Genomic DNA, 72,089 nt, shown 5'->3' with positions numbered 1-72,089 from the left:
ACCGTTTTGTCCACCTATTTAATATTTAAGGGACATAATCAAGAAGTCAGTTCATCGACATAATCCAGCACCGGCAGCAATTTCGCAGTTATGGACGGCTATAGAGGCAAGCATGGCTCAAGGGAACTGCAGGGAACTTCCAGCGACTTGTTGAGCACCTATTCCTTCTATTTGCTGCACTAAGCAGGGCAAAAGGGGGTCCGATACGATGTTAGGTGGTTTTCCATGACTCTATCACGTCAGTGTATGCTCTACAACACGTTCAAACTTCAGCCTTCAATACGGAAATCTATACGAAGTTTTACATTGAGTTATTTCTTTGGCGGCACAGTTGCAGAATTCACTTTACAGTCAAAATATTTTCATTAGGTTTACATACTGGAATCTTGAGAGAATTCGCGTATATAATCCTGCATTTTCGATGACGACGTCCTTGCTCGTGTTCATCCCATAAATACGCCAGTTCAAATATTGTATGTATTGTGTCCTCCATGACCCATACTGTTGCATGTTTATATTCAGATACCACGGCATTAGGATTTGCATATTGTGCACGCCCGTTCTATTAACCAGACGAACCGTGTCCATAGCTGAGACCCACATCAGGGTAAATATTGTTCGATTGCGTCCTTTGAATTACAGTGTTCATAAGCAGCCGACATTTCCAACTGGGTAGAGACATTTTTGTGCTGGTGATATTGCCGGCCGGTGTGGCCGAGAGGTTCTAGGCCCTTCAGTCTGGAACCTGCGCGACCGCTACGGTCGCAGGTTTGATTCCTCCCTCGGGCATGGATGTGTGTGATGTCCTTAGGTTAGTTAGGTTTAAGTAGTTCAACGTTCTAGGGCACTGATGACTTCAGATGTTAAGTCCCATTGTGCTCAGAGCCATTTGAGCCATTTGTTGGTGTTATTGTCCGGTTTACCACTTTGCACCGAGTCGATCTGGCGCCTTTTGGAACTATTTTCGTGCCTAAATTTTCTCACACGATTTTGAACTTGTCCTGTGGTAATCGCAGTTCCCATTTAGTTGAAACTGGAAATAATTTGAGAGCCACGGCCATTTTACGAACTTTTCCTTTTTCTAGTACATCTGTTGTTGTATAATTTTTACTGAGATAATAATTTTGGACGAAGTTTAATGAGCGTGGGCTATTTACAATATTAACCGGTCCTAGCTCTGATTTCGGGCAAGATTTGTGAAACAGCACAGCAGTTGGCGAATGTAACCCCTTTTCTATCACACGCTTAGTTTTGTTGACGAGTAATGCCACGCATTCTGTTTGCAACTTTTTAAGTCCCAAACCACACTCATTTAAACTGAGGGTGCAGGCCTGCAGAGAAACCTTAAAAATATCGCCCTTCCGCATAGAGCAAAGTATCTCTAGCACTGCATAGCACTTCCAATCTTTAGGGCACCGGGAGAATCCGAGATAAATAATAGGCTTTTGGGAGTATTTGCGTATTGGTTAGACTGACATTTTCTGTCACAGCTAAATTTCTTTCGGCATGGATTTTTACCGCCGCTTTTATTTTACGTAGCGTCAGGGGTAGAGCCTACATGCCTTGCGTGTTATTTATAATAATGACTCCTAACAGTTGATGTTGATCTCTGTGAGTGAACCAGTTCCTCTGTATATCCATTTATCATTTTCAGTTTGCAGCAATACAATCTTTTTGGGATTAACGAATGCACCTGTTGTGCCATTTCTCTGGCGCGTTGCGTATCCGGCACTATCGATAGCGACTTGTATTTCTGTTTCCGTCTGGTTCGGCCTGCGCAGGCACTGAGGCGGCTGCTGCCCTCTGGAGCGTTTTGCGCGGGGGACCGCGCGCGCTCGGCTCGGCAGTTGGATTCGCACCTTGTTGGCGGGCCTCGGTGATTTGGCCTTTGGGCGGTGTGGCGTGTTAGTGATGTGCTGTAGTGGACAGCTGATGGATCCCCGTACGTGATCGCTCAAGGTTCTCTGCTGTTCTCTGCCCCTGAAAAGGGTGCCACGATATTGCTTGGGTTTCCACACCCAGGAGTTGTAAGGACTGCAGGGCAGGCTTTCTGTGTGTTTTCTCTGTCCGGTCTGCGTGGCGGGGTTCGTTTCACCTTACTTCAGCTGTTGTTTATATTTTCGGCGTGATTCCGTTTTGGCCGGAGTCTAGGTGTCGAGTTTTCTGCTGGTGTGTACCCGGTCGTCGCCCCCGTTTACGCGCCCGGGGGGCAGCCCTATCTGTTCTTGGGAATTATTTGGCAGTGTGTGTTTTGCGTGGACCCGGTGTGCTCACGCGCCCTGATTCTGAGTTGAAATTACTGTGTTCAGGCTGGCTCGGTTGCTGGAGTGTGTGTTATTGGTTTTCTGGCTTGCTCGGGACTGCGCGTGCGCCTGTTCCGTTTTGTGATGTGACAGCAGTCTGATACTTTTATGTGTGCTTGTTAAGTTGCTAGCAATTGCTTTTAGCCTTGTGCTTACTTATTTTTGTTTAAATTACTGGGCATTGTCATTTGCCTGTTCTTTTACCTTTATTTATTTGTAGTGTCAATTAAGCCTAAGACGATGTCCAAGGTGCTAGCAATTGATTTTAGCCTCGTGTGTACTTAACCTTATTTGAATTCTTGGGCATTGCCATTTGCTTGTTCTTTTACTCTTATTTACTTGTTGTGCCAGTTAGCCCTAAGATGATGTCCGCCCTTGGTATGTGTCAACCTTATTTTGGCTACTAGCGCTCAGGTGCAATATTGCCGGGCCTATCCCGGATTATGTCATTAATTGAGATCCTTTTAGACTGTATTTTTAGTAGTAGGTTTGGCAAGTGCACTTGCGTATGGTATTTATTATGTTCTCCCCCCCCCCCCACCTCCCCTCTTCCTCCTTCGTGTAAACTGATTTTGGAAAGAATGCTAGGTGGCCTGTGTTCTTTTATTACCTATGTAAGTTTGCCCGCTGCCGCAGTCGTAACATGTTTTGACCGGCAAGTGGCCCATGTTGGCTAGAGTTTGAATGTAGTCTGCGCTGTTGAAATCAGCAAACTTTCTATAAGGAAGCAAATGTTGGGCTTTGCTGTACATATATTTATTATTTGAGCTAGTCATGTACGTGTTGTTGTGTTAAGGGTTTTAGGGCATTTTTAATTGAGATACCTTTTGGAAATTTTATCTCTCTTTTAAAGAAGGTATAGGAAGGAGTAACGTCGACTGAAAAATTAATTGTAAATTATACATTTGTGCTTCACATTACAAAATTTAACTGTATTAGGTGAAAGTATGTAGTTAAATGCACAATGATTATTTGTTAATGTATCAAAGTGTAAACAGTTTTTTTAGGCAGTGATTCAAACGACACAAATAAGTTTCTCTGCTCGCCTGTGGCATATAACATTTTTATTACCTCATATTGTAAGCAGGTTGATTTGTTTGTGTCACTGTAATTTGTAAGCCACAATGTAATTTATTACAATTAATTAATTGTTTTGGGGAAATAAACCTGGAATAGTACGTCCCCTTTTCATTAACCGAATCCCATCCAAATCGTCCGCTCACCTGTAACTTTTTCATACCTTTGTGGGATGTTATGTAAGATGTCAACATCTCTCCAATTCTCTATGGAAACATCTAAGTCGTCTACATATGCTCTACGTATCAGCCGCTCCTTTCCTATTGAAATTTTTTGCCTCTCACAACACATGGACCAGAGGAGAAGATCTAAACCTAATGCATACGCGGTGTTCGGAAATTCCCGTTACAAAATTCTAGTAGTTGTTGAGGGGAGTGACTACATAATACTTCAAATAGGGACAGCCGTTCTTACGTTGGATTGGCTGATGTCGTTTTACGTCTGTCTCACCTCTCTGACCTGGTTCGAGCCTCACTCATGTGTCTGTGAGTGTTAGAGCAACATGGTTGAGTACACGTTTGTAGAATCCACTAACATGATCCTTCTGAATGGTGAAGATTACGGTAATGGAAGAGCAGCTAGTTACCTTTATCAAGATCGTTATACACAACGTCCGACTCCATCGCGGACCTTTTTCGCCACAATTACGCCATGGCTTCGATGAATGGGTACCTTTACCATCGGCAGGCATGACTGAGTGTTCCGACGAGAGGCCGCACACACGAATTAGAAGAGGCCGTACTGCACAGTGCTGAAGACAACACGTCAGTGAGTGCACGGACGGTTACGCGTGCAATGGACGTTGTTCTTAGCACCGTCAGGTGTGTTGTGCATGACCAACAACTACATAGAGACCACCTCAACGCTCCATACCACCTCTAACACTCACAGACGCGTGAACGAGGCTTTACTAGGTGAGAGTGGTAGGGTAGACGTTAAATGACGTCAGCCAGTCTGGCGTAAGCACTCTCAACAATGTCTACGTGTAGCAACTCTACCTAGTGAACACGTTTTGAAACGGCAGTAACACAGAACCGTTACGTTTCCTGACATTATTTCCTGTTCAAACTATTATATAGTCAGTCCTCTCTACAAATCCACGAAGTTTGTCACGGGAATTTCCGAACACTCTCTATAACGTCGTAGATTATGGACAACCTTATATGACTTAACTGTTGATGGAGATTTTCTCACTTCATCTACCATTAATAATGACTTGTGACACAGTATTGATGAAAATATTCTGAACAGCGTTCGTGAACATGTTGCCTGACCTCATTCTAGTCATGACTTCTTTCACATATTTATGACTAACACTTTCGAATGCATTTGGAAAGTCTACTAACAAAACAGCTGCTTTATTCCGGTTTTTGCGTACGAAACACCATCTCTGTACGCTAGTAAGGCGTCATATATGTTTCTCTCCGGAACGGTGCTCATATGATTCCGCATAATCACTATTTCCATTATTTGCTTTAATCACTCAGAAAATCAACAAGCTGTTAGTTGATAGTCAATGTTTAGTAATGTAAATGGACCTATTTTCTGTAACTTTGGTGTTTATTTACCGATATTAGTATGATGCAAGCTCTTAAAAGCTTTTCTGGTATGTTTACACCGTTACGGATTTCGTTGAGAATATCCAGTAAAACGTCCCCAACAATACTTAAGTGTTTTGCACAAAATTGAACAGGAATCTCATCAACCCCTGAACGTTTTGCTTGCTTCCTCAGTGCCGTTGAGGCCTCGTTGAAGCCCTATTAACACGCGTGTGACCCCTTCTCATAAGCAGCTGAGGTGTTCCCGAAAGAGATTTCCAGTCTACAGCGGAGTTACGCTGATACTATACTTCGTGGCAGATTAAAACTGTGTGCTGGACCGAGACTCGAACTCGGGACCTTTGCCTTTCGCGGGAAAGTGCTCTACCAACTGAGCTACCCAAGCACTATTCACGCCCACCCTCACAGCTTCAGTTCCGCCACTACCTCGTCTCCTACCTTCCAAACTTCACGTAAGCTCTTCTGCGAACCTTGCAGAACTAACACTCCTGAAAGAAAGGATACTGCAGAGACATGGCTTAGCCACAGCCTGGGGGATGTAGGAGACGAGGTAGAAGACGAGGTAGGAGACGAGGTATTGGGAGAAATGAGGCTGTGAGGACGGGTGGTGATTCGTGCTTGGGTAACTCAGTTGGTAGAGCACTTGACCGAGAAAGGCAAAGGTTGCTAGTTCGAGTCTCGGTCCGGCATACAGTTTTAATCTGCCAGCAAGTTTCATAACAGCGTACACTCAGCTGTAGAGTGGAAATCTCATTCTGGAAACATCCCCCAGGCTGTGGCTAAGCCATATCTCCGCAATATCCTTTCTTGCAGCTGTGCTAGTTCTGCAAGGTTCGCAGAGCATCTGTGAAGTTCGCAAGGTAGGAGACGAGGTACTGGCAGAACTGAAGCTATGAGGACGGGTCGTGAATCGTGCTTGGGTAACTCAGTTGGTAGAGCACTTGCCCGCGAAAGGCAGAAGTCCCGAGTTCGAGTCTCGGTCCGGCTCACAGTTTTAATCTGCCAGAAAGTTTCAGCTGAGGTGTTACCTGAAGAAACTGCTTATTACGGAGATAATCTACATCTATATACAGTTCCACAAGAAAGCGTACGCCATAATTTTAAAAGTGACGTCAGCAACTACATCTCTGGTCGTGGTCTCGAACCTGCAATTAATGCTGTTATGTACAGTGTATAGATAAACAGTGTGAGAGTTGAACGTTTTGCTTTTTGTCGGTTGCAGTTCAAAATGAGTGCAAAATATCTTAAGCGTCACGAGGCTGTATTCCTTGTAAATCATTCAAAGGGACCAAAACTTTCATATGGAGCTGCTGTTAAAATTCTTTGAAAGTCAAAGACATTCTTTGCGAAGTGGGTCAAGCGTTATTTAGAGGTTGGAAAGGTGGATGATTTAACGGGGAGAGGGCTAAGGTGCCAAGCTACAATCGCTAATCGCGGCGATTATATTAACTATTAGGTAATTGTGCAATTAGTAACAACACGTATTTTCATGTAGAAATGTCTATAACAGCGCCTTCCATTTCACACAGATAACGACGTACACATTCTTTCGGAACTGATTGTGTAAAAGGCTTGTGTGTGTACGTACTGGCACACTTTTATCCATCACCACTCACTGCCAGCGACTCGTTGTGGTGGTAGATAGCTCTTGGTCTCATGCTGTTAGTAACAGAATATAATCAAGGTGTGTGACAGTGGGTGGCTGGAGCGAGAAAAATGCACGAAATATGGAGCAATAAACACTGTTAGGAAAAGCTATATACTTTGAGACTTACAGACTTTCTCGTGCATGTGAAAATGCGTTTAATGTTTCATTCGTCCACAATAATACGTTGTCTGCGCGGTTTCGTCATTAAGACTTTGATAATGGCTTCTACACTGCAGGCCATTAAAATTGCTACGCCAAGAAGAAATGCAGATCATAAACGGGTATTCATTGGACAAATATATTATACTAGAACTGAAATGTGATTATATTCTCACGCAATTTGGGTGCATAGATCCGGAGAAATCAGTACCCAGAACAACCACCTCTGGCCGTAATAACGGCCTTGATACGCCTGGGCACTGATTCAAACAGAGCTTGGATGGCGTGTAAAGGTACAGCTGCCCATGCAGCTTCAACACGATACCACAGTTTATCAAGAGTAGTGACAGGCGTATTGTGACGAGCCATTTGCTCGGCCACAATTGACCAGACGTTTTCAATTGGTGAGAGATCTGGAGAACGTGCTGGCCAGGTCAGCAGTCGAACATTTTCAGTATCCAGAAAGGCCCGTACAGGACCTGCAACATGCAGTGTTGCATTATCCTGCTAAAATGTAGGGTTTCGCAGGGATCGAATGAAGGGTAGAGCCACGGGTTGTAATAAAAAAAAATGGCTCTGAGCACTATGGGACTCAACTGCTGTGGTGATCAGTCCCCTAGAACTTAGAACTACTTAAACCTAACTAACCACACACAGCCATGCCCGAGGCAGGATTCGAACCTGCGACCGTAGCAGTCGCACGGTTCCGGACTGCGCGCCTAGAACCGCGAGACCACCGCGGCCGGCCACGGGTTGTAATACATCTGAAATGTAACGTCCACTGTTCAAAATTCCATCATTGCGAACAAGAGGTGACCGAGACGTCCAACCAATGACACCCCATACTATCACGCCGGGTTATACGCCAGTGTGGCGATGGCGAATATACGCTTCCAATGTGCGTTCACCGCGATATCGCCAAACACAGATGCGACCATCAAGATGCTGTAAACAGAACCTGGATTCATCCGAAAAAATTACGTTTTGCCATTCGTGCACCCAGGGTCGTCGTTGAGTACACCATTGCAGGCGCTGCAGCGTCGAGGGTAACCGCAGCCATGGTCTCCGAGCTGATAGTCCATGCTGCTGCAAACGCCGTCTAACTGTTCGTGTAGATGGTTGTTGTCTTGCAAACGTCCCCATCTGTTAACTCAGGGATCGAGACGTGGCTGCGCGATCCGTTACAGCCACGCGGATAGGATGTCTGTCGTCTCGACTGCTAGTGATATGAGGCCGTTGGGACCCAGCACGGCGTTCCGTATTACCCTCCTGAACCTACCGATTCCATATTCTGCAAACAGTCATTGGATCTCGACCAACGCAAGCAGCAATGTCGCGATACGATAAACCGCAATCGCGATAGGCTACAATCTGACCTTTACCAAGTCGGAAACGTTATGATAAGCATTTCTCCTCCTTACACGAAGCATCACAACAACTTTTCACCAGGCAACGCCGGTCAATTGCTGTTTGTGTATGAGAAATCGGTTAGAAACTCTCCTCATCTCAGCACGTTGTACGTGTCGCCACCGGCGCCAACATTGTGTGAATTCTCTGAAAAGCTAATCATTTGCATATGACAGCATCTTCCTCCTGTCTGTTAAATTTCGCGTCTGTAGTACGTCATCTTCGTAGTGTAGCAATTTTAATGGCCAGAAGAGTAATATCAATTCAGTTTTTACTTATCAGCACGTTTTCGTCAATCTCACTTTGCCGACGATAAACAGAGACACAAAGTAAAAAAATCCAAATAGACTTAAAGATAAAAATACTCGTAACGAACAAATGAATAATCTAACGGTACACTACAATGATTTCGGGTAAGAATTTCGCATATTCGTCGTGAGTATAATCCGTTTCATAATTTGGCACGTTTTCGCCAATCACATAGGTAATTCCTCTTTTGCGTTATTCTACGTGAATATTATCAACATGGCTCTGAGCACTATGTTACTTAACTTCTGAGGTCATCAGTCCGCTAGAACGTAGAACTACTTAAACCTAACTAACCTATGGATATCACACACATCCATGCCCGTGGCAGGATTCGAACCGGCGACCGTAGCGGTCGCGCGCCTCCAGACTGTAGCGCCTAGAACCGCTCGGCCACACCGGCCGGCTCATGAATATTATCATTACCATACTTCTAATAACATAAGTTCGTTTGTAGACGAGATGACGAAGCGTAAAACTATTATTACACACTCTTATGTGAATTCCCAACGAAGAAAACTAGCACGAAGAACTGAAATGGGAGGGGAAATAGGAGCGACACTTTACTAGAACAGGTGCTTCTAAGAGAACTAAGTGTTCCATTCACATTATACTGAGATATCTGCCAACCACAATAAAAACACTTTCACATATACGGTTAAGTTCCTAACAATCTATTAATTAGCTTCATCCAAGAGTACTTATTGCTCCATCTCTCTCGGATTTTTGCCCATCACACTCACCTACTGCGACTCACCACGACCAGACTGTATTACTAGGAGTATAACTGCATTGACGATATCCTTAATGAGAAATACGTATGTACGCATCTCATAACTAGAATGAGACTCATGCCTTCTCCCATGCCATATATTCTGGGTTCCTTAGCTAGTAGCACATATAGTGGGACGCAAACCTGCTTCCTTCCACTCTGTAATTCACGTCTTTATTCAGTGCACTACGCCAAAGACATGCGATTTTGATTTTTGTGTCTTAGTATATCTGCAAGGGTTATATCGTTGATGCACAATTAACATATATTTAATTATAAGGTTGACACGTTTGCGATAAATCTTCAGGGTGCCGTTGCCTTCAAATGGTATATTGCAGATTGTAATAGAAAGCTGAATACGTCAAAATTAAAATGGCGTCTGCCGCACAGAGTGATACGTCATTAAGACGTCACTTTTGAGCGTGTTTAGTCTCTTGTCTAAATGGATCTGCTACAATCCTGCCATTAACAGATACTGTTGTAATTGCCGCGGACAGAGCGGTATGACAACAATGAACAAAACAGAAAACGGGACACGGAGTGTCATCTGGTTGGTTGTTGTTATGGTAGCTGTTTTATGAGCATCTAGGTTTGTTATTCTGATCCTGCTAAAGGGCACCTTACCGCATTTTAAAAATGTGCCACTGTGATTCCAAACTCTCCAGGCGTAATGGAATTCATTAAATCAAAATAATTTCGGTACTTAAAGCAAAGGAAGTCAAGGGGACAGGAAATAACCTAGAAAATGGAATTTGTTATTGAATCTTTTGTTTTTGTTATTAATTTTATGTGTGATGTGAGGGCTGGTAGAAGATACTAAATAGCTAGTGACGATACATAGGTATAGAGGGATTTAGGGATTTTTCTATCAGTTTTGCAGGTCGTTATTCCATATTCCATTAAAAAAATTCTTTATTTCGCTTTTTTTTTTTTTTTTTTTTTTTTTTTTTTAGTCCCCACGAATTCTTCTGCTGTGCTAAGCTAACCTCTTAACCTCTTCATCTCAGAGTAGCTCTTACAGCCTATGTCCTCAACTATTTACTATTTCCTGCATCTATTCCAATCTGTGTCTTCCTCTACAGTTTTTGCCCTCTGCAGCTCCCTCTAGTACCATGTAAGTCTTTCCCCGATGTCTTAACAGGTGTTCTGTCTTCCTGTCCCTTCTCCTTGTCAGAGTTTTCCATATATTCCTTTCCCCTCCGATTCTGCACAGAGCCTCCTCGTTCCTTATCAGTCCATCTAATTTTCAACATTCGTATGTAGCACCACATCTCTGTCCGTCGTGGGTTATTTTACTGCGTAGAAAGGAGAATTCCTTTACTTTCTCTACTTCGTAATCACCAATTTATCCGTATTCTCATGTCTTCGATACCCTAAATCCATGTTCTATATCTTCTATACACATTAGGTTGTTCATTCCGTTCAAAAAATTCTTTAGTTCTTTTTCACTTTAACTGGGGATAGCAAGGCAAATATTATAATTGGTGTCCTTTCACCATGAATTTTAATCCCACTTTTGAACCTCTCTTTTATTTCCGACATTGAGCCTTACACCCTTTGTAATCCGAGCACTTCATTCTTGGCTCCCTGTTCTTATGGTTCCCTCTTGGTTCTTATGTATATGGTACCGTCTTGCTGTATAGTTTATCCGTATTTTTCTAATGATTTCGAACATCTTGTCCCGTTTGACACTGTGGAACGCTTTTACCAGGTCGACATATCCTATGAACGTGTCTTCATTTTTTTCATCCTTGCTTCCATTATCAACTGCGGCCTCAGAAATGGCTCTCTGGTGGTTTTACCATCTGTAAAGCCAAACTGATTGTCATCTAATACGTCCCAAATTTAATTTTTACGTTCTTCCATATATCAGTCTTACCAGCAATTTGGTTGCAAGAGCCGTTGCGCTAATTGTGCGATGAGTGTTGCACTTAACGGCTCTTGTTATCTTCGGAACTGTGCGGATCATGGTTTTCCGAAAGTCTGATGATATATTGCGAGTGTCATACATACTATACATCAACGGTAATAATCTTTTTTTCGATTTTCCCCAATGATTTTAGAAATTTCGATGAAATGTTATCGATTAGTTCTGCCTTACTTGATTTAAAGTCTTCGGAAGCTCTTTTAAATCTTAATATTTGATTCCCTGTCTCTTCCCTATCGACTCCTGTTTTTTCTCCTGTCACGCCATCTGACAAGCCCTCCTCGTCACAGAGACCCATCCGCTCTTTCCGCTGCATTAAACAGAGGAATTCCCATTGAACTCTCTGTATTACTGCCCTCGCTTTTAATTTCACGGAAGGTTGTTTTGACTTTTCTATTTGGTAAGTCACACCTTCCGACAATGTACACTAGTAAAGATTGAAGAATATAAGGGTGTTTTTTTAGTATGAGTGCCAAACAACAGGATTTTTAGAACCCCAAAACAAACAACACTGTGATCGTCATCATACATTTAAAAAAATGAGCGGTTTTATTGACTGCATAAAAATTACAGGAAAACAACATTGATTAAGTGAATGATTACAATAATACCTTGACAGAGTTCCTGTAAAATCGCTACAAAATTGTCTACCTTTCTCGGGAGAATCATATGCATTTTAGTAGATTTGGCCTGCTACGGCAACCGAGCGGGCTGCAGCAGTAGCTCGTTCCAGCGTCGACTAGGTTGGCTCAGCAAGACTGTGACTTGCTTCAATCCATCTCTGGGACCAGAGCAGCCTTAGAGATGTAGTGCCGGTCGGGGTGGCCGTGCGGTTCTAGGCGCTATGGTGTGTAACCACGCTACCACTACGGTCGCAGGTTCGAATCCTGCCTCGGGCATGGATGTGTGTGATGTCCTTAGGTTAGTTAGGTTTAAGTAGTTCTAAGTTCTAGGGGACTGATGACCTCAGACGTTAAGTCCCCTAGTGCCCAGAGCCATTTGAACCATTTTTGAATAGTCTGGGGATGACCTGTGCCTTTTCACGTGGAACGAGAAGTTGCGTCACAAACAGATTACTCACGGGCTCCAGGACGTATTCCTGGGTTCATTGTATTCAGCACGTGATTCATTCATCTTGTCGACACATGTTGGTGCCAAGAATTAAGCCATGCATGAGACCAGCTATGGTTCCTTTAATCATACGAACATTACTTACACAATTATAGAAATTCTGGGACGAATGTTCAGTAACCGAGTCGATATCAGTTTATCAACATCAATGTCTATTCAGCAGACATGTCTGCTTTGTGGGCTCTGAATACCCCTGGACGGAACTCACGATCTACATGCAGGTGATGTGTATTTAAAATACTGCTGAAAAAAAATCAGGCGAATGCTGAGACGGTTCCATGAACAAGAGCACAGCTGTGTCTTTCCTCTAAACGTCACTAAATTAGTTTAATGCAGCCTATTATGATCTCTACTCTAACCACTCCTCCCGCTGTCAGACGCAAAATAGGGATGAGACTGTAGATGTCTCTGTGAATTAACAAAAAAGGAAATTTCAAAATGTATTGTAATGAATTATGCAGAAAATGGTTCAGGTGATTCTTTTTCTAATGTTCGTCAATATGTTGGCGATATTACAGACACAATTCCTACTCTGACGGAAAAAACCGCAACATCCAGAACGAGTTTAGCAACATCAACGAAATTCGGTGGGCGTGTTTCTAATTGTGACAGACGATGTCTATTACAGTTTCGCGCCATTCACCGAAGACTAGACACCATTATCAACACCTCATTGAGTTTGAATGCGGTCGTGTAATAGGGCTACGAGAAGCTGGATGTTCCTTGTGCGATATTTCGGAAAGACTTGACTGGAATGTAGCTACTGTACATGATTTCTGGCAGTGTTCGCCACGAGAACGTACGGTTGCAAGAAGACCGGGCTCCGAAAAGCCACGTGACACTACCTAGAGGGAAGTCCATCTGTTCGGGGAATGGCTCTGGCGTATCGTAATGCACCTGCAGTAGTAATACGAGCTGCACTTTGCACCACAGTGACACAACAGACTATTACACATCAGTTACTTCAATGACAGTTCCGAGTCAGAAGCACTGTGGCGTGCATTCCACTGACCGAAAACCAGCTCCGTTTGCGACTTCTATTTTGTCTGATGAAAGCTGATACTGTCACGGTGCCTGTGATGGCTGTGTGTTATTAAATGTAAACTTTCACTGGTGGAATTGTCACAGTTAATAAAATATTCCGGGCTATTATGCCATGGTCAAAGGTGTTTCACTTCAAAATCCGATGTCACGTCCCCATCAGCGGTGGACATTTCCAAGGAGAATCGAAGCTTTGTTGAATGTCAGATTCACACCCTGGCTCGCTACTGACTACAGCAAAATTCCGCTTCTGCGACCTTCCGCCCAGTGGCAGCCACGGCCTTCAGTGTTAGCTGCCTGTAAATTCTTTCGTCCCACGGTCTAGTAACAGGAAGTCAGCACCTTGATCACAAGCCTCCCTCATGTGCTTACGAGGTAACGCCACCCCAGGCGTCGCTTAGCAGGCAACGCTCTGGAAAGTTCAGTTGCCGCCCCCGCGGGTATCTCGGTCCCGACCAGTCAGGGTGGAGGAAGCCGCATTGTGCGTCGAATATACCCGGCCGCCCGTCGCCGGGCCCGCTCTCTTGTGCTCTTGTCTTCCCTCTCTCTTGGACGCGCGCCCTGTAGCAGTATACAGGTGCTGCGGCACTGTGGACATAGTTTTGGCAGACAACGACTTTCGTTAGCTTCGCGAACTATGTTTCGCCAAACTCTACGCTCTGGCTCACCCTCACCTCCCTAGGCCCATGTGACCCCTTTTTAACGTGCTTTCGCCAATAAATGGCCTTTGTCTAAATTTTCTGCTATTCATTTCATAACGCCCACCACCTTCCCAACCGCCCATCCTGTACAAATGTTACTATCATTCCATGGTGGAAGATTGGTACTCATCTTATTCAGCATCGTAATCCAAATATCATTCAATTTCACGCCCTCCTCCTTCCTACTGAAATTACTTGGGTGCATCACAATCTCTATGGCCTCTCTGTATAGCATTTCTTAGTATCCGTTTGTGGCTGCCAGTACTTGAGTCCGGTCAAAACGAATGTGGTGATCTGCTGGCTGTAAAGCATATTCCCCAATAGCTGATACATCTCCCTCTTCAGCAATTGCCCTTGTTCTCTTAGAGTCGCTTTTTGACAGTTATTTTTGTAGGACCCACAACTACAGGGAATCTATAAGCTCCAGGTTTTTCCAGCGGTTGGCGAGCATCCGTGGCTGAATTTAGATGATCTTGTATCTTCCGTGTGGGTGTGTAAATTACCGCGATGTTTCGCTTTCTCAAGATTTTTCCTGTGCCGTCAGTCACTTCCTTAATGAATGGCAGGAAAACTTCCGTTTAACTGGCGCTTGAGCATCACTACGATTTCCAAGCAGTGATCTTAACGCTCTTTTCACCGTAGCAAAAGAATGTCTTCTTGAGCAATGCAGTGGTGAGATGTTTTAATTCTGCGTCAAGCAGCTCTGGTTCACAGATTTTTCTTGGCTGTATCCGTCCTACGTTTCTTTGAAGCCTCGCTTTCGCTGTGGATGTTGGTTCGAATCCCATTGTAGATAGCGGTCTGTGTGCGTAGGTATTCGGTAAACTGTGTGGCCCAAGCTACCATATTGTATCTTCAAAACTAACACATGAAGAAAATTTAATCTTCCTCCTGCCTCCTCCTCCTTCGTAAACTGAATTTTTGGATTGATCCCGTTCAGATGTTTGTGAAAACGATCCAGTTCCTCCCTGCCATGTCGCCACAAAACAAACGTGTCACCCAAGAAACGGAACCAGATTTTCGGTTTCTTGTTCCCAGTTTCCAATGCCTTGTCCTCGAATTTTTTCATAAATAAGTTCGCTATAACCGAGATTAAGGTGCTCCCCAGAGCGACATCACCCGTCTGTTCATAGAACTCTTCGTTCCATTTGAAATATGTGGTTGTGGGGCAATATTTAAACAATTCCGCAGCGTCGGGAGGAAAAGTCCGATTCAGCTGTTGAAATACTTTATTGAGAGGAACCATTGCAAATAGCGACACCACATCCAAGCTAACTAATATGTCCTCCGGCTGTACCACTATGCCATTTAATTTACTGATAAAACGTGCCAATTTCTTGATATACGAATCTGATCCGGTCACATACGTTGGTAATAATGTTGTCAAGAACTTGCCAATCGAATGTATGGGCGAACCAATAGCACTCACTATAGAACTTAGAGGAAAATGTTCTTTGCGCACCTTCGGCAATCCATAAATTATTGGTGCGAGCGCTACTGAAATGAACTGACTTCTTAATGCTCTGTTCGACAGAGGACTTCTTTATCAACCGCGTAGCAGTTCTAACAACTTTGTCAGTGGGGTCTTTACTTAGTTTCCTATATTTCTGTGGATCTAATAAATCGTTAAGCTTACTATGACAGTCGGTCGTATTCAAAACAACCGTTACATTTCCCTTGTCAGTTGTGAGAATAATACCACTATCGTCCTCATTCATGCGTTTTAAGGCATTCCTCTCACCGACAGTTAAATTACTTTTTGGAGGCCTTGTACTCTCACAGCCTCTATGCGGATTTCTTCGGCCGTAACCTTGTAGTGTTTTGAAGTGAAATCCCTTAGACCACAGCACAGCAAAATAGCCCAGAATATTTTATTAATTGTAGCCATGTGTCGGTTATCCAGATGAAGGCCTGCCAGACAAACTGCACCTACACCTGGAATTATGGTTTACGGTGCTATTTCGTATCACAGCAGGAGCACTAACGTGGTTATCCCACGCATCCGGACTGCAAATTGTTTCGTCAGTCTGGTGATTCGCCGTGTTGTGCTGCCGTTCATGAACAGTATTACACGGGGTGTTTTCCAACAGGATAACGGTCGCCCACAAACCACTGTTGTTACTCAAGATATTCTGCAGTGTCGAGTGTTGCTCTGGCCTGCTCGAGCATAAGATATGTCTTCAATCCTGCACATATTAGACATCATCGCACAACAACTCCAGTGTCATACAAATCCGGCATTAAACGTCCCTGTTTTGCCTGAAAAAGTGAAACAGGCTTGGAACTCCAACCCAGAAACGGACATATAGCAACTGTACGACACACTGTATTCATGTATGCTTGCTTACATTCAATGTTCTGGTGATTACGCAGGTTATTAGTATACCAAAATTTCGCATTTTCAATGGCTTATCTGGCGTTTATATTAACCTGTGGTCTTGAATTGTTAATCACTTGAATATTATTTTTCCTATCTTTCTTTCTTTTGCTACTGCCTTGATCCCGCATTGTGCCCACGATCGGCAGGGTTAAGTACGGATTTGGCAAGGTGAATTTTTAAGGGGTGGGACGGATGCCCTTCCTGCCACCATCCCATACCCCCTGGAACGGAAGTAGTGTGCCCCAGCTGTCTGCGTCTAGTGCAAATCGTGAAATAGTGTGAATGTGTTTCAAATGTCTGCGAGTTGTGTAACCGAGGCGGGACGTGGGGACCAGCCCAGTACACACCTAGTAGGATGTGGAAAACCGCCCAATAAACACATCCAGGCTGGCAGGCACACCGGCGTCGTCGTTAATCCGCTGGGCGGATTCGATCCGGGGCTGGCGCGCCTACCCGACTCCAGGAAGCAGCGCGTTGGCGCTCTCGGCTATGCTGGCGGGTCTGTTATTCAGTTGAATATGTCACCCACAAAAATGTAATTCCAAAATTTCATTCGATACATTAAATTAATTTTGGTGTTGCGATTTATTTTCTGTCAGTATATTTCTTATTACGTAACCACGGTGCAATCAAGGTCAAGTCGTCAGATTCTTGAACGTTTGTGGACTTGCTGCAGAACTGAACTGGAAAATTCACATGAAATAACAGGCCGTCGTGTTTTCATCTTGCTGGATTTTTTTTTCTCTGACTGTATTTAAATGTTCTGCAACACCACAATAAATGCATTACGTCTGCATTTACTTGGATGTACTCTGGATGGCGTCGTCACTTTTTATACATTCTTCATCTAAAACTGATTATGCCAGTTGTACTCCACTGCTTGTTTAAAAAATGCTTCGTGATGCTGTACTACTTATAATATACTCTACTCCTTTTTTATGTTCGAAAGACCCATTGCAGATTGGTATTATGATTCCATCTGAACCCTAAGAGAAATAAAAGTCAACAATATTTTATTCAGAAAACTTTTATTGTCTTTTTATGATTTTTCTGCTACTGAAAATGGTCTGTCTGGCAGTAAAAACACGCACGTATTTCACCTCTTAGGTACCTGCCTGAGAGTAATGGTACCAGAGAGTTTTGTGTCGTGACCGGTGACATAATTACATAAGTGATGATTCCCAGTCAATTACTGTCATAATGTGATGTACATTTGCTCCTTTATAGACGCAGTATTTCATCAAATAAATGAACAGGAGCACCCATTTCGTCTTCTGAAAGTCATATGGTTGGCTGCTCTGCGTGTATAGGTTCCTTCTTACAGATCGACTACTTTTAACACATTTGGGCCCAATATACAGCTAAAGAAAGTACTTAGTTTTCTAAGAAAACAGCTGACAGGTGTTGTTCGTCTTAAGAGGGGTTTCGTTGTCTGATAAGTGGTTATGCACCTGTGTTAAATGGGTGCTCCCGTAATTCAAGGCTCTTATGCTGAGGGGAATGGAGGTCGATGGAGTTAGCGATTGTAATCGGGTGGATATAAGTGATTAGTTAATGGAAGTTTCTCAGTTAAACCCAACGCTCAGCAGTTATCGTTGGCATCATCCCAAGTGAATTTCAGCAGCTTTACTGGCATTAAAACGCACTAATACGGAAGAAGCTCTCTAGAGGAAGTAATGAGTTTATGGAAACCAAACGGGGATATTACGATTCACACACCTGCAAAGACGAAAACGTGTAGTTACATCACAAAAGAGTGTCTTGGATGGTAAGTTCACCAAATGTTATTTGAGCTATATATATATATATATATATATATATATATATATATATATATATATATATATATATATGTCATCACTTAATTTAGAAATTTTGAATATATTCCGCCAATAGAGGAGCTATGCATACTTTCCTTTATTTGTCTTATTTTACTGTTGGAATCTTAGCTACAATGTGTACATACTAAAAAACAATATTCTGCTATGTAGTAAATATATAACTCGTTTATTAGCACGAACGGCACATGTTCTATACATCCCATTGCCATCAGAGCACAAGATACAGAGACTGTGGAGTGAATCTGAATAGTGTGGAGAAACGATTGTTGGATTTAAATAAACAATGACAATTTCGTGAATTATAATTTTGTTTCATTTAGAAGGTTTTATTTTACACACTCCCTGTTGCATGACTGTAAAATTTTAACGCGCTTCTCTGTATAAGTTGGTTTTTTCAAGCTATTTGTGATTATACTTTATTGGTGATTGCAGTATATACATTACTAAAAATCCCTCCTGTCTTAAGAGATTTGAGCAGGCGAAATAGGTATAACATGGGCATGCACTTTTAGTCGTAAACACTTTTTACATGTGAAACAGTATTTTCTCGAAAGGAGAGCTACAATTCATAATGTTTACGTTATTAATTTAAAAGTATTTGTTTAAACACTTTGTTTTTACCCAATATTCCTATTTTGTTCTTATCAGCAATTTAAACATAAGATAATGGGCAATAAATTATAATTGAAAACTTTCTCAGTTACGATTAGTCAAAAGTCAAAGAAAGAGAGACCATCGTTAATTAATAAAGTTGTGACCTATTACTGTCTGTTACAGTTTCTTTAAAGCTTTGAAAGAACAGAAGAACAAGCTTTGAGAAATGTGTTGTAACTGAAAAAGTGATTATGTTAATTATAAACAGATAAGAAAGATACAATTGTCAAAGTGGCACAAGTGTATATACATATATACATATATACATATATATATATATATATATATATATATATATATATATATATATATATATATATACACTCCTGGAAATTGAAATAAGAACACCGTGAATTCATTGTCCCAGGAAGGGGAAACTTTATTGACACATTCCTGGGGTCAGATACATCACATGATCACACTGACAGAACCACAGGCACATAGACACAGGCAACAGAGCATGCACAATGTCGGCACTAGTACAGTGTATATCCACCTTTCGCAGCAATGCAGGCTGCTATTCTCCCATGGAGACGATCGTAGAGATGCTGGATGTAGTCCTGTGGAACGGCTTGCCATGCCATTTCCACCTGGCGCCTCAGTTGGACCAGCGTTCGTGCTGGACGTGCAGACCGCGTGAGACGACGCTTCATCCAGTCCCAAACATGCTCAATGGGGGACAGATCCGGAGATCTTGCTGGCCAGGGTAGTTGACTTACACCTTCTAGAGCACGTTGGGTGGCACGGGATACATGCGCACGTGCATTGTCCTGTTGGAACAGCAAGTTCCCTTGCCGGTCTAGGAATGGTAGAACGATGGGTTCGATGACGGTTTGGATGTACCGTGCACTATTCAGTGTCCCCTCGACGATCACCAGTGGTGTACGGCCAGTGTAGGAGATGGCTCCCCACACCATGATGCCGGGTGTTGGCCCTGTGTGCCTCGGTCGTATGCAGTCCTGATTGTGGCGCTCACCTGCACGGCGCCAAACACGCATACGACCATCATTGGCACCAAGGCAGAAGCGACTCTCATCGCTGAAGACGACACGTCTCCATTCGTCCCTCCATTCACGCCTGTCGCGACACCACTGGAGGCGGGCTGCACGATGTTGGGGCGTGAGCGGAAAACGGCCTAACGGTGTGCGGGACCGCAGCCCAGCTTCATGGAGACGGTTGCGAATGGTCCTCGCCGATACCCCAGGAGCAACAGTGTCCCTAATTTGCTGGGAAGTGGCGGTGCGGTCCCCTACGGCACTGCGTAGGATCCTACGGTCTTGGCGTGCATCCGTGCGTCGCTGCGGTCCGGTCCCAGGTCGACGGGCACGTGCACCTTCCGCCGACCACTGGCGACAACATCGATGTACTGTGGAGACCTCACGCCCCACGTGTTGAGCAATTCGGCGGTACGTCCACCCGGCCTCCCGCATGCCCACTATACGCCCTCGCTCAAAGTCCGTCAACTGCACATACGGTTCACGTCCACGCTGTCGCGGCATGCTACCAGTGTTAAAGACTGCGATGGAGCTCCGTATGCCACGGCAAACTGGCTGACACTGACGGCGGCGGTGCACAAATGCTGCGCAGCTAGCGCCATTCGACGGCCAACACCGCGGTTCCTGGTGTGTCCGCTGTGCCGTGCGTGTGATCATTGCTTGTACAGCCCTCTCGCAGTGTCCGGAGCAAGTATGGTGGGTCTGACACACCGGTCTCAATGTGTTCTTTTTTCCATTTCCAGGAGTGTATATATATATATATACACTACTTCTTGGTGTACTAAAATACCGAGTCCCCCAGAAATCCGTGTGCAAAATATACGTGAAGTTGTGTGAAAGTGAGCAATATATTGTTTCCCAAAAGTTGGTCATTCGTTACTGTATTTAAAAATTTTTCCAAAGCGAAAGATTTTCAGCTGTTGTAGACACTGCAATGTAACAAGACTTTTTACTAAAGAGAAACGGCTAGTTCGTGTAGTGAGAGTAAAAAAGCACCAGGTGAAAGTTGGTTCCAAAGGAAACAACAGGACGACATACAACTATCAGCCAGAACATTATTATCACAAACCGGATAGCCATGCCATATGTGACATGGATAACAGCGGCGATGCATCGTGGCATGGAAGCAATAAGGCCTGGATAGGTTCCCGAAGGGAGTTTGCACCACATCTGCACACACAAATCACATAAATCCCGTAAATTCCGGGGAGGTGGGAGATGATCTGTGACACCACACTCACTCAAATCCCAGACGTATTCGATCGGGTGCAGATATAGCGAGCTGGGGGCCAGCACATGAATTGAAACTCGCCACTGTGTACCTTGTACGCTCTGTCACACTTCTCGCCTTGTGACATGCCTCTTTGTGATGTTGAAAAATGCGAGTGGCGTCAGAGAAAATCACTGTCATTGGTTGTGCAACCAGTGTTTGATACTCCTTGGCCTTAATGGTAGCTTCAACGAACTCCACTGGACACATGGATGCCCACATGAATTTTCCCCAGAGCGTAATGGAGCCGCCGCCACCTTGTCTCAGTCTCGTAGCAAGAAGCGACGGATTCGCGCCCTCCCATCGACGTGATGGGTGTCGAGAATCATCCGACATGCATCACCGCCACTGCACCTACCTCCAGTGCCGAAGGTGACGTGCCCATTTCAGTTGTAGTGGCCAATGTCCTGGTGTTAACATTGGCACATGCATGTGTTGTCGGCTGCAGAGGGCCATAAAAAAAATGGGTCAAATCGCACTGACCACTATGGGACTTAACTACTGAGGTCATCAGTCCACCATAACGTAGAACTACTTAAACCTAACTAACCTAAGGACATCACACACATACATGCCTGAGGCAGGATTCGAACCTGCGACCGTAGAAGTAGCGCGGTTCCAGACTGAAGCGCGTAGAAAGTCTCGACCACACCGGCCGGTGTTAACCTGTTCGCATAACTTTATTTGGTCTGCTTCCATTGTTTCAGTACTGTCCTACAATCTCGAAAACATCGCCTGTTGTTCAGTCTCTGTTCTCATTATTTTATCTGCTTCCATTGTTTCAATACAGTGCTACACCCTTGAAAACAACGCCTATGTTCAGTCTTGACTTCTTCCCTCAACTCAATTCTAAGTGTTTGGAATCACTTTACCGCGCTAATTTCCTCGGTTTTGTTGGTAAGTTATCCAGCCATTTCGCGACATTACCTGATGCACTTTTTTCTGTATGCAGTAAGCTCGTTCAACATTTTGCCATGACTTTTGCCTTGTTCCTTAAGGACTTTTATTTCTCCTAAAATCAGACTCACAAAACTCTGAATGCTCGCTTCTGGCCCTATAGATCCACCACCTTGACTTTCGTTTCCACAGAATTGCGTATGAATGGACTCTGAATTTTTTGAAGCATCTTGTGTAGCACGAAGGCCCTCCATTAACCAAAGGCTAGGAGTTTCTTCCTCATTAACTGTCACAGAATTTTGCCTAATGGAACATCAAACTGCTTCCTGCTCACAGTTGCTGTTCTCGAAGCCAATACGCACATCCTGTAATGCCTCTAAGCTGAAATCACATACGCCCTGTGCTTCTAATTCCCTTAGTTCTTCGCCCAGATCACACTTCACTCGCTACAGTGAGCGTAGTTCTGAAGACTTCACCGGAGATCTGTTAAGATCTTGAGGGGTCGGGTATTCTGCCAGATATCAAAATACATACACTACTGGCCGTTAAAATTGCTACACCGAGAAGAAATGCAGATGACAAACGGGTATTCATATCATATTAGAAATGACATGTGATTACATTTTCACGAAATTTGGGTGCATAGATCCAGAGAAATCAGTTTCCAGAACAACCATCTCTGGCCGTAATATCGGCCTTGATGCACCTGGGCATTGGGTCAAACAGAGCTTGGATGGCGTGTACAGGTACAGCTGTCCATGCAGCTTCAACACGATACCACAGTTCATTAAGAGTAGTGATTGGCGTATTGTGACGAGCCAGTTGCTCGGCCACCATTGACCAGACATTTTCAGTTGGTGAGAGATCTGGAGAATGTGATGGCCAGGGCAGCAGTCGAACATTTTCTGTATCCAGAAAGGCCCGTACAGGACCTGCAACATGCGGTCGTGCATTATCCTGCTGAAATGCAGGATTTCGCAGGGATCGAATGAAGGGTGGAGCCACGGGTCGTAACAGATCTGAAATGTAACGTCCAATGTTCAAAGTGCGAAGAAGAGGTGACCGAGACGTGTAACCAGTGGCTCTCCATACCATCACGCCGGGTGATACGCCAGTATGGCGATGACGAATACACGCTTCCAATGTGCGTTCACCGCGACATCGCCAAACACCGATGCGACCATCATGATGTTGTAAACAGAACCTTGATTCATCCGAAAAAATTACGTTTTGCCATTCGTGCACCCAGGTTCGTCGTCGAGTACGGCATCGCAGGCGCTGCTGTCTGTGATGCAGCGTCAAGGGTAACCCCAGCCACGGTCTGCGAGCTGATAGTCCATGCTGCTGCAAACCTTATCGAACTGTTCGTGAAGATGGTAGTTGTCTTGCAAACGTCCCCATCTATTGACTCAGGAATCTAGACGTGGCTGCACGATCCGTTACAGCCATGCGGATAAGATGCCTGTCATCTCGCCTGCTAGTAATACGAGTGCGTTGGGATCCAGCACTGCGTTCCTTATTACCCTCTTGATCCCACCGATTCCATATTCTGCTAACAGTCATTGGATCTCGACCAACGTGAGTAGCAATGTAGCGATACAATAAACCTGAGTCGCGATAGTCTACAATTCGACCTTTATCAACGTCGGGAGCGTGATGGTACGCATTTCTCCTCATTACACGAGGCATCACAACAACGTTTCACCAGGCAACGCCGGTCAACTGCTGTTTGTGTATGAGAATTCGGTTGGAAACTTTCCTTATGTCAGCATGTTTTAAGTGTCGCCACCGGCGCCAACCTTGTGTGAATGCCCTGAAAAGCTAATCATTTGCATATCACAGCATCTTTTGGCTATCGGTTAAGTTTCTCGTCTGTAGCGCGTCTTCTTTGCGGTGTAGCAATTTTAATGGCCAGTAGTTTACATTAAACTTCGACCATGTGACTCATTATCTTCATCTGGTGCTACCTGAGTCTATTCTTCCAGTCAATTTAATGGCATGTCTGCCCATGACCTCAGATGGTTCACTTGGGCGCTATTCCTACGAATCCTGTCGGTTTTGCTAGTTGTGGCCTCTCTGGTTGAGTCGGCTTTTGTGGATCTGAAATCAGAGTAAATATAAAAGTGCCGATGAGCAGCTGCTTGGAAGGTTCGTCCATTGTGTTGGCCGCCTCTTCCTGACGGTTGGCGTTGCGGTGAATCACCTACTGTATTCGGACAGTCTCCTCCGCAACGCCAACGATATGTTGTCACTGCGCTGGGGTGAAGAGGGCCCTGGCGCCGATCTGCATGACGTACTCCATGTAGAGGAATCCAAGCAGCGTCTCTTGCTGCTCAGGGATAGAAGGTTTGGGATGATGGGGGCACGGAAGCGTACGTTTATTTGGGATAGGTGAAAGGGTAGAGATTGAGGAGATGAAGACAGGCGCTGTCCTGAAGGAACGAAGGTAGCTGGCTGAGGAGCGGCCCCACACTACCGACGCGTGGATGGTCTCAGCTCCACTCGCAGCTGCTGCAACTTGATGAGGACCGCTTCTACTTCTCCCTTCAATGCAGTTTTTTCTGCTGCCATGGCGTCTTTGATGGGGGCCATTGTGTCATCGAAGAAAGTAGGCAGCATAGGGCGCATGCTACCATTGTCGACGGCCTTATCTTCGCAGCGGCACGGCCAGCCACCTCTTCTCGCGGTGGTAGGGACACCGGTAGCCCCCTCATTGTAACTGGTGGTTATGCAGGCGGGTCTTCACTTTTCTTCTTTTCGGGGCTCCATCTCATAATGTAGCTGCAACCGCGAAATTTCGCCTTGTGTGCGCCATCGTAGTTGACACACATCGGCGCAGCGCCACGTGTCTTCCTTCAGGTTCGAGTGCTGTGCACTTGCACGCACATCATACACGCCACGTCTTCCTTGCAGCACTTGGCGACGTGGCCCGGTTTCTAGCAGCGGTACAACTGCTCCTCCCTCTTCTCCTAGTCACGGTTTGCGGTCCCAGCCAATTCGAGCAGCTCGACTACCGGGCACCCCACGATGACTGCGAGCAAGCTAGACTTTGGCTTCCCTTTATCTCCGCCTTCCTTTCCCTGTCTAGATTGCTACGCACTACTGATGTATGGTTACCTGGGAGTGGAAGGAGTTCTGTTAACCCTTGCCAGCAAAATAATTTCATTCATTAGGCCAACAGCACCTTTCCATACTAAGATGTTAATTTTAAAAAAATTACTTGAAACAATTACAGATAAACGATTGACAATTCATCATGTGTTTCAGTGAGGTCAAATAAAATGTTACAATGTTAATTCAAATACTTGCTTTTAGCTCTTCAAAAGTCACTCATTGGTACACGAAGTACGAAATTAAAATTTACAACAAATATTTTTCTCTTTCCTAAAGTTATTAAAATTTTTTGTGCCACTTGTTACTATTGTTGAAATATTTACAGCACAGACGAGAAGAGAAGCAAGATAATATTCCAGCAATTGTACACAACATTTCTTGATTGTGTTTGACTAAAAGACCAAATAATCGAGTTTTACCTAAAAAGGGGTTCATGAAAAGGGAACAAAAACAATTAGAGCTGTTTGATATGAAACCACCACACATCAGGCACTGTGATCCAGACGACTGGATCAGAAATGTCTCATCGCAGGTTGATACGTTGCTCACCACACTCCTTTTCTAAGCAATGGGCGGGAAAACGCCACACGTCGCAAACATGACAAATGTACAATGATATCCTGATGAGCAGAGAACTATTTATTAAGTAAAACGAGTAAAATCTCAAGTAATCAGATTACACACTGCCATTGCGGGGACAAAAGGTGTGAAAAGTTGCTGCAGGTTAATAAGGTAACTGGCTAAGGCAACCACCTCCAAGTTACTACTGATACTGAAGCCGACACATATCTAAAAATAACGTCACTAGGCGTAAGCCGTAAAAACTTAATCGTCACATGGGATGGAAAACACAGATGGATGGCAGACGCCAACGGTTTGCTGATGAACCTCTCCTATGTAAACGCATGCTTAGAAGAACAACCCTTGAAAATACGTGCAGCAAGATTTGTCCCGGTAAGACGCATAAGCTTGCCGGCTTCGTGTAACTAAAGAAAGTAACTTGGAGATTTAGTGCACAAGGTACCAGACAAAACTAATACCTCAAAAAAACAAAAAAAAGAATCAATTATCACCTTTGTCACTATTACCAACTGGATGGCTCCTCAAGTTGCATGCGAGACGCAGGAACAGAGAACAACACAACACAAGGCTAAACCGAACCCGATATAGAAGCAGCAGGGCGCAAACACGCGCAGGAAGCAAACCAGTCATAATTTTATCACCCTCACAGCGGAGAGCAAGATCAGTCTTTAGGAATTCCACAATTCCGCGTGGTCTCGGCACCGAAGCAACGATCTAAAAGTAGCAATGATTCCGTACCTCACTTGGACCCACCTGCGATCCAAAGCTGTCATTTACTTTAAAGCAGCTAATTAGATGACAATGCCGATATTGACGCTCTCCTCCCAAACAGCTCTCCAACTGGAGACTGCATTACCGAAACAAAGTTTAGACCACTCACAAGATTGATATACGCGCCGCCAACGTGCACCTTTTTAGAAATCTTGTGATCACTTCATACACCAAATTTGCGTAATTCTTCGTTCCAATCCGAAGTCAGAACCAAGAAATCACTTCTCAGCCCTTGAATGACCACACGATGACCGCCATCGGGACGACACCGGCCCTCCACACTAGGATCTTCGAGCCCACGCCGTTCCGTCCCCAACCGACTGCTTCCGCGGGCACACCGACCAAGCAGCCTTGCCCACCGACACCGACGTCGTCGCTCCTCACGCACCGTCCAAAGGTAACTTCCAGCCACCCCCTTCCATTCTCTCACCTCGCGGCGCGAGGGGAAGCCAACTCACCAAAAATATGCAGCGACCGGAGGCTCCAGTCCGATCTTGATATTGACATCGTGGCGAGTACTGAGAAGGCGTGTGATTTCAAAAACAAAAAAAAATATTTAAATAGCGAGCCTGACCAGCTTACTCAGGTCAGTCATCATAAAATCCAGCAAGACAATGCACTGTGTGGGGGACTCTCACAAATTTAAGTGTATGATTACAATGCATCAAATCCACTAGCACAACTATTGGGATAGTTTTGAAATCCGACCAGATTTTGAATTTCCCACCATTTCATACATAGATCAATTGGCCTATGTCAGACACATGTGGGGGGGGGGGGCAACAGACACATTCCACATCATTACAAACTGTTGCATTCATGATCTTTGGAACAAGTATTCATCTAATCTAATACAAGCAATACCATTTGCTCCAAAAGTGCAAACCGAAGGGTAATGGGTGACCTTGGATGACAATACCCTTGTTCCAGAACAATAAAGGAGGGTAGAACATGAAAAATCACTTAACAGAGCAATAGGGACACTTGAGAAGAATAGAGGTCTTATGCATCATATAATAACTGACAGGCCAACATATATAGTTCTTACAGCTTTATTTAAGTTAATAGGAAGAGGTACATAACATGAAGTTTAATAGAAAACAGAGTATTTATTTAACCCTCAACATCCTCCCCAACCTGTTCGATCTCTAGTGAGATGACCAGTTGCAACAGCCAAGTAATATTTCTTCCATCGATTATTTGAAGAGTCAAGATCCGCACCATTCCATCTCTCCCTGCTCTCGCTTGGTTGCTTATCGTCTTGTAAGAGCAAAATGTCTCCCACTGTACATTTAACCAGTTTCTCTGTTCATAAAATCATGTTGCAATTTTTCCCATAGCTTTGCTTCTTTTCTCAGGTCCTTCTGCAAACTAAGTCCAGGACGTGTGGGCATAGTAGTTAACTGGTATCCTGCTAAGAAATGGCTTCGTTTCAGTACATCTGTTTAACCACAAGCAATTGGTCGTGAGCTGATAGCGGCTTCGATTTCTGCTAATAAAGTCCTAAATGTTTCTTCGTCTACTTACAGTAAATACTTTGAAGGCTATCAAAAATTTATCTGTGCTCTTATCTTAAACGAGTTCGAAGTGAGCCACGCAGAGTGGCCGCGCGGTTTGAGGCGCCATGTCACGGACTGTGTGACCCCTCCCGCCGCAGGTTCGAGTCCTCCGTCGGGCGTGGGTGTGTGTGTTGTTCTTAGCATAAGTTAGTTTAAGTAGTGTATAAGTCAAGGGACCGAAGACCTAAGCAGTTTTAGGGACCGATGACTGTAGCAGTGTGGTCCCTTTAATCCCACAACCAACCAACCAACCAACCTAAGCAGTTTGGTCACTTAGGAATTCACAAACACTTGAATATTTTCAAGTTCGAAGTGCAGAGCTCTTGTATTAGTAAATGTAAATAGTAACATGTAACATTTTCGTAACAAATTGCCGACGAAAAGCGTTCCTGCGAAACCTGAGCCTGTTCCTGCAAATGGCTTAGTGAATATAATACGGTCAGGTGGTAGAGGAGGTTCTCTCTCGCATCCTCGGGCACTTCTGTCTGTCTTACAAGGGAGACAAGTGTGTATGATTACTTTTACTGTTTGTCTTCCCCTTAAAATTCAATATTCATCCCTAATTCAGCTACTACTATAGCAGTTTCTGTGTGATGTAAGCGTATGTGATTTTCTCGAATAAGAACCGTGTAAATGGATGATAACCTTGTAAGAGTAGTGGATGTTTTTCCAGTATATTGAAGCCCTCTAAGTGAAGTGGTCGTCCAAGTCGTATGAGTCCATCCTGAGGAAACAGGCTGTAACATTGTATCTTGACTTCGCTGAAAGCTTTGTCTTGTTTTTATCCGTGTGGTATTCCGCTGGAAAGCTTTCCTGCTGGGCCATCCCTACCCAACTCCGTTTTGCTGATTATAGTTCAGTGAATTTACCCTTTATATTTTCTGGATGTGTAACATTTTGGAAGAAAGGGAGAATCCTTACCATTATGTGCAGCAGTTTCCAATAAGAACTGTATTTTGATGTGTCAGTGGGACACACTCATTTATTAATAGCTAAGGCTTGTTTGTATATCTTTCGTGTGGTAGAGAGTAATGGAGAGAAAAGGTGTAGTCAGAGAGTGAAACTGGTGTACAGAGAAAGAGAAAGGCATTGCAGAAGGGCATGAATGTGAATTTGAATTACATTATAACTTTTCGGGTCGAACTGAGTGTGTTGGATAGCCTAAAAGTTTTGATTTAAAAAAAAAACCTTCCAGCTGTCTTAGTACATGGCCTGGTGACTTCTACTGCAGCGCATCGTCTCCTGTTTCGAATATGTGTAATTTCCGGCAGTATTTAAAAATGCGTTTACTGAAAAATTTTCAGACCATACACGTTACTTCATCTATCATGGATGACTAACAAATGAGTAATTACCGTAAGAGACTCATAAATGAGGAAAACCATACGAAAAACTAATATTTTTCCAATAAATCGACGATATTTTACTACCCTTGAGATAATAACTGTAATTTTTATACACACTGCTTGTAGTGGATCGTGGAAGATGTAGATGATGTAGTGCTGTAGACAGCATAGGACGAGATTTCAGCAGAGCATAACTTTTTTTTTTTTTTTCAGATGGTGTCACCTACAGGAACGTCTTTTCCAATGCAAGAAAACACGAGATATCTTCTGGTAGCCATCAAACTTTTCATCGCTACATGCAAAATGTTTGGTCTAATGCCATTCACAGTGGATACGACAACGGCATCGCTGAAGACATCTAAGAGCGACTTAGTCATCTCTGTTGTTGCCTGCACGTATCAGCTAATTTCTGCTTGTGGATTCCCGTATTTATTTGTCCGTATTACAGGGCGGCTATCTTCGATAAACATTGTTAACTTTTCAGTCTTTTTAAATTTCTCTGCCTTATCTGCTGTCTCTATACTTACTGACCACTTATTAAATCGATGGAAATATGAAAAAATGCTTAAACTGAACGTCTCGTGTGATAGAATTACGAATACGTACTTGGTTAGCAAACCTCAGAATGGAATGGTTGGGAAGATCGTAAAAATGCAGTTATTCGTATTGCTTTTCCCCTATCTATGGGTTTTTATGCGCCTGTTCGCCGCGAGTACTAGTGCCCATTCGGTGTTATGTAGTTTATTTAGCATAAATACTTTTGCGGTTGTGGTTCTGACGATTTTCAGGTTTTCAATCCTGCAGCTGATTGTAAAGAACAGAACTTCCGTTTTCAACATTTGTCTGCTTGGCGTGAGAGACGTAATTCGAGGTACACTATGCAGACGAATACCTGTTTCGGAAAGATATGCATTATACGACAAGGGCCTCATTAATATCGCAGATTCTAGCTACCTGCCATTCCACATCAGATCCCTGAGGCGAGTACATTCAAAGCTTTGTGAGCTGTCTCTCGTAGTGACTTCGGCTCACGAAAACTTTCTGGTACTCTACCTGGTTACGATGATACTGGCGGTTGTCTCACAGCTGTACCTGATTTTCAGAAACGAGCTGTTCTTCGGCAGGAGAGAACCCACAGAGGAGTGGTGCTTCTCGCTGGCGTACAGCTTGAGCCTACTGTGCGTGCTGCTGGTTTCCGCCCACCTCACCAAGACGGAGGCGCGGCGATCGGCTAGACTGAGCTCCCAGTTGCTGCTCGAGAGCTCCCGGTCGGCACCTGGCGCGGTGGGCCGCGAGCTGCGGATGCTAGTTCGCCAGGCGACCGCCAGGCGCCCAGTGGCGCTGCTGTTGCGGACGCTCACCATGGACCTGCGGTTCGTCATCACCTTCGTCTCCGCCGTCACCACCTACTGCACCGTGTTGCTCACCTTCCTGCCGCCAGGTGCGCTGCACGTCATTCCTACATTTGTCTTCATTAACGATGCATATTGAGGTGCCAACAGTCATGGGATACCTCCACATACACACTACTGGCCATTAAAATTGCAACACCAAGAAGAAATGCAGATGATAAATCGGTATTCATTGGACAAATATATTATACTAGAACTGACACCTGATTACATTTTCACGCATTTTGGGTGCATAGATCCTGAGAAATCAGTACCCAGAACAACCACCTCTGGCCATAATAACAGCCTTGATACGTCTGGGCATTGAGTCAAACAGATGCCATGTACAGGTACAGCTGCCCATGCAGCTTCAACATGATACGACAGTTCATATAGAGTAGTGACGCGTATTGTGACGAGCCAGTTGCTCGGCCACCACTGACTAGACGTTTTCAGTTGGTGAGAGATCTGGAGAATGTGCTGGCCAGGTCAGCAGTCGAACATTTTCTGTATACAGAAAGGCCCGTACAGGACCAGCAACATGTGGTCGTGCTTTATCCTGCTGAAATGTAGGGTTTCATAGGGATAGAATGAAGGGTAGAGCCACGGGTCGTAGCACATCTGAAATGTAACGTCGACTGTTCAAAGTGCCGTCAATGTGAACAAGAGGTGACCGAGATGTGTAACCAATGGCACATCATACCATCACGACGGGTGATACGCCAGTATGGTGATGACGAATACACACTTCCAATGTGCGTTCACCGCGATGTCGCCAGACACGGATGCGACCATCATGATCCTGTATACGGAACCTGGATTCATCCGAAAAAATGACGTTTTTCCATTCGTGCACCCACGTTCGTCGTCGAGTAGGCCTACACCATCGCAGGCGCTCCTGTCTGTGATGCAGCGTCAAGGTTAACCGCAGCCATGATCTCCGAGCTGATAGACCATGCTGCTGCAAACGTCGTCGAACTGTTCGTGCAGATGGTTGTTGTTTTGCAAACGTCTCCATCTGTTGACCCAGGATCGAGACGTGGCTGCACGATCCGTTACAGCCTTGTGGATAAGATGTCTGTCATCTCGATTGCTAGTGATACGAGGCCGTTGGAATCCAGGATGGCGTTCCGTATTACCCTCCTGAACCCAACGATTCCATATTCTGCTAACAGTCATTGTATCTCGGAAACGCGAGCAGCAATGTCGCGATACGATAAACCGCAATCGTGATAGCCTACAATCCGACCTTTATCAAAGTCGGAAACGTGATGGTACGCATTTCTCCTCCTTACACGTGACTTCACAATAACGTTTCACCAGGTAACGCCGGTCAACTGCTGTTTGTGTATGAGAAATCGGTTGTTAACTTTTCTCATGTCAGCAACTTGCAGGCGTCACAACCGGCGCCAACCTTGTGTAAATGCTCTGAAAAGCACTCATTTCCATATCACAGTGTCTTCTTCCTGTCGGTTAAATTTCGCGTCTGTAGCACGTCATCTTCGTGGTGTAGCAATTTTAACGGCCAGTAGTGTACACTCCATTCAAAACTGCTTCTAGTCGTCACAGACTAGATAGATACAGGACATTACGATGTTTAAGGGCGTCTTACACTATTCTTCCTTCAAAATAATGGCAAGTTCAGGTAAATAAGATGTAGATCTATAGAGATCACGCACCCTTATCTCCAAAGTAGACCCCAAAGGTTAAATAATATTGAGATCTCCAATCTGTGGTGGCCAGGAGAGACACGATTATTCATCCTCGTGCTCACAATGCGATCTGTGTGACAAGGGGCCTTGTCTTGGAACACAGTATCATCATTGGAGAGCAAACTTTTACTATGAACTGAATAAGATAGCCAAAATTATCAAATAACCCCTGGCAGTAATGCGGCCTTGAGGAGTAACCACGGGGCCAATGGGATACCACGATATGTCTGCCCATATCATCAGCGAACCACCGCCATTTTTAACTGTTGAGATATAAACTTGACTTGAATTGGAAACAGTGTGAAACGGGACTCATCCCACGAAATGACTTTGTTCCGTTGCTTCACAGACCAAGTTTTATGGCCTCGGTACCACGTTTTCCTGTCACAGGCATTTCCATCGGTGATGAGTGGTTTTGGAATTCCAGCATGCCCTGCAGTTCATCGCTTACGGAGCTCACGTATTGAGGACATTCCAGATGTGCCGTTACTGGTCAAGTAAAACCGCGCAACAATACAACAGTGAGACCTGCTTGCTTGCCTAGGATCTGATTTATGATCAGACGAATTTCTCGCCGTGTTCCCAATTTTTTTCCCAACCCTTGTACGAAGAAGCATGCCATGCAGCTGATTAAAAGTTATTTTAAAACACGTAGATGTTGCGTTTTATCATTTCCAGGGAGCTCTATGAGGTCGTCCTGTTCGCTTTTGTGGTTGCTGGAATTGGTAGCATTTATCTGGGAAGCGGGGTTTTCGAGCAGATAATCGGTCAGTCTTCCTGTAACTTACCTAAATGAATTGTGGCCGAGGCCCACGTGACTGGCTTAAGGCCTTGTGGGTTTACCATGGCTGCTGATGTTTTCCAACGTCCTCTGAAAGAAATCGTTTTAAAGGGCGTGGAAGGTAGCAGCATTATACGGAACAGTGCCCTTAATGGTAGCAAGAACCGGCCAGTTAAACAGTCTGTATTCAGCCCGTGGGGCGGACTGGCATAAAGGCCTAGATGTGTAGCTATTTTCTGGAGTGTTTGGGAATCCTTGTGAGACTAGAACGCAAGTACTCCCTGGGGCGACGGTGGCGTCTTCAAGTGCAAATCAGGAGCTATTGGGCAGTCATTAAGGGTGAAGGCAGGGAATCGCGGCCCATTTGGGGGGGGGGGGGGGATTGATGAACTTCAGTGGTCAGTAAACTTATTCCTCCTGCCCAGAAAGTTTTGAGCAGTTTCGCAGTGCGTCACCGGGAGCGTGGAATTCAAACAGAGATCTGCCGGTTTCTTGGTGACTAGTACAGTCTTGTGAGCGTCCACGTACTCGGTAGGTAGACAGGGTGGATTGTGGAGCCGTTTGTTAGTTGTGGATGGTCTTTAATGGATGAGGCAGACTTGACGAGTTTCAATAAAAGACATTAAATTCTATCAATTAATGAATTTAAATTAGACGTACTAAGTTGTTCGAACCCTGCTAGTGGACTATTTTCACTGCTAGCTTTTGGTCATCAAGGGAAGGAGAGGTGATGGTGTAAGATTTCTGACTACCACTGTTTGTGACAATGACTCCAACTCAATTCAAAATCACTCGGCAATGTCTGATGAAGTGAGGGTATGTGACGCCGTCGATGATGATCCGTCCGTCGGAGGGAACGTTAAGGTCACCGGTCTCCCAGCTGCTGTTCAGCACTCGGTTTAACCGTCTCTTTTCGCCACCACAAAACAGAACCCGACGCTACACTGTGCTAGCAGCCATCACAGTCGTCCACACGACGAAGATACACGCTTGTTACAACATAATAGGTCGGAGGAATGCAATAGTGAGCGACCTCCAGTATAACCTCGGAATAAGCGGCTACCCTACACTCATTCCCTGAGTATAGAACATCTTTAAATTTTCTCTGTAGGCTGTCAACAATTACCAGCTTTTCATTTAAAATTATGAAGTTGTTCTGTCATGAATCAGTTAACATTTTTCCAGTGGAAACTTGTGGCAAGGTGTCTACGTGTGTGTCCTCCTTTTTGAGATTAGGTTGCTTTCCTGTTATTTTGAAGGAGGACATTGTCGGTAGCTGTTCAGCACGGTGAAGCGTGTTTTTTGCGTTGCTCGTTTTCCAGTTTCATGGCTTGGTTTGGGATTATTTTGAATGCAATTGAGTTGCTGCAGGACACTAATTTTCTGATATATGAGTTGTAACGTTTTTAGCTTCTGTCTCGCGGATCAAAGTGAGGCTGGCGACCCTACTTTACTCATCTACATACACATCTACATCATATTCCCCATGCCACCACCATTGGAAGAGTTTTTGTCGTAAGCCTTTGTATTTGCTCTAATATCTTGAATTTTCACGTCTCGAGATGTTGGTGTGGAGGGTGGGAGGCGGAGGGGGGGAGAGAGTAATATGTTGACCGACTCTTCCCCGAAATTGTTTTCGCAAAATTTCAGTAGTAAGCCTCTCTTTGATGCACAACGTTAAAGTCTGCCACTGGAGTTTGTTTAGCATATCTGTAACGCTCTCGCGCCGACTAAACGATCCAGTGTGGAAATGCGCCGCTCTTCTTTGGATCTCCTCTATCAGTCCTATCTAGTAAGAATCCCAAGTTGATGAACAATAATGGAGAATCGCTAGAACAAGCTAACACGTAAAACTACCGACGTTTCGATCACTGTTACAAGTGACCTTCTTCAGGGTCACTTTCAGTTTTACATATTGACAATGCGGTCACAAATCCAGAAAAATTTTATTGACTGTGACAACGACCACGGAAGCCTACTTTTATACGTATTCAACCAACCTGCATGGCCAGGAAGTCTACGAAACATCAGGCAGTTGGAAACGCTGCGGCTAAGAAGATGTAAACTGCTGAATGCTACTGCCTTTTTGAAGAGGTGCACGGACACTGGTGTAGTGTCAGAATTCTTATGGCTGACGTCCCATATAAAATCGAACAAGGCGAAGAATACCTGTGTACAAGCCAGCAAAGCTTTGTTACAGGTAAGGATCCGCCACATTCGAGCGAGTGTTGACACAAACAACAGGAAACTTTGTAAACTGCACCTCTTCCTTGGTGGAAGTCTGGACGTGGATGACTGGGAGAAGATCGGCATGTTAACCTTTCAACAGGCTACAAGATCGAGCGATAGTACCGACACCCATCAAATGAGGAAGTTCGACAAACTACAGCAGGAAACCAGCGAGGAAGGGCTGATGCTGAGCACTCGACGGACGGTGGTTAACCTTTCCAGCCACATCTTAAGCGACGCAGCCACACAAATTCTGGATAAAAGGATGACTTTCGCTGTTCCACAAAACGAGTTCCGAAAGAAGGCATCAACGAATCCGTCGAGGCTTCGATTCGTCATTTACCACAAGCTGGGGCGGAGAAGGTTAGACAATAAACGGTACGGGTCCTGACTCATGCATTACAAATACGTGCCCCAATCATACAGATACAATTGGTGGAGACTTCAATCTACCCTCGATTTGTAGGCGAAAATACATGTTCAAAGCCGGCGGTAGACAGAAAACATCTTCCTCAATTGTACTAAATGCTTTCTCTGTGATTATTTTGCGTTTATTCTTAGTACTTTGGTTTGTATGGTTTTGAGTCTCGCTACAATAACCTTGTGTTCACTTATCCCTGTATCCGTCATGACGCTCTCTATTCGATCAGGATTATTTCTGGCTAAGAGGTCAAGTGTGTATTCGCAACCGTTTATAATTCGTGTGGGCTCATGAACTAATTGTTCAAAGTAAAACAGCAGATAAAAATTCGCTTGATGCCTTCCTAAGAGAGAGTCTCCATTCCCTCCGAGCTAACTATGTAAGTGTGGACCAGATATGGTTCAAATTCAAAGATACAGTATCGACAGCAATAGATAGATTCATACCGCATAAGTTAATAAGAGACGGGACTGATCCACCATTTTACACAAAACACGTCAGAACACTGCTGCAGCGGCAACGAAAAAAGCAAGCCAAATTCAGAAGAACGCCAAATCCCAAAGACTGGCTATGTTTCACGGAAACTCAAAATTTAGTGCGGACGTCAATGCGAGATGCTTTTAATAGTTCCCGCAATGAAACATTGTCTCAAAATATGGTAGAAAACACAAAGAGATTCTGGTCGCATGTAAAATACAGCAGTGGCAGAAGACAGTCAATAGCGATGGCGATAGAAATTTTACCCATGATGGTGCCACTAAATCGGAGTTACTAAATACAGTTTTCCGTAGTTCCTTCACGAAAGAAGACGAAGTAAATATTCAAGAATTCGAAACCAGAACAGCTGTTAGCATGAGTGACCTAAGATTAGATATCTTAGGTGTTACGAAAAACTCAAATCACTTAAGAAAGGCAAGTCTTCCGGTGCAGATGGTATACCAATCAGGTTCTTTTCAGACACAATAGCGCCTTTCTTAGCAATCATATACAACCGCTCACTTGACGGAAAGTCTGTTCCTAAAGACTGGAAAGTAGCACAGGTCATACCAATATTCAAGAAAGGAAATAGAAGTAATCCATTGAATTACAGACCCATATCACCGACCTCAGTTTGCAGTAGGATTTTGAAGCATATACTGTACTCGAACATTATGAAACACCTTGAAGAAAATGACTTATTGATACGTAAACAACACGGATTCAGAAAATATCGTGGAACACAGCAAGCTCTTGATTCCCATGAAATAATGAGTGCTGTCGAGAAGGGATCTCAGATCGATTCCATGTTCCTAGATTTCTAGAAGGCATTTGATACCGTTCCTCGCAAGCGACTGTTAGTCAAATTGCGTGCATATGGAGTATCGTCTCAGTGGTGTGACAGGATTCGTAATTTTCTCTGAGAGAGGTCACAGTTCGTAGTGATAGGCAGTAAATCATCGAGTAGAACAGAAGTGATATCTGGCGTTCCGCAAGGTGGTGCATAGGCCCACTGCTGTTCCTGAGTAACATAAATGTTCTAGGTGATAATCACGAATGTACCGGTACAGAACACCATGAACATCTCAGAGGAACTCGTAGCACCCGATATCTGCGAGCTAGTGCGCCACTGTTTAACGACCACGTACTTCAGGTGGAAAGGGAAATTCTACGAACAGACAGATGGTGTAGCTATGGACTCCCCTCTCGCGCCTATTGCAGCAGATATCTTCATGAAAGCATTTGAAGAAACGGTACTCCAGTCAGCACCATTACGCCTAGAATGTTGGCTCTGATATGTAGATGATACCTTCATTCTCTGGCCACATGGCGAGGAAGAACTAAGAAATTTCCACCAACATCTCAACCAGCAGCACAGCAGAATCCTATTCACTATGGAGACAGAAAAGAATGAGGAGGTGTCTTACCTCGACTAGGAAGTTTAGAGAAAGCTTGATGGTAAACTTGGTCATAGAGTATATAGGAAGCCAACAAGTACTGACAGATACCTATATGCCTCCTCTCATCATCCGCCATGCACACTTTAACGGAGGGGGCTCACAGCATCACCGATAAGGAACATCTAAGGGATGAACTACTAACCCACGAGTTTTGGTGCCAGTGGTTATGGGACGAAACCAGTAGATAAAACTATGGCGACAAAGAATGAAGGCAACAGAGGAGAGCAGAAGGAGGCACAAAATATCGCTCTATTGCCATACGTTCCAGGGTGGGCAAAATTCTCCACCGAGCAGGCGTCAAGCCGATTTTCCGAAGTAGCAACAGAATAAAAGATGTTCTTCGTACGACGAAAGATGCAGCTGAGAAACTACATGCTGCAGCAATTTACGAAATCAGGTGCGAATGTGGATTAGGGTATGTAGGCGAGACGAGGCGACCCATCAGCACACGTATAACTGAATACGAAAGGTATATCCAGCTAAAACAACAACCAAGTCAGCGGTGGCGAAACACTAGGATGAGTGCGCCAAACATTGATTTTGGTGAAGCTCACGTAGTGGCGAAACAACCTCTTACTTTCAGGAGGAAGATTAGAGAGGCAATAGAAATAGGCAGGCGAACCGCCAATATGAACAGAGAAGGCGGGTACCAACTTCCGACATCTTGACTGCCAGCAATAGCAGCGTCATGGAACGACAACTCACGTGAAGCAATACACTCAGGAGCGGGGTAGACTGCAGCGGCCTCAAGTACGAGTACGTAGAGTACTGGCGCGCCTCAGATGGCGCTAGAAAGCAGGAAAACAACGCCACGTCAGAAATGCCGCCTGCCCATCCGAAGTTCGTCCATGACTACACCCGCGCCGACTTGGATGTCTACCGGAAACCGTTTGCCTTACAGGTCGAAACCCACCTAGTAAGCTTTCAACATCCCACAGACACCGCTCCTCCATCGTCCTTCCTAAAGAAGACCACGCCGGCCGCGGTGGTCTCGCGGTTCTAGGCGCGCAGTCCGGAACCGTGCGACTGCTACGGTCGCAGGTTCGAATCCTGCCTCGGGCATGGATGTGTGTGGTGTCCTTAGGTTAGTTAGGTTTAAGTAGTTCTAAGTTCTAGGGGACTGATAACCACAGCAGTTGAGTCCCATAGTGCTCAGAGCCATTTGAAAGAAGACCATCCCTGATGCCGTGGAGGCCCACATACCTGAAATGTATCCACTCTCACCGCCCTACTCTTCCTCCACGGGCCGTCCTTCTTCGTGAATCTCACAGGTTCTACTGCTCCTTTGTCAGTACTCGTGACCGGGATACAGTCCTCCGCCAACGGCAATTAGAACGACACATCCGAAACCTCGTAACAGCAAAGAAACGCCGGGACTGGCGCCAGACATGTACACCCCTCAACTCCGCCCTCCCTGTCAACTCTTCAAAGTACTGGTCTACTTTCCACTGCCTCACTGATAGCCATTCCACCCTGCATTATCCCCCTCCCCACGACAACCGCTCCTTCCCTGACGACCTCAGTAATTGTAACCATTTTGCTTTCCACCTCTGCAAGGTCTTCTCCATTACTGATGATCCTCACTTTGATTACTCTATTTTCCCCATGGTCCTTGAACGATCCAACATATCTGTCCCGCCACTTGCCCCCAGTTTCCAGTACTTGGTTCAGTTACCCCTCTCAGACTGCCCATGACATCAAGTTCATACTCGATTCCCAATGCAGCACTACCCCTTGTCATGATGGTGTCACCGACTGCCACCGCTAGGAATTTCCCCCCTGCTTCCTGACTGTCCTAAGTATTCTAATAACATTCTCATTTCCACTGGCTTTCACCCTGTCTGTGGAAAACTTCCTATGTCTTGCTGTTCCCTAAAACCAACAAGCTCCCCTGTGACACCTCTTCCTATTGTCCCATCTACCTCAACTCCGTGTTCAGTAAGGTCTTTGAGTTTCTCCTCTCCTGCCATATTCACCATCACCATAACCAGCACCACTTCCTTCCCCTTACCCTCCCCTTCAGCTGACGAACACCTCCTTAACCTTACCAATCTTCTTTCCCTCCAACTCGTGTCACACAAATTTTTTTTTATTTTCCTTGACTTTCAGAACACCTACGACCATGTCTGGCATCCCAGGCTCCTCTTTAAACTCCAGATCTACGTTCTTCCCATAAATTTCGTCCATCTAAATGCTTCCTTCCTCTCCCATCACACCTCCTATGTCACTATCCACAATACCCACTCCCATACTTCCTCTCTCACTGGCATCGGGCACCAAGGTTCTGTCCTTTCTCCTCTCCTCTGTCTCCTGTATACTGTCAATTTGCCCAAACCTCCCTTGCCTGTACATATCCTCCAATTTGCTGATGACACCGGCTTCCTGGCCCTTTATCTTACCTTTCAATGGTCCCAACGAACCCTTCAAACCCTCTTCGAGCAGTTCACCACCTGGTACAACCAGTGGCTCCTTCACATCAACCCTTCCAAGACCCAGTCAGATATTGTAGCCCCCACTCCTTCTGAATCCACGATTTTTACCTCACAATTTATGGTCGTCCTATCCTCTTCACTCCTACCATGAAATACCTTGGTCTCACCCTCGACTGTCACCTCACCTGGACTCCCCATCTCCTTACAATCCAACACAAATCCCTCAATAGATTCTGCCTGCTGAAACCCCTGTCTGGCCTGACATGGGGACTGCATCCTTCCACCATCCTTCACAAATCGTTGATCCACCCCATCCCCTGTTATGCTAGCATTCCACTCCACCCAGATTCTACAAAGCCTTCCAAATCCTTGAACATCATGCACTCCATCTCGCCTTCTGTATCTCGTCCTTTGTATCCACCTCATGTCGCACGCACAGATCCTCTATTACATCATCGCCTTCCAACATCTTCTCCTTCTCCTCAAACACATCCGCACCCTGTACATCATCCGCCGCCCCAATCCCCTGGCGTCTTCTGCCCCTCTAACCCCAGCCCTTCTGCCCCTTTTATCATGGTGTCCTGCCCTCTCTCCATCTCCACACCCTCCATCTCCTTATCCAACACAACTTCCAGCACCTACCCCTCCTGGATGATTAGTTTTGCCTTGACAGCTACCCCTCCTATCAACTCTAACCTCCCCCCTAGCTCTCTTCAGGGCTCCCTCTCCTTTCTTTTCCCCTTCCCCTGAGAGGTGTTTTCCTCCCTCCTCCACCCCCTCGCCTTCCATTGCACCCTTTCGGCATCTCTGCGCTCCCTCCTGACTTGCCTTCCCTATCCATCTCTCACCTTGCCCGTCTCCTGCCCCATGGTGCACTTCTCGACCCCCTTTCTTTTCATCCTACAGGTCACTCCTGCCAGTTTTTAGTATTCGTCATGTGTGCTCCGTCTCGTGCAACGGTTTTTAAAGTGTCGTGGTTCTGGTGTTTTGAACTGTGACCAACTTTTAACTTGTGCATGTGAATTCAGTCTATTAATGTGCAATGCACATCAACTATATTTTTTATCTTTATGTGGTACAGTAAACATCTCCCAGTAAGTGTATATTTTAAATCCCATTATCTCCCCTTATTTCTGTTCTTATGTCCCCATTTTTATCGCCTTTTATGTATATCACTCGATCTTTTTATTTGTACTGTCACTCGGCTGAAGAGCAGAAGGGTGGACTGTGCCACTGACAGCCCTCCCCTGCCTATATGTCGCCAGGGAAAAAAATTACAAGAAAAAAACGAATTCATTTACCAGTAAATGAAAACACGCTGAAGAAACGTCGGTAGTGTTACATATTGACAATGCAGTCATAAACCCAGAAAAACTTTACTGGCTGCGGAAGCCTACCCACCTGCCACCCCACACCCCCACACCCCCCCACACACACACACCCCCACACACCCACACCCCCACACACCCATACCCCCACACTCCCACACCCCCACACCCCCACACACCCACACACCCACACACCCACACACCCACACCCCCACACCCCCACACACCCACACACCCACACACCCACACACCCACACACCCACATTCCCACACACACACCCACACACCCACACACCCACACACACACACACACACACACACACACACACACACACCCACACACACCCACACACACATACACACACACACACACACACACACACACCACACACCCACACACACACACACCCCACACACACACACACCCCCACACACCCCCACACACACACCCCCACACACACACCTGCACACACACCCACACACCCCCCACATACACCCCCCCACACACACCCACACACACACCCACACACACCCCCACACACACCCCCACACACACCACCACACACACCCACCCACACACACACCCACCCACCCACGCACCCACCCACACACACACACACACACACAAGCGCGCATGCGACTGGCAACTGACATTATTTATTCCAACGATAGTGCTGTACCAATACAATGCATCGAATGGAACACAGTCATTTAGGGTACGCAGTTTCTCAAAACAATAAGTTATCAGAAATAATAAATACGATATCAAGGCTATCGCAGAAATTACTTAAAAATAAACCTGTTAAGATAAGTTGCATCAGTGCATTAACGATGTGACTAAAATTGTTAATTTAGGTTACATCAGTGCATAAAATGATTTGCATCATTCTTTAGTTACAGGTACTCAGAACGTACAACAAATACAAGTGTAAGAGAGTGCCGACGGCTCAACTCGGTGATGTCTGGGAGTTGTCTTCGGGAGCCCAATCCAGGAATTGCACCTTCATAAATTGTTAAGTAAACTGTCTCGGCGATCAATATAGCGGCTGCGAGACTATACTTTTGTTTACAACCTTTGGTGTTGTTCCAGTTTTTATTGGCAAGTAATGCTTCATATCTCTCGGTACATACGTAGTCTTTCATCAAACTGCAGTGATTCATCAATTATTTCACACACGTTGTGACGCAACTTCTAAGATTAACCACCAGTGAATCAAGAAATATATCAACTGATACAGGAAACGTAAATAACGTACATATTTTTCTAAGAATCCAATGTAAATTGACGAGTATACATAAATTCTCTGTTCATTATTCATATCTGTAAAGTAATACCTTTAGCTACAGAAGCAATAATAAAGCTGCAAGTGATAGTTGTGAAGCCTTGTTCGTTAATACACAACTTATAACACGGTGTCGAAACCCAGAATCCTGTGTTACGGTGGCGTGGGACTGCAGCTGCAAGACGGAAAACTAGTGCCGAGTGCGACACGTAGTCAGATAGAGGTAAGGGCGGAGACGGCTATAGCAGAGCAGCCTGCAGTTACATTACATTGGCACAGATGTTAAATAGGGCGCTTTAGTGTTCTGGCAAATGCATACTGAAAGAACTTCGCAATTCAAACTGTTCCAATGTGTGTGAATTCCTAAGTGACCAGACTGCTGAGGTCATCGGTCCCTAGGATTACACACTGCTTAAACTAACTTATGCTAAGAACAACACACACACCCATGCCCGAGGGAGGACTCGAACATCCGACTGGAGGGGCTGCGCAATCCGTGACATGGCGCCTATAATAGCGCGGCCACCTCGCGCGGCGATCTTCACAATTACTGTGAAGTTCATACATAGGCAAAGCCCACTGTGCCATTCTTACTGTGGAATCTACATCTACATCTACGTATGTACTGCGCAAGCCACCGTACGGTACGTAGCGGAGAGTAACCTGTACCACTACTAATGATTTCCTTTCCTGTTCAACTTGTCTAGTTATACAGTCTTTGAATGATCGCTTTAACGGTAATCCGAGATAGCGCCATCTGTTGACAGTAATTTGGCACTACATTATTTGAATGTTCGTGTGCGACAGTATTTCTAGACACGACAGCAGAGAAAGATAAAGAAGGTCTGTGAAATTTCAAAAGGAAATGAGACTGAAAGGACTATACTAACACTGTTCAGTACGGCTGACTACATTACCCACCTATCCCCAACCCACTATACTAGATGATATCTGAAGAGATACTAGTCAGAGACTTAATAAAGAAAGGGAAGAAAGAATAACTTCTCGAATTCAGAAACTAGCATGAAGCCCAGCGTCCTGAGAGGCAGCCTGTCAAATACCGAGTTGGAGATACTATCCTCTTACAGGAAGACATAAAGCCGATTTGAAAGAAAGCCCACTTAATTGAGATGAGACTGGGAGAAGAGGTACTGAGTGATGTAGCCGAAGCATGGAATCTACTTATTAGTCGATAAGACTTACATTATTTCTGAAGTGAATAATTAGAAGTTAAATGTAGGTAGATGTATCCTGTTCATTGGTAAAATGCAAGTACATTTTACAGAAGTAGGAAAAACCCAAGGACAAGATACATCTTGTTTCTCACTGTGAGTCAGCGTTCGCCTGTTCGCGACAAATCTCAGCTATTCTGAGGCAGCTTTCCCAATGCCCTACCGTCTCGACCTTTTGTACTCATACCAAATGTTAGCTGCATGTAGAGTATTGTGCTATTTGAAGAATCTATTATCGACATGTCTTCCACTGAAAGTGAAGATGCCGACAAGACGACAGTTAATCTGAGCACATGATTGTGCTGCAAAAAATTCAAAATACCTAACGTAGTGTCAAAAAAGAAGAATGCAGGGAATACTATTGCACAGCAGTACTCTGTGGATTTAGCAAACATTACACTGGTAGACAACTTGATAAACTGTTCACGGATATGAAGAATAAAATAAAAAAGAAAACCTATATGAAGGAAACAGGAAATAAACCGATAAAACTTAAATCTGGGAAAAGAATTTGCTGGTATTCCACGCATAGAAAAATAATCCTTTCTTAGAAACGTTGCAGGAGCTATCTCGGTTAGCGTCAAGCACCTATCAAACGCTACTAAAGCTTGCGATAGAAATGATTAGAGGGAAGTATCATACCCCAGTATGTACCCAGTTGCTCGACTGACAACAAAACCGGTTACCTCAACATACCGGGTGATCAAAAAGTCAGTATAAATTTGAAAACTTAATAAACCACGGAATAATGTAGATAGAGAGTGTAAGTAGGCTGTTTAGGTTTTTTTGGTAACGCCACCTCTGTATGAAAATCACTGGCTGTGCTGTGTGCAGTCTATGGCTGCTTTGCATTGTTGTAATACTCGCCATTGTAGTGTTAGGCAGTTGGCTGTGAACAGCGCATAGCGTTGCGCAGTTGGAGGTGAGCCGCCAGCAGTGGTGGATGTGGGGAGAGAGATGGCGGAGTTTTGAAATTTGTCATAAACTGCTATATATATATATATATATATATATATATATATATATATATATATATATATATATATATGATGATATCAAGGTAAATACATTGTTTGTTCTCTATTAATATCTTTCATTTGCTAACTATCCCTATCAGTAGTTAGTGCCTTCCATAGTTTGAATCTTTTATTTAGCTGGCAGTAGTGGCGCTTGCTATATTGCAGTAGTGGGAGTAACCAAGATTTTTGTGAGGTAAGTGATTTTTGAAAAGTACAGGTTAATGTTAGTCAGGGCCATTCTCTTGTAGAGATTATTGAAAGTCAGATTGCGTTGCGCTAAAAATATTGTGCGTCAGTTTAAGCACAGTCTCGTAAAATTGTTCAAATGGGGACGTTTCATATGTCGACCCTTAGCCGAGGATACCTCACTGGAATCTCCTGATTTTTTTCTTGTAGTTTGTGTAATTAGTGTAGCTTTTGTTTATTGGCAGCGCGTAATTATAGAGAGAATTTCCATTTTAGTTGTAGTTTTTCATTGTTGTACAGTAAAACAGTTGTGGCATGCATGTAGATTTGCACCAAGTATTTCGCAGCTGCAATTAACTAGATATTATTTTCAGTGTTATGTTAATGTGTTCTCTTATTTTTGCTCTTCAAATTGTGTTTTTCTGTGTTGTCGTGTGAAATTCTGTGACAATAATGGCGTGTGAAAAACGTAATACTAGGCTCCAAAGTAAACTGCGAAATGACAGTGAAAACGAAAGCAGTGTGTTAGCGCCACCGAGTAATGAATTAACTGATGTTCGAAGTAGTAATTTGGTAATTGTGCATAGGGAAATGGAGCGGGCGGCAAACAATGGCGTAGACAGTGAAAAAAATTGTGAACAGGGAAGGATTATAGATCGATCGGTCGGCAACAGCTCGCCTCAGGAATCGGGAATGACAGGACACAATCTTGCAAATACTGTAGATTCAGGTTTTGCGTCCTCGCCGTTTTCTCAAATAAGTCAAGACACATTTTCTGCTTGTCAAAATGTGAATGTTGCCGGTGAAAATGCACTGCCAAAAAGCATAGAGAAACAGATTCCAGACACTAATACATTATTATTGCAATTAATGCAACAAATGGAACAAAATCAGAGACAAATGGGACAAAATCTCAAAAAGTTAGACACAGTGGAACAAAATCTCAAAAAGTTAGACACAATGGAACAAAATGAGAGACAAACACAGCAACAGTTAGACACAATGGAACAAAATCAGAGACAAACACAGCAACAGTTAGACACAATGGAACAAAATCAGAGACAAACACAGCAAAAGCTTCAAAAGTTAGACTCATTGGAACAAACTCTTGAACAAACACTTGAAGATTTAACTACTGAGTTACATAACATTGAATCGAAATGTCAAAAAGTCTGTAATGACGTAAAAACACAAATTTGTGAGCATTTCCAACCTATTTTTTCGCGGCATGAAAATGCACTGCAGAATCACGAAGCAGCCATAAAAGAACTGCAAACTACTGTTCACGAAAATCATGAGACCTTGCAAGCTAAATTTGACTCAGTTGCATCTACCGATTCGGTTACGCAACTTGCGAAAACTCAGGAAAACTTAAAGGACACAGTAGATACTCTGAAACTTGGTTCAGAAAAACACACTGAGGAAATGTGTTCACTATCGGAGAAAGTAGCCGAACTTTCGGATCAGTTCACTAACTTATCTACGAAGGTAGATGATAATGTGAATGACACAAAACCGGTAGTCTTTAATGACACAGAAGAGAGCGAACAAATTAGGAAATTCAAACAAAATCAGAATCAAATTAATAGGCAACACCAAAGAGAAATCCGCGGAGTATAAGATCAGCTGACACAGGTAATACAAGAATTACGTATTTCAGAGGACACTCGCGCCCCAACACGGGAAGAGGGACTTAGAAATACGGAAAAGACGCAAAATAATAACACAGGGCATTTCGGAAGTTATGAAAGAAACTGGCAATGTGCACCGAATTTTGAGATGGAACGGCCGACACGACCTAACAATGACCGATATGCGACTCGCCGACATGATGATTTTGACTATAAGCTGTTCGTTACTACACGTAAATTCAAAACGTTTAAGAATTCTGCCAACGACATTCATCCACAAGCGTGGCTCCGTCAATTCTCTCATTGTTTTCCTCCCAACTGGTCGTTAGAACACAGATTAGAATTTATGTGTGGCTACTTAGAGAATGAACCAGCTGTAAGAATGCGATCGGTCATTCACGATTGCCACAGTGAAGGAGAATTTTACAATGCCTTCCTCTCAGCATATTGGTCTCAAGCCACACAAGACCGAGTAAAACATAGCATCATAATGATGAAACATTTCGAACAATCTGAATTCTCCAGTCTTGTGAAATATTTTGAAGACATGTTGCACAAGAATCAGTACCTGTCAAACCCATACAGCCCCTCAGAACTCATCCGCATTTGCTTAATCAAATTACCTGAACATTTACGACACATTATTTTGGCAGGACGTTGCAAAGACGACATTGAAGCTTTTCAGGGACTGTTACAAGAACTGGAAATTGACACTGACAATCGCGGAATGCGAGAGCAGGAGCACAACAATTACAGGTCACATCTGTCACAATTTCGCGATGACAGAAATAATACACGACAAGGCTGTACTTATAACGTAAATCGTGACCAAAACAGACACCACCCGTATGACAACCGTTGGCAGAGTAGTAATAATTACAGGGAAAGATCACCTCTCCGCGGTAGTGACTATCACAGAGACAATCAGAGAAATATACACTATGGGAACCAAAACAACTATTATTACGGGAGACAGAATAACTTTAGACGCAACGGTTCAGCGCGCAGTTACGATTCAGGGAGAAATTCTCCACCACTTAACCGACAAGAAAGAACCTACAGGAACTACCAACATGACGACAGACGATGTGATCGTAACGACAGACCTGAATTGCATCAGAACTGGCGGGATTTAAACAGGGCAGGGCCCTCTCGTCACGGTGAATTTGTAGAAGTTAGGTCTCCAAATCCCAATAACGACGCGCGCCAACAAAGAGACAATAGGCAATGACTCATACCGCAGGCAGCCACAAAACGTTCGTATGAGACTAACGACGCAGCTGCCGTAGCTAGTAATTACGTAAAAATGGAAGACATTAGGGACATCTTACTCCAAGAACACGACGTAAAACATAATAACATTGCATATCCTGTGATTCACATTACAGTAAATGACGTAACATTTACGGCAGTACTTGACTCTGGCAGTCCCATTTCAGTAATTAGTGAAACAGCCTTTAGCAAATGCAACAAATCGAACGATTGCCCCACACTTCCGTTACGTAAGATTAAATTACGAGGTGCAATCTTTTGAAAAAGTGTAGATGTACGCCAACAAACCAACTTAGAATTCTTTTGTCAAAGCCACAGTTTCTCTATGAACTTTCTTATTGCTCCATCATTGTCGACGGAAATTATACTGGGAGTAGACTTTTTGAATGAATACAAAGCAATCTTAAGCTTTCATGATGCTGAAATAAGTTTAGAAAAAGAAGGTAAGTTAGTAGCTTTGAAATTTGAAGATTGGCTCTCAAACCATGACGAAGAAATTAATCGGCTTTACCTCCTGTTAGACAACAGTTCGGAATTTTCGACGGAACTTGACACTAACAATCACTCTGCAAGTACTGACAGGGGTGATATCGACGGCGCATTTGATACTAATGAGTTAATTCAGAATAAAATTCAAACAATTGAGAATTGTAATGACACTGATAGGCAGGACCTTTTTGAGATTTTACAAGCACATTCCACAGTTTTTACTCATAAAACAGGAACAATCAAGGGATTTCAATACCAATTTCGTGTTCGTGAGCATACTAAATTTTGTGTTAGACCATACGTAATTCCGGCGCATTATAGGGACCGTGTTAGAACAGAAGTACAATCTATGCTTGACGAGGGCATTATTGAACCTGCAGTAAGCTCATACAACAATCCATTACATGTTGTTGAGAAGAAAAATGGATCAATCAGGCTTGTCTTAGATTCGAGACAAATCAATACTATCATTATTCCTGAAACAGACAGGCCGCAAACGTTGGAAGAACTTCTTCAAAATTTTAATGGTGTAAACGTGTTGTCTTCCATTGATCTCAGATCCAGCTTTTATCAGATCGAACTTCATCCAGAATGTAGAAAATACACAGCTTTCCTTTGCTTCGGCGTTTGTTATCAGTTTCGGAAACTTCATTTTGGTTTGAACATTTCTTCAGCAGCATTCATTCGCGGGCTAAATTCCATATTACCTGAGTTCTTAAAACGTCACATCACCTTATATGTGGACGATATTGTAATAGCAGAAGCTTCATGGGTACAACATAATCGCATCCTCAACAGTTTGTTACGTATTTTTGCAGAATCTGGAATTACAGTTAACTTGGAAAAGTCTGAATTCGGTAGGTCAAAGGTGAGATTTTTGGGACATATTATTTCTTCTGAAGGCATTCAGCCGGATCCTGAAAAGTTAGAAGCAATCAGAGCCATTCCAGTTCCATCCACAAAAAGACAAGTCCGCAGTTTTCTAGGTCTCGTAAATTTTTACCGTCGTTTTCTGAATATGCAAATTCTTGTTACACCAAAACTTTGTTCTCTCACTGGAAAAAATACTATTTGGAACTGGGACGAAGAAGCACAGTTGGAATTCAATTCTTTGAAAGAATCTCTACTTAACGCGCCAATACTAGCTCATCCAGATCTGTCACAAGATTTCTGCCTTAGCACGGATTCTTCTAAAGTCGGACTTGGTGCCCATTTATTTCAAGAAGCCATAGAAAATGACACTACTGTTCAGAAAACCATTGCTTTTGCTAGCCGAGTGCTAACGAAATCTGAAAAAAATTATTCCGTTACTGAATTAGAAGCTTTAGCTATCGTTTGGGCATTTAACAAATTCCGTTTCTTTCTTTCTGGTAAGCACGTAAAAGTATACAGTGATCATCGTGCATTACAATTTCTTATGTCTTCAAAATTAAATCATGACAGGTTAAAACGTTGGGCATTGTTTCTGCAAGAATTCCGCTTCACAATAGTCTACATTCCCGGCAAGGAGAACATTGTTGCGGACGCGCTGTCACGCGCACCGGCTGAGCTTGAGAAAAGTAACACAGAAGGCAACATTGAGAAAAATTTCAGTATTCTTTACATTCAGAAAGTCGCCTTTGAAAACTTCATCACCACATCTTTAAATGACATTGCTCATGAACAAGATAAAGATCCGATTTGGAAAGACATCAAAAGCAAATGGCATGAAAAGACACACACACAGATTCGGCATTATTATCTGGTTAGAAACAACATACTGTTCAAACGCTGCACTGTTGATGACAAGCTATGGGTACTTTGCATTCCTGACGATTTTGTTAATAAGCTCATTTGGTACATTCATTTCAGCTACGCACATTTTGGCCCACGAAAATGTTATCATATTCTTCGAACGACTTGTTATTTTAACAATATGGAAAAGAGAATTCGAAGAGTCTTGTCTATTTGTAAACTTTGTCAAAAGGCGAAACCATCTACTATCTCCCATCGTGCTCCGTTGTTTCCTATCATTCCTTCTAAATTAAAAGAATTTGCTGCTGTTGATCTCTTGGGACCCCTTGCCGGAACATGTAATGGATTTTCGTACGTTCTAGTCGCTGTTGAACTTACTTCAAAATTTGTTTCTTTCACTCCGTTACGTAAAGCCACTGGACGGTCTGTATCCAACGCCTTCGTTAAAAATTTCTTACGTGCAGTTGGACACGTTAGTAAAGTCATTTCAGATAACGGACCGCAATTCAGATCTGCTGTTTGGTCACGCATGCTTCGCAACCATAAAATCAAACCTGTTTTTATTTCATTGTACTCACCACATTGTAACCCCTCCGAACGGATTATGAAAGAAATCAATAAGCTTTGCAGACTTTATTGTCACAGAAAGCATCAGCATTGGGACAGATATTTACACTTATTTTAAAATGTGCTGAATGAAATGCCTCTTGATTCCACTGCTTTACCACCTACTCTTGTACTGAAGAATAAAAAACCACCGAACAGAATCAGAGAGCTTGTACCTTTCCCGAATACACGTAAACTTCGACACAAAGACATAATTGATTTGGCTCTTAAAAATATAAAATCTGCAGCAGACAAAAGGAGAAAACTACACGGTAAAGCAAATGCAAAGAAATTGTATATTGGTCAGAAAGTTCTCATTAAAACTCATCCATTGTCACATAAGAAGAAACACTTGAGTCACAAATTCTTTCTAGTTTACAATGGACCTTACAGAATCCGACGTATACCACATGATAATTGCGTTGAAGTTGAAACTCTGCGTACTAGGAAGAGTAAAGGTTTACACCACATTTCACATGTAAAACCGTTTATTGAAAGATAATCTGCTTCTTAACTTTGTCTTTGCCATATAACTTTTCACTTTACATTGCTAGTAAGCTTTGTCAGACTTAAGAAACTGTTAACGTGCAACAATGTTTTGAAGTTAAATATCCAGTCAAGAATCAAGAGAACTTATTTAAACAGAAATTAAGAATGCATTGTTATTGTGAACAGGCGACACACTGTTGTATTTGTACATTCTTGCTTGTTAGTTGCACGATTATGTAACGACTATAAGACTTACTTGCTTAGTACATATACTGGTACTGCTAATGAGATTTTAATGCAACATTTTGATTTACTTGAAAATACATTCTGGATTTAAAGTACTTTATGTGAGATACCAGATGACACAGTGATTAGTTTATGTAACAGCTACACGATTTTATCACGACGCTACTAATGAGTGACAATTTACAATGTTGCTTTTGCGGTGTTTCTGTTTTATGTCTGCACAGTTTTATGTATTATTCTGGAAAGGAAAACATGTTTTAGTAGTAACTTTTGTGGTATAGCAACAATGAGACAGCCTTTTTCGTGGCACAACAATACGTTACAGTACAGTACTTTCTTCATCACAACAATAAGCGTAATAACTAAGATATCTATACACAAAGCATTTCACTTTTGTTTATCATCAGGTAAGTACATTGACTTCTGCAGAACTTAGCTTTCGGAGGACTATAACTACGAGACTTCCACAGAGGTTATCTTACAACATGACGCACAGTTTAGCGCTACAGTACACGTATTTGAGTGATTAATTTTGCACTTAAAACATTTATTTTTTAAGATATTTGAAGTACAATGATACAAAGTTCTTCCGTGATACATTTCATTCCATTGCTGTAATCTGTAACACCTGAGGGTATAATTACATTAATCCTCAGGGGGGTACATGCCTACTTTGTGTACCATGTGTTTGGCAAGCACAAGGAGCCCTAGCTATTATGGTATTTGCTTATACAACTTTACACATCGGTACCATATTTCTCTAACACATAAATTACACAGCTATCTGATTATTTAACAAAGAAACAAACATCATTTTACTAATTAGTGACAGATGTTTACGTAATTACACAGTTGAATAACTTCACACTTATGAAATGGCATGGCATTTTGTCAGTACTTTGTGAACTGTTCATATTTTTCTCGGAACCATTATGATACTGTGAGAGCTTTGAATGATGTATTTGGTATGGGATCATGATTTTTAAAGTACGTTTGAGGTAGATGACACTATTGAAATGAGCAGAGAATATTTTTTTAGGGTTTGAAATTATTGCAGAAAGCTACGACGTTTTTGAGATTTGACTGAGGTGTTATGATGTTATTTTTACGACGACGATGTGTATTATGCTGTTGAGGTATGTTTATGATTAATAAGCTGATGCTATATAAGGAATGTGATTACGTGTTTATATGTATATGAATAATGAATAGAAGTTAGGGACTATGGTTTGTGAAAAAGGTTGTTGGAAACCAAGAATCGTACTTTAAGAGTTATGAAATGTGGGTATATGCGTGATTGTATCACAATGCTGACGAAAATTTTTTGGACGCTGTTATATTTATAGGATTTTGTTTCTACAGATTTGTAACCCAAATTCTTGACCTGTGAAATATTTTTGTATGAGACTGTCACTGTAGCGGAAACTGGTGTCGTAAATATTTCGGTAAGAAAGTTCAGTGACCACCTGCACGTAATGCGTCGTGGGCACCCAGCTGAGCGGCCAGGTGTGCCAGACGCCTGGAGAAAAAGCCATTATTGCGAGCCCTTTTCAGCGGCACAGGTAGAAAAAAAAAAGGGAGGCCATTATCCTCGCTATTGACATTCCTTTGTAGAAAGCATCGTAATTACGACACGCTAATAATAACTTGGAAACATTCTTACATCTGCACACCTGATTAGGACAAGTGTCTATCTATGAGAATTGAGAGAATTTCTACTAACTTATGAAATGCCTCATGACTACTGAATGATAATTTTATGCTTTACTTTGTACATAGTTGCTTATTTCATTTGATATCAGGTTTCCAGCTGTCTTGCAGCATTGGTTTCATAAAATAAAATAAAATGCATTTGCTAATGTGAACACTTTCTGTCAACAGATCTATTAAATAATTACTGTATGATCCACATTCTTCGAAAAAGGAGCTCTTGGAATGGAAAGAACAATAAGAAGGGGCTAGTAACAGGAACTGCATACATAATTTTCTTTTCAACTACTTGGTAATTTTTTTGGTAGAGTAAGTTATCGTGATGCATCACTCTAGTGTTAAGATGTGACATAGGTATTAGACATGGCCATTTTTAGTGTAATATTTTTTCTGCTTGAGCTATGTCATGTTTAGAGATAAGTTTTTTTTTTGCTGCTGCTGTTTGCCATGCATAGTGCTACTAAATTTCACTTTGTATTATTCTGTTAAGCTAGTTTTACGACTGATTTATTTTTTTTTGTTTGCTGCTCATTGCCTTATATTAGTTGTAATTTATGCTGCTTGCTTTGCCTTTTGTATTTTTTTTCATTGCTGTTTGTGTTAATTGTTTTCTGTTGCTGCATTGCCTCGTTCCTTAGTTTAGCATCTGAGCTCAGTAGATTTAAGTTAGCTTAAGAGGGGGTAGACTATATAAGAGAACAAGTTGTGATGAATTGGAAGAAATACATTGAAAATCTATAAGAAAACGGTTTGGCCAAAACAGTATTTTGAAAGAGGATATGAACCAAAAAAAAGTTGGGTTTAGGGACAACAGGTTTAGGTAGGATTTTCTTGGAAATAAATGATGAAGTAAGATAATGGAAAATAAATAATGAGGTAAGAAATATGTGAACATATATATACAGAAAGCATGCTTGAATAGGATTTTTTTGGTGGAAACAAATGTTGAAATAAGACGAAAGATCTATGGAATGAAGTTTTGGGTTGGACTGCAGTACCAAATGTTACACTGAAAACAAACCCTGTCCTTTCCTTTTGTGTTATCCCACTATGTGTTTGTGTACCCTTGTGTATTTGTTTTCTTCCTGTCTGTGTAGTTCCATAGAATTTTTTCTTCTTCTAATACTAAGCTACATTCACTATGATGAGGAATACTGTTATCCTCAAATATAATTGGTATTAATAATATGTTATTTACTTTGTAAAGACGTTTATACATTATTTATTCTGTTTTGTTTTAATGCTCATGTGTGAAGTTGATGTTTCAATAATTATTCTGATCTTTTATGTATCTACTTATCTCATAATTCCTGTAACACTGATGTATATGTTTATTTCTATTCTGTTGTAAAACCTGTACTACAAATGTTACCTGTATTGTTATGTTCTTTAATGATGTATTTTGTACCTTTGTAATTGTATTCTCATGTTATAAAATTGTAATTGACACCAGTTTATCAAACTAAGTAACTTGTAAGCATTCATTTCACTGCACACATTTCTGTTGGTCATAGTATATGGACAATATGTGAGAAGTAGGGACTGTTAGTGTTTGCACGTGTGTTAATAATTCAGCAAGGGACTGGTTAACAGCTTTGATGGTTCTCAGGACAATTCAAAAACTTTGTGAGTGCACAAGTGGTGGTTATGGACTTGATATATTATCCGCAAGACTCTTCAATGGTGATTGTGCACCTGCACAGTCACAACAGATGGCTGCTGGCCATCTCTACAAGGACTACAGTGGGTCTGCATCTTTGATGACCCACCAGTACCATTATCTCTACAAGGACAACAGTGGGTCTACCGATGATCCATCAATACCATTATTTCTACAAGGACTACAGTGGGTCTGCACCTCTGGTGGCCCACCAATACCGTAATCTCTACCAGGACTACAGTGGGTCTGCTCTGTGATGACCTACCCACCAATACTCTTCAAAACTTCGACTGACTCCGCTGTGGGTTTGCTCTGTTGTGGCCCATTACCTGTCAGCATGTCAAGAGTCAGCACTGTCTTTCCGTTGGAAGGACAACGCTACTTCTTCAAGACTGCATGGAAATCCACTACTTCCGTGTGCATTTTCTTTTACTGCTCAGACTTTGAGAAAAACACTGCAATATGATGAATGATCAGGACTGTCTTTATGGACTGTGAGAAAATTTTAGCTTTTGACCAATATTGTATCAATAAGTGTGTGCATTTGATTTCTTTGTTATTGTAATTACGATTATGAAAAATTTTAACAAATATGTATTACCCAGTGCCCAAACCAATTTGTAAAATTTTTTGTGGGGAGCATGGGGGCTATGTAAGTAGGCTGTTTAGGTTTTTTTGGTAACGCCGCCTCTGTATGAAAATCACTGGCTGTGCTGTGTGCAGTCTGTGGCTGCTTTGCATTGTTGTAATACTCGCCATTGTAGTGTTAGGCAGTTGGCTGTGAACAGCGCATAGCGTTGCGCAGTTGGAGGTGAGCCGCCAGCAGTGGTGGATGTGGGGAGAGATATGGCGGAGTTTTGAAATTTGTCATAAACTGTTTTATATATATATATATATATATATATATATATATATATATATATATATATATATGATATCAAGGTAAATACATTGTTTGCTCTCTATTAATATCTTTCATTTGCTAACTATCCCTATCAGTAGTTAGTGCCTTCCATAGTTTGAATCTTTTATTTAGATGGCAGTAGTGGCGCTTGCTGTATTGCAGTAGTGGGAGTAACCAAGATTTTTGTGAGGTAAGTGATTTGTGAAAAGTACAGGTTAATGTTAGTCAGGGCCATTCTCTGGTAGAGATTATTGAAAGTCAGATTGCGATGCGCTAAAAATATTGTGCATCAGTTTAAGCACAGTCTCGTAAAATTGTTAAAAAAGGGGACGTTTCAAGAGATAAAAATTGACACACGTGCTTGGAATGACATGGGGTTTTATTAGAAGCAAAAAAAAGAAAGTGTTGCTAGACGCGTGAAAGATCTCTTGCGCGCGTCGTTTGGTGATGATCGTGTGCTCAGCCGCCACTTTCGTCATGCTTGGCCTCCCAGGTCCCCAGATTATTGGCTTTGGGGTTACCTGAAGTCGCAAGTGTATCGTGATTCACCGACATCTCTAGGGGTGCTGAAAGATAACATCCGACGCCCAATGCCTCACCATAACTCCGGACATGCTTTACAGTGCTCTTCACAACATTATTCCGCGACTACAGCTATTGTTGAGGAATGATGGTGGACATATTGAGCACTTCCTGTAAAGAACATCTTTGCTTTGTTATTCTAATTATTGTTATACTGATCAGATGAAGCGCCATCTGGCGGACATTTTTTTAACGTTTGTATTTTTTTGGTTCTAATAAAACCCCATGTCATTCCAAGCATGTGTGTCAATTTGTACCTCTCTATCTATATTATCACGTAATTTACTCAGTTTTCAGATTGATACTGACTTTTTGATCACCCGGTACATTCGACCTGGAGAGAAAATACTTATAGCAAATTGAACTGAGGAAACGAAACACTTGTCTTCATCGCAATTTCAGAGACTTTTGTTATTGACACAATTCTAAATACATAATCTTCAAATAGAAAACAGAAAGAAAAAGCTATACAATTAGCAGAGGAGATATCTACTCGAACGGATTATAAGATATGAAACATAAGTGTTGTATTGCAAACGCTTCACATTGCTGTATCCTTTCCCTTTCATTTCTTTGTTCCCCAATATAAATAAATAAAAATAATTTGGACATTTCTCTTGTGCTCTTATAATTACGTGATTTTAAATTATAATTACAGTACTTATACATTCCTTATTACATCTCAACAGCACACAATTAAACCAAGAGGAAAAAACCTAAATAAATCCGAACATTTGCTATCGCTTGTGTTAAGAACGAAATATGTTTCAATTGCTTTCCACTTGTCTGTCAGTAGGCTTGTGTTCATCATAAATCTCACTTTCGTGTTCGTCTTTTTCTTCTGCTTCTTCACCTCCTTCTTCTGCGTCTTTCCTCTCCTTCAAATGATAATGGAAGCGATCTTTCAGGTACATACAGTTGCTGTGCAGTGCTGCGCACGTTACTACAGCTCTTTTCTGGTATGTGTCAAATTTAATCGTCGCTAATCAACGTTTCTTACTGGCTTCAATGGAGTGTCTAACCATGGAGAGGTTACCATACACTAAATTATCAGAAAGGAAGCATGCCCGTTGTGTACAAGCGGCACACGTGTTTGAGAGCTAGGCTGCAGCTGCGCGGACGTGCGCGAGGGCTGTTTATCGTTCCGTGCAGCGCGACCGGCGGGCTAGTTAATGTGACACACGGCTGGCGAAGTTTCAAATGATTCCTGAGCAAAGTCAAGTGTGTCTTGCCTATCCATTATGTCTATCACTTGTTGAAGGGAGGGATTAACTAGTTTCAAAATCTGTTCCCGGATACGAACATCAGAAACGTTCTGTGCAATTGCATCACGCACCATAGTATCTGAATAAGGAAGTCCACATTCACACTCAAAAGCACACTCCCTAGTAAGGCCTTGCAATGTTGCAACCCACTCCCTATTAGTCTGACCGGCCGTACATTTTGTACGATAGAACTTATACCTTTTTGCAACGACATTTACTGTTTCTTTGAAATAGGCATCTAACGCCGACAAAATTTCTTCGTGGGACAGAGTTGCTACGTCGCGTCGGGGAAATAATTTCACTATCACACGGTACGTTTGCACCCCTACACACGCCAATAAATGAGGCTGCCGCTCGTTACCTTGAATTCTGTAGGCGGTGAGATGGAATCCAAATTGGCGTGACCACTCCGTCCAGGTTTCTATGGCTGGGTCAAAGGGCCGGAACAGGGGTGCAACTGCATGTTGTGGCTGCGGTAGCGGTGAAGCGGCGGCCGCCGCATCGGTTTGCATTGCACGCTGACCCTGGACGAGCTGTCCAAGGGCATCCAATAACGCCTGCGTCTGCTGATTCTGCAAGCGATAAAATTCGGACAGTACATCTGGAGATTGTGGCGAAGCCATGACACAAGCAAAGGAATACTAACTCTATTGTCTCGTCGCCATATGATGTGTCGACAGAAGTGCCGACACAGTGTGGTTTTAGGAGACCGATATGCACGCTATAAACACACGAAGGATGGCGTGAGGTCTGAAACGGGATACGTATGAATGCTATAAAGAAAAGTACGTATCTTCTGGAATACTTTAATCCATCCTTGTTGTATACATCGTTCTTGATGAGACAAATGAGACTCTGTAGATACATGAAGTTACTAATGGCGCCTTGCTAGGTCGTAGCCATTAACTTAGCTGAAGGCTATTCTAACTATCTGCTCTGCAAATGAGCGAGGCTTCGTCAGTGTGCATCGCTAGCGACGTCGTCCGTACAACTGGGGCGAGTGCTAGTAAGTCTCTCGAGACCTGCCGTGTGGTGGCGCTCGGTCTGCGATTCTGACAGTGGCGACACGCGGGTCCGACATGTACTAATGGACCGCGGCCGATTTAAAGCTACCACCTAGCAAATGTGGTGTCTGGCGGTGACACCACAATAATCAATTAGTTTACGTATATTTCTGCAGGTGGAACGTCGTATCCTTTTACTTGATATTGATTGCAACACTTGAAACGTTTTTATCATTTATGAAATGTAAACATAATAAATTCATCGAAACAGAAGCACCACTACAAAAATTAGCTTCCCACAATCGCACTGACAACAAAACCATCATTACCGAAAAGATAGCAAATACTCAGTAATCACTTTTACCAAAAAATGAAAAGATGAAGCACATAGAATTCTCCACTTACATCATTTAATGATTCCCCAACACATACCTGCATTCTAGGTTTTGCACTGAATGCTCTATGAATTTGTTGCGGGGAAAATCTATTCTATTTAAAAATGCTCTTCAGGTATGTGACATCTTCTTGCAAATTATCTTAATCGGATATACAATGCGCCCTATGCACTAAGGTCTTAAGGACACCTATGGTCTGTGAAGGGTGATGGCAGCTAATGGCATATACATATAGATTTGTTTGAGTTGGTTTCCGATACACGACATGTCCTAATGTGCCATCAACTTTACGGCGAACGAGAACATCCAAAAACGGGAGGCAGCCGTCTTTTTCTAATTCCATTGTAAATTTGATACTGGCATGGATAGAATTCAAACGCTCAAGAAATCGTTGTAATTCATCCATGCCATGTGGCCATATCGCAAATGTGTCCTCCACGTACCTACAGAAGACCCATGGTTTAAGACTTGCTGAGTCCAGTGCCTTGTCCTCGAAGTCTTCCATGAATAAATTAGCTACCAGAGGGAAGAGGGGGCATCCTATAGCAACGTCATCGGTCTACTCATAAAATTCACCATTAAACTGAAAATAAGATAATAAAAGCTCATGTTCAAATAAGGCAGTAATATTCTTATCAAAATGTGGTCCGATAAGAGATAAAGAGTCCTTTAAAGGTACCTTGGTGTACAATGATACCACGTCAAAACTAACAAGCGTATCTGTTCTATTTAGGCAGACATTGCTATGTCTCTGAATAAAATCCATAGAATTACGAATGTGGTGACTACATTTTCCTACCAGTGGTTTCAATAAAGAAGCTAAAAATTTGGCAGAATAATACATTGGTGAACCAGTGCTCGTTATAGGTCTCATAGACAAGTCCTCTAGACGCTCATCCTTACCCATCTTGTGAACTTTAGGAAGACCATAAAATCTCGGTGGTACTGCACCTCGCACTTTCCAACTTCTTTGGTAGTGATGAAGCGTTCTGCAAGGCAGCATTCCTTACTGTCACCTTGTTAGTAGGATCTTTGTTAATCTTCCAGTATGCACCAGAACAAAGCAGACTACGTATCTTTTCCTTGTAGACTCTCTGAGGCAAAAGGACGGTAGCATTACCTTTATCAGCACGCAGGATGACTGTGTCAGTATCCTCAAGCAGCTTTCGTACCGCACATTTTTCTTCCTTGGAAACTTTGCTTCTTTGTGGATGATGTTTTTTAATTGCTCAACAGGTTTCTCGTCTGATTTCTTCAGCAGAGTCCTCTGATAGTGGTCGGAAATCTTCTTCAATGTCACTGATGAAAGATGTTATCGGCAAAGTCTTTGGCGTAGGGGCAAAATATAGCCCTTTATTTAATACAGATAACGTAGCTTCGTCCAAATCCTTATCCGTCAAATTTATGACAGGACGTCTAATAACAGAGTCCACCTGAGAAGGCTGGTCCAATTAGATATATTTGGCAATCTGTCTTTTTGTAGCTACTTCGCGAACCCAGTCAGACTTGGCCCATGTCGTCCCATTAAATGGTTCAAATGCCTCTGAGCACTATGGGACTTAACATCTGAGGTCATCAGTCCCCTAGAACTTAGAACTACTTAAACCTAACTAACCTAAGGACATCACACACATCCATGCCAGAGGCAGGATTGGAACCTGCCATTCAGGCAGATAAAATTAAAGATGTTGTAATTAATGAAGCTAACTACGTTCAAAATGATGGACAATTCTTTGCTGAAATTTCGGTGCAAGGAAGATTTCACTTCCAAATATTTGGCTGTTTTACAAAGTTTTCTCAGTAAGACTTATGTTTTCAGTAACAAGCTTAGAGAATAAAGAACATCATTCCAATGTAGCCTTTTACTGTGAAACATAGAGTATTTACTTTCCCCTTTCCAGATTTTGTAGCACCGTGCATACGCCATGACACTGGAAGCTAAGAAATTAAGCATTTACATTGAGTTCCTTATGGTTCCAGTTATCAGCTGAAGCTTCTGTATTACATCGAGACTTCTGACATTTCACGCTGCAACTCGTAGCATGCGACCATTACATTTTTTTCCGAAGTCGTGATAAATTTGGCAGTACTCTACTGAAGTTTTCGAATGGGAGACTAATTAAGTACCTTTTGTCAATTCAGAGATCATAGTGATAGTTTTTTCAGTAACTGGCCACATATTCTGTTCATACACATTATGTACTTTTAATTTAGTGGTTCCCGTTACAACCCGTATTCTCATGCCTTTGATCAACACTCCTTAACTGGCCTTTAAGTGAAAGTTTTCCAACACTACCCTTCTGTCCTTACTTTCATAAGATCGTTAGCAGAACGCAGATGACTTCATATGCCGGTAGTCGAAGCCGTCAATCTCGACGATATTTTTTCTTAAAATTTAATTCTCGACTCGGATTGAAGCATAGATAAAATATAATTTTGCTTTGCAGCCAACGACAATATTCCTAGATAACAGAAAACCGTTACATCCCGCTCAGGTACTAGTTTCAGTTTGTATTTGTAAATAATAAATTTGATAAATCCAAATTACGTGGATTCCAAAAGCTTCATCAATAATGTGAAGAATTGTGATCCAGATGAAGCGCTCAGATGCTAGCGAAATGAATTCGACATCTCTGGATATTATATAGCCTGTAAGTCGTATGGCGTGGACGGCGGCCTACAACCAAGCTATGAGGTTAATGAAAAACTCGGTGAAAGGACCTCAGACTCAGGAGTTTCAAAGCTGGGAGGGGGGACGACGGGGGGGGGGGGGGAGGAGGGAGCGGAGACTGTTAGTGATCAATCAACCTTTATGTTTCCGAACTGACTGAGAGCTGGGCGACGGTGGACATCTCGATCTCGGAGATTCCTCCCCCCCGACCCCCCTCCCCCACACGTAGTTGTGCAGTAGTATGATTGTTTACCAAGTGACATGTAGCTCTGTAAGTTAACACACACTTGCTGTCTAAACACATATGTATGATTTTAATGTGAAAACTACAACAACATGGTTTCCTGCAGGGAAAAGAGAAAATTGAAACGCCGTTTTATAGACAATGTAATGCAAATTAGCCAAATTAGGAATTGAAATTCAAATAAACACACGCTGGGCACTAAAACGTAATAAATTCAAAATGATAAATGAAGAAAACATTAACATTTATTGTAATGTGTCACATACCTTCAGTATGAAAACAGAAAGAGGAATCATCTGACTACGCATGGATACGACTCATAACTGTGCATGTATGTGGGGGGGGGGGGCATTCTTCCGCCTTTAGGGGCAGTTTCCTTCCTTCCTCCCCCTCCCCCCCCGCCCCTAAAGGCAAGGGAGTGCTCTGAGCCTCTGTCCGCTCCTGCGCCCTATTTGACAAGGCTGTTGGCAGAACGATGGTGACTTCTCATGCCGTAAATCTTCGACCACCCACTGCTCATGGCTTTATTCAAAATTTAAGCAGCGGTGAACGTGTGACCCAAAACGTATTGATTGCAACTAAAAGACGATACAACAAGACCACAAGTGACATTCAGCAACAATCAACGGCATGAGGATGATGACAGCAATGTAAACCACTGCATTAAAGAGACATAATGTGTATCCACAAGGCATTTGGCGTGTAACTGAAAAGAGTCGTGATGATCTCCTCATTGAGAGAAGATTCAGGAGTACTGGCTCATTCGGATCTTCGGGAGGGACGGCCAAGGGGGTGAAGTGACCATGAGAAATAGACTGAATAACCAACGAAAGGATCGAAAGGATAACGTTATACAAGACGAGACGGGGAATTTCGGATGTTTGGACGTTGTAGGGGAATTGGAATATCTGAAAACAGAAATGCAAAGGCTCAGTCTAGACGTACGGGGGTCAGTAAAGTGAAATGGAAAGAAGTCCAGGCGTTCTGGTCAGATGAGTATAGGGTAATATCAGCAGCTGCAGAAAGTGGTATAATGGTAACCGGGTTTGTATGAATAGGAAAGTAGGGCAGAAATAGAGTTACTGTGAACAATTCAGTAACAGAGTTGTTCTCATCAGAACCGACACCAAACCAGAACCTATAACGATAGTTCAGGTATCCATGCCAAGGTATCAAGCCGAAGATGAAGAGACAGAAAAAGTACATGAAGATATTCAAAGGGTAATTCAGGCGATCAGGTGGTCTAGGGGTAGCGTCTTTGATTCATAATCAAAACGTCTTCGGTCCCGGGTTCGATCCCCGCCACTGCCTAAATTTGAATAAATAATCAGCATTGGCGGCCGAAGACTTCCGGCATAAGAAGTCAGCCTCATTCTGCCAACGGCCTTGTCAAAGAGGGCGGAGGAGCGGATAGAGGTTCAGGGCGCTCTCTTGTTCTAGGGGTGGGAAATTGCCCCTAAAGGCGGAAGAATCAGCAATGATCAACGACATGAGGATGCAGAAGGCAATGGAAACCACTGCATTAAAGACACGTAACGTGTATCCATAGGACATGTGGCCTGTAATTGAAGAAGTGTCATGATGATCTCTCCATTGGCAAAAGATTCCTGAATAGTCCTCTCTCCGGGAGGGGACTGCCAAGGGGGAGGTTACCATGAGAAAAAGATTGAATAATCAACGAAAGGATAACGTTCTACGAGTCGGGGCGTGGAATGTCAGAAGCTTGAACGTGGTAGGTTCAAATGGTTCAAATGGCTCTGAGCACTATGGGACTTAACATCTATGGTCATCAGTCCCCTAGAACTTAGAACTACTTAAACCTAACTAACCTAAGGACAGCACACAACACCCAGCCATCACGAGGCAGAGAAAATCCCTGACCCCGCCGGGAATCGAACCCGGGAACCCGGGCGTGGGAAGCGAGAACGCTACCGCACGACCACGAGATGCGGGCGAACGTGGTAGGGAAACTAGAAAATCAGAAAAGGGAACTGCAAAGACTCAATCTAGATATAGTAGGGGTCAGTGAAGTGAAGTGGAAGGAAGACAAGGATTTCTGGTCAGATGAGTATTGGGTAATATCAACAGCAGCAGAAAATGGTATAACAGGTGTAGGATTCGTTATGAATCGGAAGGTAGGGCAGAGGGTGTGTTACTGTGAACAGTTCAGTGACCGGGTTGTTCTAATCAGAATCGACAGCAGACCAACACCGACAATGATAGTTCAGGTATACATGCCGACGTCGCAAGCTGAAGATGAACAGATAGAGAAAGTGTATGAGGATATTGAAAGGGTAATGCAGTATATAAAGGAGGACGAAAATCTAATAGTCATTGGCGACTGGAATGCAGTTGTAGGGGAAGGAGTAGAAGAAAAGGTTACAGGAGAATATGGGCTTGGGACAAGGAATGAAAGAGGAGAAAGACTAATTGAGTTCTGTAACAAGTTTCAGCTAGTAATAGCGAATACCCTGTTCAAGAATCACAACAGGAGGAGATATACTTGGAAAAGGCCGGGAGATACGGGAAGGTTTCAATTAGATTACATCAGACAGAGATTCCGAAATCAGATACTGGATTGTAAGGCGTACCAAGGAGCAGATATAGAGTCAGATCAGAATATAGTAGTGATGAAGAGTAGACTGAAGTTAAAGACATTAGTCAGGAAGACTCAATACGCAAAGAAGTGAGATACGTTTGAAGTTCTCTAACGCTATAGATACAGCAATAAGGTATAGCGCAGTAGGCAGTACAGTTGAAGAGGAATGGACATCTCTAAAAAGGGCCATCACAGAAGTTGGGAAGGAAAACATAGGTACAAAGAAGGTAGCTGCGAAGAAACCATGGGTAACAGAAGAAATACTTCAGTTGGCTGATGAAAGGAGGAAGTACAAACATGTTCCGGGAAAATCAGGAATAGAGAAATACAAGTCGCTGAGGAATGAAATAAATAGGAAGTGCAGGGAAGCTAAGACGAAATGGCTGCAGGAAAAATGTGAAGACATCGAAAAAGATATGATTGTCGGAAGGACAGACTCAGCATACAGGAAAGTCAAAACAACCTTTGGTGACAATAAAAGCAACGGTGGTAACATTAAGAGTGCAACGGGAATTCCACTGTTAAATGCAGAGGAGAGAGCAGATAGGTGGAAAGAATACATTGAAAGCCTCTATGAGGGTGAAGATTTGTCTGATGTGATAGAAAAAGAAACATGAGTCGATTTAGAAGAGATAGGGAATCCAGTATTAGAATCGGAATTTAAAAGAGCTTTGGAGGACTTACGGTCAAATAAGGCGGAAGGGATAGATAACATTCCATTAGAATTTCTAAAATCATTGGGGGAAGTGGCAACAAAACGACTATTCACGTTGGTGTGTAGAATGTATGAGTCTGGCGATATACCATCTGACTTTCGGAAAAGCATCATCCACACAATTCCGAAGACGGCAAAAGCTGACAAGTGCGAGAATTATCGCACAATCAACTTAACAGCTCAAGCATCGAAGCTGCTTACAAGAATAATATACAGAAGAATGGAAAAGAAAATTGAGAATGCGCTAGGTGACGATCAGTTTGGTTTTAGGAAAAGTAAAGGGACGAGAGAGGCAATTCTGACGTTACGGCTAATAATGGAAGCAAGGCTAAAGAAAAATCTAGACGCTTTCATAGGATTTATCGACCTGGAAAAAGCGTTCGACAATTTAAAATGCTGCAAGCTGTTCGAGATTCTGAAAAAAGTTGGGGTAAGCTATAGGGAGAGACGGGTCATATACGATATGTACAACAACCAAGAGGGAATAATAAGAGTGGACGATCAAGAACGAAGTGCTCGTATTAAGAAGGGTGTAAGACAAGGCTGTAGCCTTTCGCCCCTACTCTTCAATCTGTACATTGAGGAAGCAATGATGGAAATAAAAGAAAGGTTCAGGAGTGGAATTAGAATACAAGGTGAAAGGATATCAATTATACGATTCGCTGATGACATTGCTATCCTGAGTGAAAGTGAAGAAGAATTAAATGATTTGCTGAACGGAATGAACAGTCTAATGAGTACACAGTATGGTTTGAGAGTAAATCGGAGAAAGACGAAGGTAATGAGAAGTAGTAGAAATGAGAACAGCGAGAAACTTAACATCAGGATTGATGGTCACGAAGTGAATGAAGTTAAGGAATTCTGCTACCTAGGCAGTAAAATAACCAATGACGGACGGAACCAGGACATCAAAAGCAGGCTCGCTATGGCAAAAAAGGCATTTCTGGCCAAGAGAAGTCTACTAATATCAAATACCGGCCTTAATTTGAGGAAGAAATATCTGAGGATGTACGTCTCGAGTACAGCATTGTATGGTAGTAAAACATGGACTGTGGGAAAACCGGAACAGAAGAGTATCGAAGCATTTGAGATGTGGTGCTATAGACGAATGTTGAAAATTAGGTGGACTGATAAGGTAAGGAATGAGGAGGTTCTACGCAGAATCGGAGAGGAAAGGAATATGTGGAAAACACTGATAAGGAGAAGGGACAGGATAATAGGACATCTGCTAAGACATGAGGGAATGACTTCCATGGTACTAGAGGGAGCTGTAGAGGGCAAAAACTGTAGAGGAAGACAGAGATTGGAATACGTCAAGCAAATAATTGAGGACGTAGGTAGCAAGTGCTACTCTGAGATGAAGAGGTTAGCACAGGAAGGGAATTCGTGGCGGGCCGCATCAAACCAGTCAGTAGACTGATGACCAAAAAAATAAAAAAAAATTGATATTGTGAATCATGTACCGTAAAGATCGACGTTCACCATTAATGGATTAAAGTTAAGTATTCCACCAGCTACGTCCGTTTTTCTAAATTCAAATTTTCTTGTCCTGTTCCAGACCTCACGCCAGCCTGCGTTAGCTAAAATGCGTGCCTTTCGGCCTCTTTCTAGTAACACGGTGTTGGCTCTCCTGTCAACCAAAACAAAAACTTTTGTAATCCAAAAGCCGTTCCACTTCACATGCAAGTTGTTTGGTCTGATGCCATTCACAGTTGATATTAATACTGGACCATGGAAGAGATTAAGATCGGATTTGGTTACTGCTACCCTCGCCAGCGTATCACATCTGATTTCTGCGTGTATTTTGATGGCCTTCTATTTTAGATCATTGCATCCATTCTCTACAATAAACGTTATCTCAGTTTGCAATGTAATGAGTTTGTCAGCACTGGCTTTTCTTTTCGATTGCATCAAATTTCTTCTACAATACAGAAAAATGTGTGAAAATGCTTAAGCTCATAGCGTCATGTGACAAACTTCTGAGGACCCATATTGGTCCTGTGACTGCATGTGAGGGAACGACAGTGAAGATACAACTAGTTTTAGTTCTTTTTTATGTCTGTTCAATATATGCATACGTTTTTAAGACTACAGGACAGGACGGCAAGCTTTTAGTGTGAGCAGCTTTGTTGCAACCTCTTTATCTCTTTTGAGGTTTGCGAATTTACATTTAGTGATAAAGCACAGAGTTTCCCCTCTAAATGTTTATGTCCACGACATAAGAAACGATGTGCTATCTACATGCTATGGTAAAGTTTATGGACTTAAGCGATCTCTGCACAGAGGGAATCTACAGTCACACAGGAGAGAGGTTTGGCAAGTATCAGCGTATGTGGCAGTACCACGGCCCGTACGTCAACAGACCAGAGGCGGCGGCAACTGAAACCATAGAGCCTCAGCGCCAGACAAACCGACAGCGGCACCGACAACCAGGTCAGCACACCAATACGCTCGCACAACTACGATCTGCCCTAACTATTTCAGACTTCCACAGAAATCGATTTTTACCCGTCATGACTGCGCGATATAGGCTCGCCCACGCTCCGGCTACAGACGTCAGTTTCAGCGCAGCGAGCAACCCCAGATAGACTTCGCCACGACATCACCTACTTCAGTGCGGACACCTCTTCACTTTGTACGTCATCAGGGCGGGACTTCGCCACTGTAATGGTGGCGTGCAAAAAGCCATTGGTATATTCTGCTTTATTACTTAAACCGATATGGTGGCAGTATTTCTACAGACGTAGACAATTCCTCTGGTTCTCTCGTTGGGACTTAATAGCAAAGTACAAACCAAGCAATTTCAAGTGTTGTGATCCTGTTACAGCTTTTGTGTTTCAAGATGTGCCTAAGCCTCCAGACTACAATTTGCTGTTTGCATTTAAGAACTAAACTTGCTAAAGAAGTTGAGAACATTTCGTTACATTTCAGACTTTAATTTTGTCAAACTTATGAACTTACTCTGAAGTTGTTGTGATTGTTGATCATTCACTTCAAGAAGCTCCAAGTTTGTTTCTGTGAAAGTCACTGTGTTACGATAGAGACAGTGGCATTATCAGTGTGACATATACTTTGTTTACAATAAAACATTTTAATGGTGTGTCAGATGTATTTTATTGCGTTATCACAGAGTTTATTGCCTTTTAAAATTGATTTTCGTTGTAGGTTACTTGTTCTCACATCCAGTTACGTAAGGATTTTGTACAACTAACATAAAATCATAACAGTGGGGCAAAACTTTTACCATGTAGACAATAAAAACCCCGCAACGTGATAAAGTACTCATGAACATATAAACAAAGACATATGCTTTTCGCCGGCCGCAGTGGCCGAGCGTTTCTAGGCGCTTCAGTCTGGAACTGCGCGATCGCTACGGTCGCAGGTTCAAATTATGCCTTGGGCATGGATGTGTGTGATGTCTTTAGGTTAGTTAGGTTTAAGTAGTTCAAGTTATAAGAGACTGATGACCTCAGATGTTAAGTCCCATAGTTCAAATGGCTCTGAGCACTATGGGACTCAACTGCTGAGGTCATTAGTCCCCTAGAACTTAGAACTAGTTAAACCTAACTAACCTAAGGACATCACAAACATCCATGCCCGAGGCAGGATTCGAACCTGCGACCGTAGCGGTCTTGCGGTTCCAGACTGCAGCGCCTTTAACCGCACGGCCACTTCGGCCGGCTTCCCATAGTTCTCACAAGGGAACCTCCTCATCGCACCCCCCCTCATATTTAGTTATAAGTTGGCACAGTGGATAGGCCTTGAAAAACTTAACACAGATCAATCGAGAAAACAGGAAGAAGTTGTGTGGAACTATGAAAAAAATAAGCATAATATACAAACTAAGTAGTCCATCCGCAAGATAGGTAACATCAAGGATAATCTGGGACCAGGAGCGCAGTGGTCCCGTGGTTAGCGTAAGCAGCTTCGGAATAAGAGGTCATTAGTTCAAGTCTTCCCTCGAGTGAAAAGTTTAATTTCTTTATTTTCGCAAAGTTATGATCCGTCCGTTCGTTCATTGACGTCTCTGTTCACTGTAATAAGTTAGTGTCTGTGTTTTGCGACCGCACCGCAAAACCGTGTGATTAGTACACGAAAGGACGTGCCTCTCCAATGGGAACCGAAAACATACTGCCCACGAAATACGTCTCACGTATTTAATGCACTCTCGTCCAAAGTAGCCAACAGTCAACTGCCAGCCAGGGAGCCTCGTTAGCAGGAATACTCTCTGTTCCGTGCGCTGTAATCGACTGACGTCGTATGTTTCGATGTTTGTTTATGTGTAGCGTCCCCATACTACGGCGCAGTTACCTCGAATCGGACGGACGGACGGACAGATAATAATTGTCTGAAAATAAAAAATTAAAGTTTTTACTCGAGGGAAGACTTGAACCCAGCACCTATCATTCAGCATGTGCTGACGATAACCACGGGACAACGGCGCTCCTGAGCTTATTCTATCCTTGTTGTTGCTTATCTTTTGCATGGACTACTTAGTTTGTATATTTTGCTTATTTTTTTCATAGTTCCACACAACTTCTTCCTGTTTTCTCGATTGATCTGTGTTCAGTTTTTCAAGGCCTATCCACTGTGCCAACTTAGAACTAAATCTGAGAGGGGTGCGATGGGGAGGTTCCCTCGTCAGAGCCATTTGAACCATAAGCTTTTCTTATTACAATTGATCAGTTAGTAATTAAATTTCAGTGGTAGGTTTGCAACATTAAAGTGCTGGGTACCATTCTTCATCATAATTTAAATATTTGACCTGTAATATACAAAGACATGGGAATTATAGTGATTTACATGAGCCTCATTTTAAGTAGTGACTAGATAACAGTACTACTTTCAGACTATTATGTTTGTTCATATGGTTCAAATGGCTCTGAGCACTATGGCACTTAACATCTGAGGTCATCAGTACCCTAGAATTTAGAACGACTTAAACCTAACTAACCTAAGGACACACATATCGATGCCCGAGGCAGGATTCGAACCTGCGAGCGTCGCGGTCGCGCGGTTCCAGACTGATGCGCCTAGAACCGCTCGGCCACACCAGGCCGGCTATTGTATTGGTACGGATGTCATATGTGGATGGCTAATGAATTAGTGTGTTAGTTAAGTAAGGAAGTTTGTTGTAAATGCTTTGATCATATGGAGTGGTCGTCTTCTGAAACAATTTTAATTTTTACGTCGTTGACTTGTTGAAATTCTAACGAACAAAGCTACTATTAATATTACTCTCAGGGGTTTTAATTCAGGAAAACCTCAAGTTTGTTATACGCAGATGCCACACATCCTCATATAAGTATATATCATTACTGGTGTTGTTATCGATTTGTAATATCAATATAAACTTATTTGTCTAGATCGCTAGCTTAAAAATGATACAACCGATTTCGATTATGTAGCAATCATCTTGAGATCTCTCTAAAATAAACAGAAAATATTTTGTTCTTAAGAGTTGCACTACTTACAATATATACAATACAAACAGAAAAGAAAGTGACAGAGATCGTTTTGTAGGGGCTCGGACTGAGACATCTGCCGTTGTCGAGGTGCAAGGGCATTGAGTGGAGCAGGTCATTTGGTGCCATGGGTGATAATGATTAGCGGAAGAAGACTTTACTCACTAAATTTTACAATCGCATATTCTCCTCTGTGTTGACGTCCAGTCCGGTAGCGGTGCGGCACGTCACGTCGGAGTTTGTTGACGCTGCCTCACCAAACTGCGGCGGACGACGCCCTCACAGTCTGGCTCACGTAAACACGGTGTCGAATAGGTGGAAAACCCCATGGGCGAACACTTTTGCCTTTACGACGGGGGTGACTTCCCAGGACGGAGACTGTTAATAACCAGAGCCCTCTCGTTGACGTCGGATGGGGCGTGCTTTGGTAATCTCTCGACTACTCTGCATGCTATGTAGATGGACAATAGCGTAGTTCTTTCCACAAAGGAGGCTGGGGATATCGATGATTGCTTACAGGTTCTGGCCGGCGGCAGCAGCGTTTGGTGTGTCTCCTAAAATTGTGACAGGTGGACGGTATGCCAAGCAGCATAATTTCAGCTCATCAAGCCGTAGGTAGAAGTGTCCAAGTCGCCTCATCAGTGACTGCGAGGTCGGCAGCTCGCAGCTCTCGTGTCTGGTAGATTAGACAAGTGGAAGTCTCAGAGGCGACAGTAATTTTGACGACGAGTCGCGGTGTCACAGGTGCAGCTTGCGTACTGCGACGTAAAGATTGCCACAAGGGGCCGGAAGCATCAGTATTTATTACCACTGGTCTGAGACAGTGATATGTCAGCTTGGTGACGACTCAATGGGGTCTACTTTTCCAGGCCCATCAGCGGACTTCACCACCCCTCTGTTTCGTAGCAATAGCTTTTAGATCTTGAGCTTGTTGCTTTTCAGCTATATCAGCTCCTCGCTTACTTCACGTTGTTCAGTTGACGATTCAAGCCTGTCCTCACGCCAGGTGCGACAATC

Source organism: Schistocerca nitens, chromosome 5 (genome assembly GCF_023898315.1).
Source record: "Schistocerca nitens isolate TAMUIC-IGC-003100 chromosome 5, iqSchNite1.1, whole genome shotgun sequence".
NCBI lineage: Eukaryota > Metazoa > Arthropoda > Insecta > Orthoptera > Acrididae > Schistocerca > Schistocerca nitens.
This window is presented reverse-complemented; position numbering follows the sequence as displayed.